This window comes from Oncorhynchus clarkii, chromosome 7 (genome assembly GCF_045791955.1).
Source record: "Oncorhynchus clarkii lewisi isolate Uvic-CL-2024 chromosome 7, UVic_Ocla_1.0, whole genome shotgun sequence".
Classification (NCBI taxonomy): Eukaryota; Metazoa; Chordata; class Actinopteri; order Salmoniformes; family Salmonidae; genus Oncorhynchus; species Oncorhynchus clarkii.
This window is the reverse complement of record NC_092153.1, coordinates 15,820,318-15,881,265: the sequence shown is the minus strand read 5'-3', so window position 1 is coordinate 15,881,265 and position 60,948 is coordinate 15,820,318. Positions and strand designations below refer to the sequence as shown.

The following is a 60,948-nucleotide window of genomic DNA, read 5'->3' as shown; positions in this document are numbered from 1 at the left end:
ATCACTGGTTGTGTTCAGCGATTGAAGCAAATAAAAGCCTGGGCTATTAATTGCAGCAGAGGTCCTGTCCTACCTGGGAGACCACAGAGAGTCACCCGTCTGGCTTGGCGTAATTGGCCACATTAGCGGACGGCGTGAGGATGGCGGTGTGGAGGGTTGCAACGGCGCCCACGTAGTTAGGGAAGCCCCTGCGAGACAGGAAGTGGCGCGCAGTCTTCCACTTCCTGTACGTTGGGTGAGCATAGGTAGACAGGCCGGAGTAGTGTGATGATGGCATGACACACGTCCCTCACACACTTACACACCATGGAGCTGCCCACGCTAAACAGCCCACTGATGGTGCGGTACTCAATGTTGGACTCCAGCCGCCACAGGGCAACCGCCACACGCTTCTCCAGCGGAAGCGCCCGGCGGAAGTGGGTGTCCTGGCGAGCCAGGCGGGGTTTCAGCTTGCCACACAGGAAGAAGAAGGTCTCCCGGCTCATGCGGATCTTCTCCAGCCAATCAGAGGGCTGGAACTCATTCATCACTTCCCGCTCCCACCAATCAGTGCACTCCGTGCTGGTCCAGGGTCGGGTACGGATGTCACAGTTGTAGCGCAAGTCTCGAGCTGTCAGCATCTGGAGAGAGAAAGAGGGAGAGACAGAGGGGGAGGGTCTTTGTTTTCACCAGTGATACCCTCAGTATTATAAACTGGGTGGTTTGAGCCCTAAAAAATAAATTTGGTGGTTTGAGCCCATAGTTTTGATGTCTTCACTATTATTCTACAATGTAGAAAATAGTATAAAAAATAGAAAAACCCTTCAATGAGTAGGTGTGTCCAGACTTTTGACTGGTACTGCATATGTATATATTTGTTTTATTGTTGCATGTTTTGCATGTTTTGCATGTTATTTTGGCATTAATCAGTTTGCAAACAATGTAAAAAAATAAAATAATAAATTGTGTTAATAAAGCCACATACAAACAAAATGCAAGTTTTTCGAAAATTCAAGCCCGTTGGGTGCTGCCATAGATTTACATTACAAGTTCCCATCCAAGCAAGATCAAGGTCATTGGCCACAGATAAAATGACAACAAATCACGTTATATCTACCATAGCTTTGATTGGACTGATCATGTCAACATCATACTTTCAATATCTTAGCTTGCAGTCATCGTCATGAATCAAGTCGACAATCTACTGGCAAATCCTTTTCAATCCTTGTCATATGAAGAGAAATTAAAGACAAAACGTATCGGTGCTCATCAGCCATTTACACAACAAGTGGGAAATCACAAAGTGAACAATGAGTGGTTTAGAAGGAATCAGTGGCGGCTAACTGCAAGCTTTTCAAACCAATCACTCGTCTGCTATTCAGTGGAGAAGGAGTGTGGTCTGGGTTCAAGGGTCTCTTTTCCAAGCTTAAAAGGATAAACATTCACTCACAACACACCATGGGCCAGAAAAGGTTGAATACATTGGCCATGCTGTCAATTCAGGATGACTTCTGCTGCATTCAAAACAACTGGAAACTCGGAACTGGGAAATCTCAGACTTCGGTGAGATCAAGACAACTGGGAACTCTGAAAAAAACTAGCTCCACCTGGGAGCATCGGACCGAGGCTCTGCATCTGTCCTCGTGCTCCTAGACCTTAGTGCTGCTTTTGATACCATCGATCACCACATTCTTTTGGAGAGATTGGAAACCCAAATTGGTCTACACGGACAAGTTCTGGCCTGGTTTAGATCTTATCTGTCGGAAAGATATCAGTTTGTCTCTGTGAATGGTTTGTCCTCTGACAAATCAACTGTAAATTTCGGTGTTCCTCAAGGTTCCGTTTTAGGACCACTATTGTTTTCACTATATATTTTACCTCTTGGGGATGTTATTCGAAAACATAATGTTAACTTTCACTGCTATGCGGATGACACACAGCTGTACATTTCAATGAAACATGGTGAAGCCCCAAAATTGCCCTTGCTAGAAGAATGTGTTTCAGACATAAGGAAGTGGATGGCTGCAAACTTTCTACTTTTAAACTCGGACAAAACAGAGATGCTTGTTCTAGGTCCCAAGAAACAAAGAGATCTTCTGTTGAATCTGACAATTAATCTTAATGGTTGTACAGTCGTCTCAAATAAAACTGTGAAGGACCTCGGCGTTACTCTGGACCCTGATCTCTCTTTTGAAGAACATATCAAGACCATTTCAAGGACAGCTTTTTTCCATCTACGTAACATTGCAAAAATCAGAAACTTTCTGTCCAAAATGATGCAGAAAAATTAATCCATGCTTTTGTCACTTCTAGGTTAGACTATTGCAATGCTCTACTTTCCGGCTACCTGGATAAAGCACTAAATAAATTTCAGTTAGTGCTACACGGCTGCTAGAATCCTGACTAGAACCAAAAAAGTTGATCATATTACTCCAGTGCTAGCCTCTCTACACTGGCTTCCTGTCAAAGCAAGGGCTGATTTCAAGGTTTTACTGCTAACCTACAAAGCATTACATGGGCTTGCTCCTACCTATCTCTCTGATTTGGTCCTGCCGTACATACCTACACGTACGCTACGGTCACAAGACGCAGGCCTCCTAATTGTCCCTAGAATTTCTAAGCAAACAGCTGGAGGCAGGGCTTTCTCCTATAGAGCTCCATTTTTATGGAACGGTCTGCCTACCCATGTCAGAGACGCAAACTCGGTCTCAACCTTTAAGTCTCTACTGAAGACTCATCTCTTCAGTGGGTCATATGATTGAGTGTAGTCTGGCCCAGGAGTGGGAGGGTGAACGGAAAGGCTCTGGAGCAACGAACTGCTTGCTGTCTCTGCCTGGCCGGTTCCCCTCTTTCCACTGGGATTCTCTGCCTCTAACCCTGTTACAGGGGCTGAGTCACTGGCTTACTGGGGCTCTCTCATGCCGTCCCTGGAGGGGGTGCGTCACCTGAGTGGGTTGATTCACTGATGTGGTCATCCTGTCTGGGTTGGCAGACATGTTCTGTTATAATCTCCACCCGGCACAGCCAGAAGAGGACTGGCCACCCCACATAGCCTGGTTCCTCTCTAGGTTTCTTCCTAGGTTTTGGCCTTTCTAGGGAGTTTTTCCTAGCCACCGTGCTTCTACACCTGCATTGCTTGCTGTTTGGGGTTTTAGGCTGGGTTTCTGTACAGCACTTTGAGATATCAGCTGATGTACGAAGGGCGTTATAAATACATTTGATTTGAAATTTGATTTTGGGAAAATACGTTTTAACCTCAGAATTCCAAGTCGGGAACTCAGGCCTCTTTCTAGAGCTCTGACCTGAAGATCACTGACTTCATGATTCAACCTTGTTTTTTTCATGTATACTGTAGCTAAGAAAGTAATACTAAGTAAGTTGTTAGTAGCCCATGTGCCTCACCCTAATAATTTGGTCCCTTTCCCCCTCATAACTTAGCCTACTGTTCTGACTTTGTGATGCACATGTAGCTTATAGCATGTTATAGAGAAATGTAATCATTGAATATTGTAAGAGCTTTCATTGTCTGCTTATATGCCCCTTTTATTTATGCTACATTCTGACTTGGTGTACAGGGAGAATACTGTAAGAATTGCCCATGTTCTGAATTCTGTCGCTGTACGTTTCAAAAGTGCAGAACAAATAGTTATATTGGCTATGTCCGTCCTAGCTCGCTCATTAATGTCTTCATCGAAATTACAGGTAGCCTCTTATCTGCTCTTCGTTCCCTTATGCCATAGTTTGTACATCTCAAATGTCAGTAGAAACCACATTTTGTTTAAGCAAGTCAGCCATATCAGCTATGTTTTTAAAAAGGCGGTTAATGAGGCTGAATGAACTGTTTCACTGTCAGACAAGACTCCGCTGATAGTCAGTTCTAGCAGTGGTAAGGATTCACTCCATGGTGCTGAAAAGAAAGCTTTGCTGTTGGGACATCTTTATGTACAGTGCCTTCAGAAAGTATTCAGACCCATTTACTTTTTCCACATTTTGTTACGTTACAGCCTTATTCTAAAATGTATTAAATAAATACAAAAGTTTTCAGCAATCTACACACAAAACCCCATAATGACACCAAAGAATAAAGATATGATCAAACATGTCCAGTGTTATCCATCATTGTAATCATGTACAATAACGGAAAAGGAGGCATTCAAATTACATCCATTAAAAAAACAACTTTAAAAAAACAAGAGATGTACTTTGCTGAATTGTGTCAAAAACAGATACTGTATTTGAAACAAATAGCAGTTTTGGTGGGCTTTCTATACATATAGACGACAGTGTTGCAGGGACTGCAGTCTTAAGAAATCACTAAATATTCTGAGTAAGACACAGTGGTGTGGGCTAACTGAAGCCAGCAGTGTCCTGGCGGGTAGGTCACTACAATTGGAAGGTAAAATGTTCTTAGAAATGTGGTTCTGATGTTTTTCACTCCACACATCTGGTTCTAACTGATGCTTTTCCCTCCACACAGGGGCTCTATCAAGTTGTCACCTTCTTGCTCCATCTACAGTATAGTGTTGTGTTGTCATAAGTAAAAAGAGATTATTTCATTTTCAAATATATACAAACAAGTGGCCCGCTGAGTTCAGACCTTGGCGCCTTAACTCATGTATTCATAACATATTCATGTTGTGATGTGTGAACACATTAAAAAAATGATGACACAATTACAGTTTTCTATTTGTTGTGAAAGTATCATGTCTTCTCAATTTTACTTTGAAAGAGAAGCCACGTTTCTCCCCTGTGTGAACAGTCTGGTATTTTAAATGACTCCGGTTGGCAAAGCATTAATTGCATATTGGACACCTGTGTGTATGGTCTTATTCATTCTAAGGCCCTGTGACCGAGTGAAGCGTTTTCCACAGTCTATGCAGCGATAAGGTTTCTCCAATCTGCGAGATATCATGTGCGTGGTTAGGTTTAGTATCATGTTGAAGCATTTGCAACAGTCTTTGCAGCAATATAATTTATCTCTTGTACGTATCTCTGTATGTTTCGCCAAGTCTTCCTTTCTTTCAAAACATTTGCCACAGACTTTACAGTAATTTGGTTTCCTTGAGTGCACACTTGAATGTCTGGTCAAGCATGCCTTCATTCTGTAGCATTTGCCACATTCTTTGCAAGGATGCGGTCTCTCACCCATGTGACCGGTTTGATCATATTTTAAATGACTTTCCTAATTCCTACCTAAGTCGTTCAGTGACAAACACATCAAGAGCTGTAATTCGGTCGTCACTAGGGTCTATGGCCACAAAGTCATAAACCCTGCCCATTTCTACAATTTATCTTCTTAAAATTAGATTTTAAAACCTAACTCTAACCTTTTTTTGTACCTTTATTTTATCAGGGAGTCATACTGAGACCAAGGTCTCCTACAGATGAGCCCTGAATTACATAAAATGCAAGCAGAAAGCAAAACACGATCATAAGAAACACATTCATCAGTAATAAGGTGCTCAATCAGATTTCTCAATTCCCCTAGAGCAGGTATTCCCAAACGGCGGTACGTGCAATGCCGTCGGGCGTACGCCAAATAATAATGTGATTCACATTTTCAAACAACCAAGGTTTCAAGTTGGCATACCTCTGATGGCATTGCACGTACCCCTGTTTGGGGAAGGTGAACGGAAAGGCACTGGAGTAACGAAGCGCCCTTGCTGTCTGCCTGGCCGGTTCCCCTCGCTCCACAGGGATTCTCTGCTTCAAACCCTATTACAGGGGCTGAGTCACTGGCTTTCTGGTGCTCTTCCATGCCACCCCTAGGAGGGGTGCGTCACTTGAGTGGGTTGAGTGGGTTCACTGATGTGATCTTTCTGTCCAGGTTGGCGCCCCCCCTTGGGTTGTGCTGTGGGGGAGAACTTAGTGGGCTATACTCGGCCTTGTCTCAGGATGGTAGGTTGGTGGTTGGAGATATCCCTCTAGTGGTGTGGGGGCTGTGCTTTGGCAAAGTGGGTGGCGTTATATCCTGCCTGTTTGGCTCTGTCTGGGTGTATCGTCGGACAGGGCCACAGTGTCTCCCGACCCCTCCTGTCTCAGACTCCAGTATTTATGCTGCATTAGTCGGGGGCTAGGGTCAGTCTGTTATATCTGGAGTATTTCTCCTGTCTTAATAACTGGTGTCCTTCTCTGTCTCTCTCTCTTTCTTCTCTTGGACGACCTGAGCCCTAGGACCATGCCTCAGGACTACCTGGCCTGATGACTCCTTGCTGTTCCCAGTCCACCTGGTCGTGCTGCTGCTCCAGTTTCAACTGTTCTGCCTGCGACTATGGAACCCTTACCTGTTCACCAGACGTGCTACCTGTTCCAGACCTGCTGTTTTCAACTCTCTAGAGACAGCAGGAGCGGTAGAGATACTGTGAATGATCGGCTATGAAAAGCCAACTGACATTTACTCCTGAGGTGCTGACCTGTTGCACCCTCTACAACCACTGTGATTGTTATTATTTGACCCTGCTGGTCATCTATGAACATTTGAACATCTTGGCCATGTTCTGTTATAATCTCCACCTGGCACAGCCAGAAGAGGACTGGCCACCCCTCCTAGCCTGGTTCCTCTCTAGGTTTCTTCCTAGGTTCTGGCCTTTCAAGGGAGTTTTTCCTAGCCACCTGCATTGCTTGCTGTTTGGGGTTTTAGGCTGGGTTTCTGTACAGCACTTTGTGACATCAGCTGATGCAAGAAGGGCTTCATAAATACATTTGATTGATTGATTGATCTTGCTGCAAAGGGAATGCCTGTCAGCTTGGAAGACATTTTGGACACTACAGTAAAAATGGTTAACGTTGTTAAAGCAAGCGAGGCCCCTGAACTCTCTTGTATTTTCTGCATTATGCAATGATATGGGCAGCGACCATGTAACACTTTTACAACATACAGAAGTGCTCTGGTTATCAAGGGATAAAGTATTGACACATTTTTTTAAATTGAGAGACGAGCTTAAAGTTTTCTTTACTGAGCCTAATTTTCACTTGTCTGACCGCTTGCATGATGACTAGTTTCTCACACGACTGGCCTATTTAGGTGATGTTTTTTCTCACCTGAATGATCTGAATCTAGGATTACAGGGACTCTCCACAACTAAATTCAATGTACGGGACAAAATTGAGGCTATGATTAAGAAGTTGGAGCTCTTCTCTGTCTACATTAACAAGGACAACACAGGTCTTTCCATCACTGTATTCTTTTTTTGAAGCACCTGAGTGAGTTGAAAACGGACGGCACAAACAACTGGATTTGTCATCCCTTTCATGCCCTGCCTCCAGTCCACTTACCAATATCTGAACGAGAGCCTCATCGAAATTGCAACAAGTTGTTCTGTGAAAATGTAATTTAATCAGAAGCCACTGCCATATTTCTGGATTGGGCTGCGCTCAGAGTATCCTGCATTGTTAAGACACTGATGCCCTTTGCAACCACATACCTATGTGAGAGCAGATTCTCGGCCCTCACTAGCATGAAAACTAAATACAGGCACAGACTGTTTGTGGAAAATGATTTAAGACTGAGATTCTCTCCAATACAACCCAACATGGCAGACTTATGTACATCCTTTCATGCACACCCTTCTCATTAACCTGTGATGAGTTGTTCACAATTTTCAATGAATAAATAATGTTTTATATGTAAGATTGTTAAATAAAGAGAAAAATGATTAATTATTATTATTACATTATTTGTGCCATAGTCCTATGAGTTCTTTGTCACTTCCCACGAGCAGGTTGTGACAAAAACTCTTAACATTCTTATGTTTAATAAATGTATTGTATAGTGTGTGTGTGGCAGGCTTACAATGATGGCACAAAAAAACACTTGAAAGTGCGCTGACCCTGGTGCTAGAGGGGGTACAGCTGACCCTGGTGCTAGAGGGGGTACAGCTGACCCTGGTGCTAGAGGGGGTACAGCTGACCCTGGTGCTAGAGGGGGTACAGCTGTCCCTGGTGCTAGAGGGGGTACAAAGCTGGAGGTTGAATGCTTGAAGGGGTACGGGACTATAAAAAGTTTGGGATCCACAGGTGTAAATTAATGTAATACTGAAGCACTGAATAATGCAGACGCAAAACAAAAGGAGTTTGAGGAACTTCTTCAGGAAATATCAGGTTTCATTTATCTAAAAAACAGCAAATTGGATGGAGAATGGCAAAAAATGCACCAACCTTTCCCGAACATTCAATATAGAACTGCGACCAAAAATAACCTGCAATTGTTTTACAAACCTGGATAAATCTTTATCTCACTAACAGAGATTTTGAATGATGATGTAAAATATTTTAAACAAATGTTATTTTGTCAAGTTTCTCCAAACTCCCTTGAGGATACATTTTGTGATATCCTTCTCCCCAAAAATCATGTTAAACTATCTGCAACAGTTTTTGGTGAAGGCCTAATTACACAGTAGTCCAACTATGGTTGGTAATTGATTCCTTTTAGATGGGGATATAAACTTTTTATGAACTACTGAAATAACCGTTACTTCTCTGAGAACTTTGAATTGTCAAGAGGCGTAAAACAAGGCTGCCTTCTGTCACCATACCTATTTTATTATGGCCATTGAATTGTTAACATTAAAGGGCTTAAAGTTAAGGGACTAGAGACAAAAGTGTCAATGTATGCTGATGACTCAAATTCTGAAGTCCTCAATCTTCAACCTTGAATGGCCTCATTGAGGACCTGGATAATTTCTCAATTTTCTCTGGACTAAAACCCAACTATATTACGGCTTGGGTCTCTAAAAGATACAAACTTTAAATTGCCATGTGGTCTGTCGATTTACATGGGCGGATGGTGAAGTTGATGTGGTTGATGTAACATATCCTGGAAAAGTTAAGCGATCTTGCAACTATTAACTTCGATCGAAAACAAAATAGATAGAATCTTGAAAACAGTGGAAAGGCAAACACCTATCTATTTAAGGGAAAATTACCCTGATTAATTATCTCGTGATAGTTTACATATTTATTCCATGGCTCTACCGTCTCCAGGAGAATCCTTTTTCAAATCATGGGGGCAAAAAATATTTCATATTATTTGGAATGGCAGACCAGATAAGGTTAAACGAGCATATTTATATAACCAACATGAGTTTGTAGGGTTCAAACTATTAAATATTACGGCATTAAACTTCTCTCTTAAAGTCTCCATTGGATCTAAATCCAAATAAGTTTTCTAGCAAGCTACTAAGCGAGGCCCATCCTATGTTTTCGAGTGGGTTCTTTCCATATTAAACATTTTCATTGGATTGGATCCTCCAGTATCCTCCTTTCGGAAAAGCTGACCACGACTCCATTTTGTTGATCCCTGCCTACAGACAGAAACTAAAACAAGAGGCTCCCACGCTGAGGTCTGTCCAACGCTGGTCCGACCAAGCTGACTCCACACTCCAAGACTGCTTCCATCACGTGGACTGGGAGATGTTTCGTATTGCGTCAGATAACAACATTGACGAATACGCTGATTCGGTGTGCGAGTTCATTAGAACGTGCGTTGAAGATGTCGTTCCCATAGCAACGATTAAAACATTCCCTAACCAGAAACCGTGGATTGATGGCAGCATTCGTGTGAAACTGAAAGCGCGAACCACTGCTTTTAATCAGGGCAAGGTGTCTGGTAACATGACCGAATACAAACAGTGCAGCTATTCCCTCCGCAAGGCTATCAAACAAGCTAAGCGCCAGTACAGAGACAAAGTAGAATCTCAATTCAACGGCTCAGACACAAGAGGCATGTGGCAGGGTCTACAGTCAATCACGGACTACAGGAAGAAACCCAGCCCAGTCACGGACCAGGATGTCTTGCTCCCAGGCAGACTAAATAACTTTTTTGCCCGCTTTGAGGACAATACAGTGCCACTGACACGGCCTGCAACGAAAACATGCGGTCTCTCCTTCACTGCAGCCGAGGTGAGTAAGACATTTAAACGTGTTAACCCTCGCAAGGCTGCAGGCCCAGATGGCATCCCCAGCCGCGCCCTCAGAGCATGCGCAGACCAGCTGGCCGGTGTGTTTACGGACATATTCAATCAATCCCTATACCAGTCTGCTGTTCCCACATGCTTCAAGAGGGCCACCATTGTTCCTGTTCCCAAGAAAGCTAAGGTAACTGAGCTAAATGACTACCGCCCCGTAGCACTCACATCCGTCATCATGAAGTGCTTTGAGAGACTAGTCAAGGACCATATCACCTCCACCCTACCTGACACCCTAGACCCACTCCAATTTGCTTACCGCCCAAATAGGTCCACAGACGATGCAATCTCAACCACACTGCACACTGCCCTAACCCATCTGGACAAGAGGAATACCTATGTGAGAATGCTGTTCATCGACTACAGCTCGGCATTCAACACCATAGTACCCTCCAAGCTCGTCATCAAGCTCGAGACCCTGGGTCTCGACCCCGCCCTGTGCAACTGGGTACTGGACTTCCTGACGGGCCGCCCCCAGGTGGTGAGGGTAGGCAACAACATCTCCTCCCCGCTGATCCTCAACACTGGGGCCCCACAAGGTTGCGTTCTGAGCCCTCTCCTGTACTCCCTGTTCACCCACGACTGCGTGGCCACGCACGCCTCCAACTCAATCATCAAGTTTGCGGACGACACAACAGTGGTAGGCTTGATTACCAACAACGATGAGACGGCCTACAGGGAGGAGGTGAGGGCCCTCGGAGTGTGGTGTCAGGAAAACAACCTCACACTCAACGTCAACAAAACTAAGGAGATGATTGTGGACTTCAGGAAACAGCAGAGGGAACACCCCCCTATCCACATCGATGGAACAGTAGTGGAGAGGGTAGCAAGTTAAGTTCCTCGGCATACACATCACAGACAAACTGAATTGGTCCACTCACACAGACAGCATCGTGAAGAAGGCGCAGCAGCGCCTCTTCAACCTCAGGAGGCTGAAGAAATTCGGCTTGTCACCAAAAGCACTCACAAACTTCTACAGATGCACAATCGAGAGCATCCTGGCGGGCTGTATCACCGCCTGGTATGGCAACTGCACCGCCCTCAACCGTAAGGCTCTCCAGAGGGTAGTGAGGTCTGCACAACGCATCACCGGGGGCAAACTACCTGCCCTCCAGGACACCTACACCACCCGATGTCACAGGAAGGCCATAAAGATCATCAAGGACATCAACCACCCGAGCCACTGCCTGTTCACCCCGCTATCATCCAGAAGGCGAGGTCAGTACAGGTGCATCAAAGCTGGGACCGAGAGACTGAAAAACAGCTTCTATCTCAAGGCCATCAGACTGTTAAACAGCCACCACTAACACTGAGTGGCTGCTGCCAACACACTGACACTGACTCAACTCCAGCCACTTTAATAATGGGAATTGATGGGAAATGATGTAAATATATCACTAGCCACTTTAAACAATGCTACCTTATATAAATGTTACTTACCCTACATTATTCATCTCATACGCATACGTATATACTGTACTCTATATCATCGACGGTATCCTTATGTAATACATGTATCACTAGCCACTTTATACTATACTATGCCACTTTGTTTACATACTCATCTCATTTGTACATACTGTACCCGATACCATCTACTGTATCTTGCCTATGCTGCTCTGTACCATCACTCATTCATATATCCTTATGTACATATTCTTTATCCCCTTACACTGTGTACAAGACAGTAGTTTTGGAATTGTTAGTTAGATTACTTGTTATTACTGCATTGTCGGAACTAGAAGCACAAGCATTTCGCTACACTCGCATTAACATCTGCTAACCATGTGTATGTGACAAATAAAATTTGATTTGATTTGATTTGATTTGAAAGTCTTTCACTTTCCTCCTCCAGAAAAGGGAGAACTAATATGACAGCAAATCATATGGCTAAACTCCAATGTACTGATAGAGAAACATTTTGGGGGGGAAGAAATGTACAATGGGATAATGTTTATGAAGGTCATTGTAAACAGGAATGGTAAAATTGTCACACAAGCAGCTAACAACAGGAAGCAGAATCACTAGGATATATTTTCTAGTACTGTCTATTGGTGGCTCACTTTTGGAGTCAGGTCCAGGTATGGTTGTTATGTTATAAAATCAGGGACATGCAGACTGTATTGTTAAGACATCTGAAATAACATGATCAGTTAATGGGAAATATGATTATACTCTTTATTTTTTGGCCAATATCAGTAGAAATGTTACAAGGACACTCAAAAAGACAGCATAGTAAAATGGAGGAATGTATTGCAAAAGGAAATATGAAAATGTCATTATACAGGGAAAGATGGGTTCATCTGTGGACATTGGAGGGTTGGAGTTAAGATCAGACTGAAGGGTGGATTGGCCGCTGTGGGTGACAATCCATCACTTGAAGAAAGGGGAAATTATTAATATATGTGTAATTGTTTAAATATGGATATCGTAGATGTGCGCAAAAATAGCTGCAAGTAGCAGTATTGTTAGTCTGTTAGTTTACTCCAATCAGGGTAGGGATGGTAGGGTAACATTGCATGTAACATACAGTGGGGAGAACAAGTATTTGATGAACTGCAAAATCGGCAGTGTTTCCTACTTACAAAGCATGTAGAGGTCTGTATTTTTTTTTAATCATAGGTACACTTCAACTGTGAGAGACAGAATCTAAAACAAAAATCCAAAAAATCACATTGTATGATTTTTAAGTAATTAATTTGCGTTTTATTGCATGACATAAGTATTTGATCACCTACCAACCAGTAAGAATTCCGGCTCTCACAGACCTGTTAGTTTTTCTTTAAGAAGCCCTCCTGTTCTCCACTCATTACCTGTATTAACTGCACCTGTTTGAACTCGTTACTTGTACGAAAGACACCTGTCCACACACTCGATCAAACAGACTCCAACCTCTCCACAATGGCCAAGACTAGAGAGCTGTGTAAGGACATCAGGGTTAAATTGTAGACCTGCACAAGGCTGGGATGGGCTACAGAACAATAGGCAAGCAGCTTGGTGAGAAGGCAACAACTGTTGGCGCAATTATTAGAAAATGGAAGAAGTTCAAGATGATGGTCAATCACCCTCGGTCTGGGGCTCTATGCAAGATCTCACCTCGTAGGGCATCAATGATCATGAGGAAGGTAAGGGATCAGCCCAGAACTACACAGCAGGACCTGGTCAACGACCTGAAGAGAGCTGGGACCACAGTCTAAAAGAAAACAATTAGTAACACACTACGCCATCATGGATTAAAATCCTGCAGCGCACGCAAGGTCCTCCTGCTCAAGCCAGCGCATGTCCAGGCCTATCTGAAGTTTGCCAATGACCATCTGGATGATCCAGAGGAGGAATGGGAGAAGGTCATGTGGTCTGATGAGACAAAAATAGAGCTTTTTGGTCTAAACTTCACTCGCCGTGTTTGGAGGAAGAAGAAGGATGAGTACAACCCCAAGAACACCATCCCAACCGTGAAGCATGGAGGTGGAAATATCATTCTTTGGGGATGCTTTTCTGCAAAGGGGACTGGACGTTTGCACCGTATTGAGGGGAGGATGGATGGGGCCATGTATCGCGAGATCTTGGCCAACAACCTCCTTCCCTCAGTAAGAGCATTGAAAATGGGTCGTGGCTGGGTCTTCCAGCATGACAACGACCCAAAACACATAGCCAGGGCAAGTAATTAGTGGCTACGTAAGAAGCATCTCAAGGTCTTGGAGTAGCCTAGCCAGTCTCCAGACCTGAACCCAATAGAAAATCTTTGGAGGGAGCTGAAAATCCGTATTGGCCCAGCGACAGCCCCGAAACCTGAAAGATCTGGAGAAGGTCTGTATGGAGGAGTGGGCCAAAATCCCTGCGGCAGTGTGTGCAAACCTGGTCAAGAACTACAGGAAACGTATGATCTCTGTAATTGCTAACAAAGGTTTCTGTACCAACTATTAAGTTCTGCTTTTCTGATGTATCAAATACTTATGTCATGCAATAAAATGCTAATTATTTACTTAAAAATCATACATTTTCTGGATTTTTGTTTTAGATGCCGTCTCTCACAGTTGAAGTGTACCTATGATAAAAATTACAGACCTCTACATGCTTTGTAAGTAAGAAAACCTGCAAAATCGGCAGTGTATCAAATACTTGTTCTCCCCACTGTATCATTGGAACAAATACATGAACAGATTTTGGTTAAGTTTGTATGTATATGAGCAATAAGAGTCTAAAACCACAGAATATTAAACTGGTTGTCCAAAAGTGACAATGGTTAAAGCCAACTAGAGGTTATGTTTCCTACTGTATGCATCTTACACAACCAGGCCAAATAAAACATGATCATCATACAGTATGCTGTATAGAGTTTGGCTAACTTTCTATGGATCTAATTTAACTGCACTGTAAATAAGTATCTAAATATGTAATAGTGTGTAACCCATGGAAGAGTAGCTGCTGCATGTGCAACAGCTAATGGGGATCCTAATAAACTAAACTATGGATATAATTGTTTCTCTGTGGCTGTGGACACTTCTAGAATCTTCCCCGTGATGACAGAGACCTAATCTGCAGCCATTATCCAATCGTTGCCTCTTTCACCACGTGTGCGCAGACACCATTCTGTTGGGAGGCGTGGTAACCGTTGCTTAGGACCCTCTTGGTAGCCACATTGTCGTAGATACGGTTGTCGTGGCGAGGCAGGAAGCCCCTCTGCAGCTTGTGCTCCAGGTGCATGTGGTTCTGAGGGGGGAGACCAAGGCACGCTCTGAAAGGGAAAAGGGATACCTAGTCAGTTGCAAAACTGAAGGAATATAACCACAGAGACCGGTACAACATTATTATTGGACAAGAGCGACAGGAAGCTCAGTAACAAACATGATTGGTGACCACTAAGACAAATCCCTAACAAGACAGGGTGGTAGGTGTTCTGACCTCATGATGTTCTCAATGCAGGCTCTCTGTCTGAAGTAGGCATTGACCAGCGGGGCCCCAGGGGGGACAAGGGGAGCTTTACACATGAAGGAGAGGATAGCCAGGACACTGTGGAAGGACTGGAAGGTCTCTGATCCTTGGGGCCGAACACATACACGCTGACACAACTCTGTGAGGAGGACCAGGTCCAGGATGATAGGACTGGCTAGCAGAGAGTCCTGGAGAGAGACACCTTTTGTTAGAAAAAAATCAGGTTGAGGTGTAGGTGTGTGTGTGTGTGTGTGTGTGTGAGAGAGACTCACCTCACAGGTGTTGTGCATTGCGATAGTGTTGGTTCCTCCCATCATGATCTCAGAGGTGTATTCATCCATCGCCCTCTTACTGTCCCCCACATACGGCACATACTTAATCACCACCTACACACACACACACACACAGCAAGACAACAGAGTCAAGTATTTCTCAAGAAAAACTATGGATACTTTCTGCCACTTAGTAAAACAAAATGCAGTGCTATTGATACCAGGTATCTACCAGGTATGAAAAAACACACATTCAACTCTTAATTCAGATCAGGTTTCTCTGTGTTACACACACACGCAAACACACACACCCGCAGACTTACACAGTGGTCAGGTTTCTCCCCATTGTGGTACAGTATAGGGTTGGAGTTAACCATGTCATCCACCACATTGCTCTTGGAGATCTCCTTGGAGCGGAACTGCTGCGGTGCAGAGAGGTTCATACCATCGTTGTTGCCAAGGTGATTGTAGCTGACAATGGAGGTGGGCTGTCATGGCAACAGACGGCAACATGTTATTTTACAGTCTGGTATTAACCTAGTGTTACACACATGAAATTGCCCTTTTACCTGGGTACAATTGTTGTAATAACAGTGTTTTAACATGTTGTATAGTAATTTTAGAATAACTTAGTAATTGTATAATTATGTACTTTATCATTATACAAGTGGAACTGGAACTGTTCACAGAACAGAAGTCCTATTGAAGTGAATGAAACATCAAATGGACTGGGTCGACCTCTCACCTTGATCCCAGCACTGATGAGGAAGTCGACCAGGACTGACTTGATCTTTGTCTGACCAGACTTGAAGTCGTCTCCTGCTATGAACACGTTTCTTTCCACAGCCAGCTCTATCGCCCCAGGGACAAACGTGTTCTGGGGAGAACCGTTAATGTAGGCACAGCCCTCCAGGATACTGGCTACAGCAAACAAAGTAGAGGGAGACACCTCCCCACCTGACTGATAGAGACAGAGAGAGTAGAGAGAGAGAGTAAGAGAGAGAGAAGACGAGAGCGAGACAGAATAGATCCGTCAGATCTACCTCTACATCTACCTGTATGGCAGCCAGGAGATTCTTGGCCGTGTCGTTGACCCCGGCTGTGAGGTCACAGAAACGTTCGGTGTTGGCCGTCCACAAAACGATGACCTTGTCCACGCCGCTTGAATGCCGGAAGTCCTGAATGTCTGCTCTGATCTGCTCCACCTGCAGGGAGAGAGATAAGAATCACTATTCAGACACCCAGAAACACATAGGGTCTAGGGTACAGTGCCTTGCGAAAGTATTCGGCCCCCTTGAACTTTGCGACCTTTTGCCACATTTCAGGCTTCAAACATAAAGATATAAAACTGTATTTTTTTGTGAAGAATCAACAACAAGTGGGACACAATCATGAAGTGGAACGACATTTATTGGATATTTCAAAACAGCTCGAGCTCAGTGAGGTTGGATGGAGAGCATTTGTGAACAGCAGTTTTCAGTTCTTTCCACAGATTCTCAATTGGATTCAGGTCTGGACTTTGACTTGGCCATTCTAACACCTGGATATGTTTATTTTTGAACCATTCCATTGTAGATTTTGCTTTATGTTTTGGATCATTGTCTTGTTGGAAGACAAATCTCCGTCCCAGTCTCAGGTCTTTTGCAGACTCCATCAGGTTTTCTTCCAGAATGGTCCTGTATTTGGCTCCATCCATCTTCCCATCAATTTTAACCATCTTCCCTGTCCCTGCTGAAGAAAAGCAGGCCCAAACCATGATGCTGCCACCACCATGTTTGACAGTGGGGATGGTGTGTTCAGCTGTGTTGCTTTTACGCCAAACATAACGTTTTGCATTGTTGCCAAAAAGTTCAATTTTGGTTTCATCTGACCAGAGCACCTTCTTCCACATGTTTGGTGTGTCTCCCAGGTGACTTGTGGCAAACTTTAAACAACACTTTTTATGGATATCTTTAAGAAATGGCTTTCTTCTTGCCACTCTTCCATAAAGGCCAGATTTGTGCAATATACGACTGATTGTTGTCCTATGGACAGAGTCTCCCACCTCAGCTGTAGATCTCTGCAGTTCATCCAGAGTGATCATGGGCCTCTTGGCTGCATCTCTGATCAGTCTTCTCCTTGTATGAGCTGAAAGTTTAGAGGGACGGCCAGGTCTTGGTAGATTTGTAGTGGTCTGATACTCCTTCCATTTCAATATTATCGCTTGCACAGTGCTCCTTGGGATGTTTAAAGCTTGGGAAATCTTTTTGTATCCAAATCCGGCTTTAAACTTCTTCACAACAGTATCTCGGACCTGCCTGGTGTGTTCCTTGTTCTTCATGATGCTCTCTGCGCTTTTGACAGACCTCTGAGACTATCACAGTGCAGGTGCATTTATACGGAGACTTGATTACACACAGGTGGATTGTATTTATCATCATTAGTCATTTAGGTCAACATTTGATCATTCAGAGATCCTCACTGAACTTCTGGAGAGAGTTTGCTGCACTGAAAGTAAAGGGGCTGAATAATTTTGCACGCCCAATTTTTCAGTTTTTGATTTGTTAAAAAAGTTTGAAATATCCAATAAATGTCGTTCCACTTCATGATTGTGTCCCACTTGTTGTTGATTCTTCACAAAAAATACAGTTTTATATCTTTATGTTTGAAGCCTGAAATATGGCAAAAGGTCGCAAAGTTCAAGGGGGCCGAATACTTTCGCAAGGCACTGTATATGGGGTAAGAGCTAAGGGGTTAGGGGACAGGGTGTACGAGGCACACACACACTACTTGGGATTGGGCGTACCTGTTCAGCCATGGTCCCTTTCAGAACGTTGTCTGCTCGGCCCGCCTGGTTGGCAGCTATGAATTCTGGGATATAGATGGAGGCCCGGGGTCGGAGGTGGCTCATGTGTGGGCGGAGCTTCTCCTGGAGGGACCAATCAAGGACCTCGGCTCTCTCCATCGCACTGCCCAGATCCATGGATGAGATGTCCCAGCCTGACACACACACACACTCTCTCTCTTTATTTAATTAGTTAGCTAAAGTTTTACAAGCCTAATGTCTCTTAAAAGAAAACCCATCAGACAGGCCCAAAAGAACATAGAGGACCAGTTAGACTAGAGGACCAGAGGTGTGTACTCTACCTCTGCCTCCAGGGCAGTGCTGAATAATGGAGGAGGTTAAACAGGAGGTTAAATAACGAGCCTGACAGACAGACAGTCCACATGGAGACTTTTAACATTTCCTTCTCCACAGTGGCCCATGAAGAACTGACCTAGCGTCAGCATTCCTTCTCTGATTACATACACGCATACACACACACTCCTTTACCATCAAAGACGATATCATTAGGGTGCATCATGGGTAGGAGGTCACGGAACGGAATGTTAACTTCCTTTCCATCTGGCCCCGCACCTAAACACACAGTTGAGGACTGGAAGAGGGAACCGTAGTAGTTGGCTTTCTGGGAAGGAGGAGGGGGGTTTGAAAAGGGGGAGAGGGTAATAAAATAGACACAGAACAAAAATAAATAACAAGTCTTGAATAACAACAACACACTAAATCAGTGGTATTCAAACGTTTTCTACAGGGACTCCTTTTTTTCCCCACAGAATTTCAGCCGACCCCACCCGAAATCTATTGACACAACCTTACGTTAAAAAAAATTACATTTGGATTTGTACATCAACAAATAACCTTCGATTCACTACATTTTTATATCTCTTATCAAAATTAAGAAAAACAATAAATAAATGTACTCAATTATTTTTTAAAGGATCTTTCTCAAAAACTTTTTATATTATCCTATGCAATAATGTTGACTTTTAAATTTGTTTTGGCTAGCCCACTGCAATTCCCCCAGGGACCCCACTATGGGTCGCGACCCCAACTTTGAATATCTGCATTAAATGGAGAATGATTTGAGGAATTTTTTCAAACAGGAAAAAAAAAGGACACATTTGGGGAAGTAATGATGCCCATATAAAGGTAAAGGAATGCCTGTGTTGTAAACGTTCGTGTGTCAGTCAATGTTAAACCCTTAAAACTCCACTAAACCCATCATATCAGTGTGTGTGTGTGTGTGTGTGTGAACCCATCGCTGTATCAGGGGTATAATGAGGCTCTGCTAGCTAGCTCTGCATCAGAGGAGAGACATGTCTTTGGAAAATATGCTATAAAACTGTCACAAAGTAGGATCAACGACACACACACACACACACGTCACCTGTTCTCCAGTTTTGGTTCTCCAGGTGAGTCCCAGTCTGTTGGCCAGTACAGCAGCGGTGACGGTGGTCCCATTGTTTCCTCCCCAGCCAACTAGCATCACCCCCAGCCTGGGGACATGTCGCTCAGTACGGAACTCAAGCTCACTAACGGACGGGGTCACCTGGAGGGGTGGAGTGGAGAGATTTACACAGTTAGAAATTAGATAGGTGATGCTGGTGTGTGTGTGTGTGTGTGTGTGTGAGAGAGAGAAACTTACTGTGAGTGTGTCTCCGTCCCTGCGTACAGCAGTAGTATGGTAGCAGTACTGAGCCTCAATGTGTGTATCTGTGTACTTCACATTGGGATTGTTGATACGAATGTTCTCGGTCATGACTGCAGGCTTGAGAGAGAGTGACAGAGAGAGAGGCATAGAGACAAAAAGAGAGTGAAAGAGTGCAACAGGACAGTTAGGGGACAGTTAGGAAAGATATTAACAGAGTTAGCCTAGTTCTTTGGCTTCATTTATTTATTTTAAATCAAATCAAAATCAAATCTATTTATATAGCTCTTCGTACATCAGCTGATATCTCAAAGTGCTGTACAGAAACCCAGCCTAAAACCACAAACAGCAAGCAATGCAGGTGTTGAAGCACGTTGGCTAGGAAAAACTCCCTAGAAAGGCCAAAACCTAGGACGAAACCAGGCTATGAGGGGTGGCCAGTCCTCTTCTGGCTGTGCCGGGTGGAGATTATAACAGAACATGGCCAAGATGTTCAAATGTTCATAAATGACCAGCATGGTCAAATAATAGGTTTGGGACAGGTAGCACCTCCGGTGAGCAGGTCAGGATTCCATAGCCACAAATATAGTAAAAAATTATTACAATTTGAAAAATAAGTATATGTAACAGTATAGACTTTACGCCCGTCCCCTCGCCCCGACTTGGGCGCGAACCTGGGACGCTCTGCACACGTCAACAGTCACCCTCGAAGCATCGCTCCACAAAAAGCGCAGCTCTTGCAGAGCAAGGGGAACCACTATTTCAAGGTCTCAGAGCAAGTGACGTCACCGATTGAAACGCCACTAGCGCTAACTAGCTAGCCATTTCACATCGGCTACATATAGACTGAATAAATTGAAAAGGTAGCTAACGATGCAAATAAAAAAAGTTAGCTAGCTCGCTTAACATTATCCACATTGATACGTTTAGAGGCTAATTGTCAAAAGCGTATTTGTCATCATCTTTTGGTTGAAAAGATGAAACGTCAGTGGTGAAACATCACAACTGGAGTAACAACATTTTCTCAGAGATTCTCATTTGAATTACGACTTGGAGGGTCGTTCAAGTGAAACGTCTCAGTCGGAACTCCGCACTTCGGATAGTGAAACGCCACGACTGTAAAGTCAACAACAGTAGCGTTTAGGCATCAATAGTCAAATCGGCGGTTCGCCTTCAAAATAAAAGTCCTGCATTGAAACTGATGCAAACTGATAAATAGTGGAATCATGCCACAATTGGACTGGATAATGGTGAACATGGTTGGAATGTCGTTAAAATTTCAACAAAAGACAATAATTAATTATTTTTAGAATATACAGCAAAATCAGTTGAAATCACACTGTGGATGTAGGCCCAATATACTTCAGAATTGCATTGGGGCTTCAAATCTAATTTTATTTGTCACATGCTCCAAATAGAACAGGTGTAGGTAGACCTTACAGTGAAAAGCTTACTTACAAGCCCTTAACCAACAATGCAGTTAAGAAAATACCCCCCCCCCCCCCCCCCCCCCAAAAATAAAATAAAGAGATAAGCATGACAAATAATTAGACAACACAATAAATAACAATAGCGGGGCTATATACAGGGGGTACCGATACGGGGAGGGGGGAGCAATAGTCTGGGTAGACATTTCATTAGCTGTTCAGGAGTCTTATGGCTTAGGGTTAGAATATGTTTAGAAGCTTCTTGGACCTAGACTTGGCGCTCCGGTACCTCCGGTAGCAGAGAGAACAGTCTATAACTAGGGTCGCTGGAGTCTTTGGCAATTTTTAGGGTCTTCCTCTGACACCGCCTAGTATAGAGGTCCCGGATGGCAGGAAGCTTGGCCCCGGTGATGTACTGGGCCATACGCACTACCCTCTGTAGTGCCTTGCGGTCAGAGGCCGAGCAATTGCCATACCAGGCAGTGATGCAACCCGTCAGGATGCTCTCGAAGGGGCAGCTGTAAAACCTTCTGAGGATCTAAGGACCCATGCCAAATCTTCTAAGTCTCCTAAGGGGGAATAGGTTTTGTCATCTGTCTTGGTGTGCTTGGACCATGTTAGTTTGTTGGTGATGTGGACGCCAGGGAACATGAAGCTCTCAACCTGCTCCACTACAGCCCTGTCGATGAGAATGGGGTGTGCTCGGTCCTCCTTTTCCTGTAGTCCACAATCATCTCCTTTGTCTTGATCACGTTGAGGGAGAGGTTGTTGTCATTGCACCACACGGTCAGGTCTCTGACCTCCTTCCTATAGGCTGTCTCATTGTTGTCGGTGATCAGGCCTACCATTATAATTCCCCTTATAATCATTTTTTCCCCACCTGGCTCTAGATTACACCCATCTATTGCCTACATAGGTCTCATCAAGAGGTTCTGATCTCTTGGCCTAACGGTTAAAGCGGTTGTTTGACAGTCGCTGTGTCCGAGGTGAAGTTGGTGACAGATGTGGGAATGGCGCCCTAGCAGAGGCATGTAGATGTGACCAACTGGGTACATACATCAGTTCAATGTCTATTTTTGATTAACATTTGGTTGAGTTGTCAACAAACATGAAATCACCAGAACATTTCACATGACATTGGATTTAGTTTTTTTTTTTTATTGTGTGAAAAAAACATGAAATTCCCTTACATTGATTACTTTTTGCAAACGCAATGCAATCCAATCCAGTTTCCACATTGATTCAACATCATAGCATTCATTTATTTTTGTTGAAATTAAGTGGAAACAATGTTGATTCAACCAGTTTCTGCCCAGTGGGGAGGGACTTGGTATAGAGCATTGGTTCCCCACCAAGGGTAGTAGGACCCCTGGGGGTACTTGGCTTTTCCACAGAGGATAGTTGAGAAGACGAGACCATAGACATACTGGTAAAATGCACATGAGGGGGTACTTCAGGGGTAATCCGGGCAGAGGAAAATTCAGTTTGGTGGTTTGGAAACCGAAAAAGGTTGGGAACCACTGGTATAGAGAGGCATGGGTACAGCAAGTAACATAGCAACCTTAACCAATACCTAGCCACCTTGTCAAAAGGTTCGGATCTCTTGACCTAGCAGTTTAAGTGTTGGCTTGATAGTCGCTGGGCCAGGGTTCGAATGCGGGTTTGTGCAACCCCCAAAATCGCATGAGATGCAAAAACATTGTATTGCTTTGAGCCTATTTCAGCCATTACTGGAGTGTGTTTGACAGGTCATTACTAAACGTTAACGGGGAAAAACGAATGGCAAAAGCAAGCGTAAAATGAAAGCAATCGATCCAGTGACAATAGGCCACAGGAAACACAGGAAATTGATGGCTGAAAATGAGAAATCCTCAACTGGTCAGACTTGGCAAGCGAGTTGATGTTAATACATTGTGCAGAATTACCGTTAGATTGTGAATACATGACAAGGAGTTTCAGGCTAATCCGTGACGCCTACAAAACACATTTCTGAAGAGTAGCCTATGTATGCACAGATATTAGCACCGTAACTCCTATTGCTGAACTTTGACAGTGGGAATTCACTTTAGTAGTAAAAAAAAAGCATAGTACGCACTTAAAGCCTACGCACTTTAGCCTACTTACCGTGGAATACGTTGGAGTCAGGAGATTTAATTTTCTCTTCTAAACAACAGTGATAGATTACGGACGGTTATTCGTTGATTTGATAGCTTGCTTGTTTCGAATTGTCTTTTATATTTCATCTAATAACCTATTAAATCGCTTGTTCTCAAGCGCAGCCCGACCTCTTCGATTCGTCAAGTGAGCCGAAGTGACATGAAGATGGGATGTTCCAAAATTGCCGTTGCGAGTGCAGGAGGATATCCAGTAGAGCCCCGTTCATTTATAGATAGCTTAGTGGCAGAGCCGGACTGGCTACTTGTAGGCAGAGGAGTGTCTATGCAAAATCCCTGACATTTACATATATGTACACGCCAGTAAAATTAGACTAGTCTTGCTATCAGGGAACTATAGACATAAAACATTATTATGTCATACATGTCAAGAAGTCCTAACGTTTCAGCAGTTGACTTGTGCTTTATGGAAAGTAATACTTATTAAGGGATATCTTATAATTATTTAATATATATTCCTCCTATTACACTCTGATCAATAGGATTTATTGGTCAGTGATTCTGACAATGTTGTGCTTTTTTTTCTATTTCACAATCAAATCACGGTGTCACCTGGTCGTGCTGCTGCTCCAGTTTCAACTGTTCTGCCTGCGTCTATGGAACCCTGACCTGTTCACCAGACGTGCTACCTGTCCCAGACCCTGCTGGTCATCTATGAACATTTGAACATCTTGGCCATGTTCTGTTATAATCTCCACCCGGCACAGCCAGAAGAAGACTGGCCACCCCTCATAGCCTGGTTCCTCTCTAGGTTTCTTCCTAGGTTCTGGCCTTTCTAGAGAGTTTTTCCTAGCCACTGCGCTTCTACACCTGCATTGCTTGCTGTTTGGGGTTTTAGGCTGGGTTTCTGTACAGCACTTTGAGATATCAGCTGATGTAAACAGGGCGTTATAAATACATGTGATTGATAATAATGTTAAGCTGATGTGAATCAAATAGTTTGTTACCATCACTCTCGAAGAATTGATGGTGTAGTTATGATAGAATGAGAGAAGGTGATGCTGGCGACTGGTAACTTGCAGCCGCCCGGAGGCCCAGACTGATGACTAAATCACGATGTATGACATTATTTGAATAGCTGACCATTTGTAGGCAGTGGCAACCCGTCATTCAGGGCAGGCAGAGACCCACCTGTTTATTTTGTGTTGCCTGTTTTGCATGTTATTTTGGCATTATTCCGTGTCACATTTCAGTTGGCAAACAACTTAAAAAAGAAAAAGAAAAAGAACCTCCAACATGCAGGTGTTTCAGCCAAGCTCAGTGCTTTCTGTGGTGGTGGGGCAGCCAGCGGAAAAATACGGAGCCTAGGGGTTTGTAATGTTCTCTAGTTGTGCCGTGATTGGCTCAGTGTTTTGTCACTCATGGGGACACTATGTTACCGCAATATCTGCCGGGGAGAGCTCGAAAATTCAAGCCACCTGGGTGCTGTCATAGAGTCACATTAGAAGTGCCCATCCAAGAAGGCTCAAGGCCATTGGCCACAGATAAAATTATGCCAAATTACGTTATATGTACCGTATTTTTTTTTTTTAACAGTATTTTTATTGGAATTTCACAATTTTCACCCATATTAAGAGATACAACAACAGAGACAAAGCACACAGAAAAAAAGAAGAAAAACAGCACCCACTTACACATATCTACGCGTATATATATATATATGCATATATACACATACACACATATACATACATACAGACACACACCCATACATATACATACACTCATGCGTATACACACATATACGCGTACGCACACACACACACCCATACATACGTACACCATTTTCCTCTTCCCGCTCGGTGCTTCTCTCACCCCATCGCCATCATTGTGTCTCTCAATACATACATTTTAAACAAACTTAAAAACAGAAATTAAACAAAAAAGCTCAGTTTAAACCAAGAGGTTAGGTTCCACTCATGGAACGTACAGTGTAGTTCTGAAATACATACATCCCCGTCATTCTACGAGAATCCTTGCAGCATAATAGCTGATACCTCAGGTTCTAGGTAATTTAGATAAGGTTCCCATACTTTGTAGAACTGGTCTGTTTTAGAATGCAATGTACATGTCAGATATTCCAGAGGCACCCATTCAAATAGTATCTTATGCCAATCTTTAATAGAAGGAAACTTATCACTAATCCACTGTAAAATTATGTTTTTCCTCGCTGCGAAAGTAAGGATGTTGTAAAGCCTCCTTTTACCCACATAAGTAACCTGCCTACTAGGGAGACCTAACAGTAAAGAAACTGGGTTCAATTCTAGATCAACCCCTAGGATCTTTTCAATTTCTTGCAGAACACCAGACCAGTATCTTTGTATTTTGGTACATGACCATAAACAATGTGTTAGGGTGCCTGTATCAGTTTTGCATTTAAGACACTGAGGGGAAGAGGAAGTGGGGCTAAAAGCATGTCTGCGATTTGGGGATATATGCAATCTGTGTATTATTCTTAATTGGATTGCTCTAGTACGATTACATATAGATATTGTTTTTGCATATCTCCAAATGTCCTCCCACATTTCTTCGTCAATAGTAACAGACAATTCTTTCTCCCACACTTGTTTCACCCTCTGTGTGTTGACAGCAGAAAGGGACCTTAAAGTATCATAAAACAGACTTACAGACATTTTCCTTTGTGGGAAAAAAAGCATTCTTTCAATGACAGACACATCAAGGTTACCAATTAAGGTGGTGCTCTTCAGGATATAATGTCTTACTTGTAGGAAGCGGAAAAGTTCCTGCTTTGGGAGTCGATATTTCTCGACCATCTGCTCAAATGACAACAAAATCTTATCAACAAATAAGTCATTTAGCCTGCGTATGCCCTTATTAAGCCAAAAGTTAAAGCCGGCATCCAGCAATCCTGGACTGAAATCTGGTACCGTAGTTTTGATTGGACTGATCATGTTAACATCACACTTTAAAAATCTTACCTGCAAGCTAGCGGTCATCATCATGAATCAAGTCAACAATATACTGGCAAATCCTTTTCAATCCCTGTCATATGAAGATAAATTATGTAGAGAAATTATAGATAAAATGTATTGGTGCTCATCGGCCAGTGGACATAAACATTACACAACAAGTTGGAAATCTCAAATTCAACAATGAGTGGTTTGGAAGGAATCAGTGGCTCACAGCGAGCATTACAAAGCAATCACTAGCCTACTATTCAGTGGAGTGGATGTGTGGTCCAAGTCTGGGTTTAAAGGTCTCTTTTCCAAGCTTAAAAGGATAAACAATCAACATTAGCCATGCTGTCAATCTAGCATGACTTCTGCTGCGTTCAAAACAACTGGAAACTCCGAAATGGGAAATCTCAGACTTCAGTAAGTTCAAGACAACTGGGAACTCGAGGAAAAAATTAACTCAGACTGGGAAAATAAGTTTTGAATTGATCATCCAACTCGAAATTCTCAAATCGGATTACTCTGGCCTCTTTCTAGAGCTCCGACCTGAAGAACACTAACGTCATAATTCAACCTGTTTTTTTTTTCTGAGTTCCCAGTTGTCTTGAATGCACCATAAATCCAGAGAAGCCAGACTTGGATGACAAAGTTTGATGACAAAATTTTCCCACGATGGACAGCCGCGCCACCTTCCTGTTCAAGTGAGTCCAGCAAAACAAGGTGAGTCCAAAAATGTATTGTATGCTGCTACATAAATTATGTAATATGCCATTGAGATATGTATACTGTAGCTAAGAAAGTAATGCTAAGTGCATGTTGGGTAGTAAACTGTTAGTAGCCCATGTGCCTCACCCTAATAATTTGGTCCCTTTCCCCTTCATAATTTAGCTTACTGTTCTGACCTGGTGGTGCACATGTAGCCTATAGCCTGTTCTAGAGAAATGTAATCATTTAATATTGTAAGAGCTTTCATTGTCTGCTTATATGCCTCCTTTATTTACCCTACGGATTCAGACTTGGTGTACAGAACGGCCCATGTTCTGAATTCTGTCGCTGTACATTTCAAAAGTGCTTAACAAATAGTTATATTGACCACGTCCATCCTAGCTCGCTCATTAATGTCTTAGTCGAAATTAAGGACCTCTTATCCACTTGTCGTCCCCTTATGCCATAGTTTGTACATCTCAATTGTAAGTAGAAACCACATTTGTTTAAGCAAGTCAGCCATATCAGCTATGTTTTTTTTAAAGTTTGCAAATGAGGCTGAATTAACTGTTTCGCTGCCAGACGAGGCTCAGCTGATAGCCAGGTGTAGCAATGGTAAGGTGTTGGGATTGATTTTGGGACTTTGCTGTTGGGACATTTTCATGTAGGCCCTAAAATTTTGTGGGCACCGTTTGTCAACATTAGTGTCCAATTAATGTATTGTGTAGTGGCTTTGCTGGCATACATCTAAAACATTTTTTGTGAGTTTGCCCCACCAAGATTTCCATGCTAAAATCGTTACTGTTTGTGGGTCAAACACACCTTGTCGGTGGCCTTCTACAGGGAGGGACGTTCTCACAGACCCCTGTGAGGTGTGAAGAGAGATGAAAACGTGAAATCGACTAAATTAATGTTACTGTGTGAATTAAATTGTCATGTTTGGATTGCTTCAAAAGTTCATAAAGAGCTACGCAGTGTTTGGTTTTCGCCAGGAATAATGGGACCCATGTCATCCAAAAAGTTATACTTTTGAATCATCTGTCCATAGAACATTCTTCCAAGCGTCTTGATGATCATCCAGGTGCTTCCAGGTGCTTTTTTGGCAAACTTGAGTAAACTTCTTGGACGACATGGGTCCCATTATGCCTGGCGAAAACCAAACACTGCATCCACAGTAAGAACCTCACACCAACGGTCAAGCATGGTGGTGGTAGTGGGATGGTTTGGGGATGCTTTGCTGCCCCAGGACCTGAACAACTTGCCTTAATAGAAGGAACTGTTGGATTCGGGGTTAAACTTTGAACATTGCTAAGAGACATGATACATCAGAAGTAATACTATAGTCTCTGAGGGGTGATAGATACTGCTTTTTACATCAGAAGTTAATGGTTATCTGTAGGAGCCAGACTAGCTTTGGAATGTGCTGGGTAGATGGGAGGAAGTCACAGGATTGCTATAGGTGATACAGGTGGAGATCTTTGGATTAGGCATCAAGGGTGTTGAGGTCAGGTCAGATCCCCTTGAGGGAGAAGGAATGGTTTATTACCCCATCACTTCGTCTTCCTGTCAAACCATTAAAGATGTAAAGATTGGAGAGAAGGAGGAGTGCCTAAATTTTAGTACATGTCATGCCCTGGCCTTAGTTATCTTTGTTTTCTTTATTATTTTGGTTAGGCCAGGGTGTGACATGGGTGATTTATGTGTTTTGTCTTGTCTAGGGGTTTTTGTAGATTTATGGGGTTGTGTTCTTTTAGGTGTCTAGGTAAGTCTATGGTTGCCTGGATTGGTTCTCAATCAGAGGCAGGTGTTTATCGTTGTCTCTGATTGGGAACCATATTTAGGCAGCCATATTCTTTGGGTATTTTGTGGGTGATTGTTTCCTGTCTTTGTGTTTTATGCACCAGTTAGAACTGTTACGGTTATTGGTTTTGTAGTTTGTTCATGTTTTAGTTTTGTTATTAAAGAACCATGAACTATAACCATGCTGCGTTTTGGTCTGCCTCTCCTTCCCAGGAAGAAAGCCGTGACAGTATACATACTTGGGGTGGTGGAAACATGTTTTGTCTAATGCAGCTGTATTGATCCTCTGGGAAGAATAAACCTGGTTAAGCTTCCATAATGACTGCTGAGTTTTTTACTCTGAGAATTAAAACCTAACAGAACCATGAATTCTGCTCTGTATCAGAAAATTCTGCAGGAGAATGTCAGGCCTGTGAGCGGAAGCTGAAGCGCAGCTGGGTCATGCAGCAAGACAATGATCCAAAACACACAATCAAGTCTACATGAAAATGGCTAAAAAGCAACAAATTGTACGTTTTGGAATGGCCTAGTCAAAGTTCAGACCTAATCCCAATTGAGATGTTGTGGCAGAACATGAAATGAGCAGTTCATGCTTGAAAACCCACAAATGGCGCTGAGTTAAATCAGTTCTGCATGCAAGAGTGGGCCAAAATTCCTCCACAGAGACTGATCAACAACTACAGGAAGCATTTGGTTTCACTCATTGCAGCTAAAGGTGGCACAACCAGTTATTGAGTGTTACATAACTTTGTTCATTAAATAAATAAAATAAGTATAATTAAAAAAAACATTTTGTTAACTCGGGTTCCCTTTATCTAATATTAGGTTTTGGTTGAAGATCTGATAACGTTCCGTATAAAAAATATGCATAAACAGAGAAAATCAGAAAGGGGGCAAATACTTTTAAACGGGACTGTATATCCTGATGCTTATAGTCCCCTTACCCCTATACATATATACCTCTATCACTCCTGTGTCCCGGCACATTGTAAATATGGTACTGGAACTGACTGACCCTGTATATACATAGTATGCTTATTTACTTTCTAGTGTTCTTCTTAGTTCTATTTCTCGTGTGTTATTTTGTACTACGTTATGTTATTTTTAGTATTACATTGCTATTGATTACTGCATTGTTGGGTTTAGAGCTCGCAAGAAAGACATTTCACTGCACTTGTGCACGTGACATTAAAACCTGAAACTGAAACATTGTAGACCAATCTCCTGGTGTAGCGTTCCATTACACTATAGTGTGTTTTTTAAAACTTAGCCTATAGACTTTTAGATGTGTTTGTATCTTTTGAAGTTAAAGACGTGGTATGGTGTGTACCATTTGATGATTGTATTCTTATTGCATAACTGTAATAAATCTGATCACTTTTAAATGGATACGAAACCGTAGTCTTCATATTCCAGAGAAGCTAATACTCTTTGTATTATTATTTGGTGAATAGTCTAATGGTAAAGGTTATTCACACTACACATCCCACGTGCTTGGCCTCTAATTGTGCAGCTCTGAGCTAAGGTCAACTCAATAATTTAATGCTAGGACATAAGATGTTAGTTATTTTGTCTCTTAGCCTCTTAATAGTATTCAGTGGTGAAGCAAGGCTCGCTACCATGGATAGATACGTTGGAAATGCTACAGCATTCACAAAATAATGAAGTCAGATTAATGAATGTACTCTGAAAAAATATATAAATGCAACAAGTAAAGTGTTGGTCCCATGTTTTATGAGCTGAAATAAAAGATCCCAGAAGTTTGGCATACACACAACATTTTGTGCACAAATTTGTTTACATCACTGTTAGTGAGCATTTCTCCAGAGCTGTTGCCAGATAATTTAATGTTAATTTCTCTACCATAAGCCGCCTCCAACGTCATTTTAGAGAATTTGGCGAATTTGAATACGTCAGCCCAGTAGTTCCACAGGAACGCCACATCCTGCTTCTTCACCTGCAGGATCGGCTGAGACTAGCCACCCGGACAGCTGATGAAACTATGGGTTTGCACAACCAAAGAATTTTACACAAACTGTCAGAAACCATCTCACTGTGTGCTCGTTGTCCTCACCAGGGTCTTGACCTGACTGCAGTTCGGCGTTGTAACCAACTTCAGTGGGCAAATGCTCACCTTCAATGGCCACTCTTCACAGACAAATCACGGTTTTAGATACGCAGACATTGTGTATATTGTCATGTGGGCGAGCGGTTTACTGATGTCAACGTTTTGAACAGAGTGCCCATGGTGGTTGTGGGGTTATGGTATGGCAAGGCATAAGCTATGGACAACGAACACGATTACATTTTATCGATTGCACTTTGAATGCACAGAGATACCGTGATGAGATACCGTGGCCCATTATTGTGCAATTAATCTGCCACCATGACCTCATGTTTCAGCATGATAATACACGGCCCCATGTCGCAAGGATCTGTACACAATTCCCGGATGCTGAAAATGTCCCAGTTCTTCCATGGCCTGCACACTCACCAGACATGTCACCCATTGAGCCTGTTTGGGATACTCTGGATCGATGTGTATGACAGCATGTTCCAGTTCCTGTCAATATTCAGCAACTTCGCACAGCCATTGAAGAGGAGTGGGACAACATTCCACAGGTCACAATCAACAACCTGATCAACTCTATGCGAAGGAGATGTCACGCTGCATTATGGAAATGGTGGTCACACCATATGCTGGCTGGTTTTCTGATCCACACCCCTACCTTTTATCTTAAGGTATCTGTGACCAACAGATGCATATCGGTATTCCCATAAATGTGAAATCCATAGATTAGCGCCTAAATAATTTATTTCAATTGACTGATTTCTTTCTTTGAACTGTAACTGTTATTAAAGTATTGCATGTTGCGTTTCTATTTTTGTTCATTTGTAGTTTCTTATTATATTCAACATAATTCCTACCTACCTACACACCTACCTACCTACCTACCTACCTACCTACCTACCTACACACACACACACACACACACACACACACACACCACTGAGGTCCACGTCCACCACAGTCCATCCTGTGTGCAAACTAGACAAACCAGTCACCTCCCTACTGCCTCTCAACCACACCCTGACAACATGTGGTCTGACCACACGCTCTGTCCTTCACTCACCTTCGCTAACCAGGCTCATAGGATAATGAGTAACCTCCCTAAAAATGACTAGGCTGTAGCTCAGTGGGCTAACATAGAGCCTCTTCACACTACAAATTCAGTAAAACAAATCTCAAATATTAGGAACATGTCTGTGCATTTCAGCTGTTTCTAAAACTATTACCATTTAAACTGTAGAAATGTTGGCTCAATGAGACAATTCTGTTCACATTGTCCTGCTTCAAGGGCGGCAACTGTCGAGTGTCCTGCGCTACTTCCAGAAGTAGCGGTCGAGATGTAGCAAGTATGTGTAGCAGAAGGTATTTTGATGAAAATTGGAGTAAGTGTGAAGAGGCTCTATGTTAGCCCACTGAGCTACTGCCTAATCTCGACCGCTACCTCTGGAAGTAGCAGGTAGCCTAGCGGTTAGAGCATTGGGACAGTAACCGAAAGGTTGCTTGTTTGACTCCCGAGCTGGCAAGTTGGAAAAAACGGCTGTTCTGGCCTTGAGCAAGGCAGTTAACACCCACAACATCTGTGCTGTGGATGTTGATTAAGGCAGCCCCCTGCACCAGAGGGGTTGGGTTAAATGCGGAAGACACATTTCGGTTGAATGCATTCAGTTGTACAACTGATCAGTAATCCTCTTTCCCTTCCCTGGTGGTAGTGTATGACATAGTAATAAATCAGATGCAAAAAAACGGTTTTCATGGAACCAGATTATTTTTCTAATCAGGTCATATGGTTTAATGGCCTCGTAGTTCTTGTCCCGACAACAACTGTGATTTGACTAAAATAAACAGGGCTGAACTAGCTGTATGCAGGGTTGCAAGGTGTAGGCCAGTGGAGATCATCAACTAGACTGCGTGGTGTAGAGATCATCAACTAGACTGCGTGGTGTAGAGATCATCAACTAGATTGCGTGGTGTAGAGATCATCAACTAGATTGCGTGGTGTAGAGATCATCAACTAGATTGCGTGGTGTAGAGATCATCAACTAGATTGCGTGGTGTAGAGATCATCAACTAGATTGCGTGGTGTAGAGATCATCAACTAGATTGCGTGGTGTAGAGATCATCAACTAGATTGCGTGGTGTAGAGATCATCAACTAGATTGCGTGGTGTAGAGACCATCAACTAGATTCAGCCGTGGGCCAATTGTTTCTTGAGCGGATAGTTGGGGGGCCTGAACATAATTACAAATAATAAGCCCAAACAGATAATATTGGAATAAAAACTTAATACTTTCAAACCTTGCTTACATTTGTTTATGATCACGTTGTCACGCCCTGGCTTTAGTTATCTTTGTTTTCTTTATTATTTTGGTTAGGTCAGAATGTATGTTATCACGCTGCGCCTTGGTCTCCTCGTTATGACAAACGTGACACACGTGCCTCTATTAATCATGTGAAGACTTGCGAACACATTTTCCAAATTAAAATCACTTGAAGCTGATTTTCTGGTGTTTAAAAAAATAATTATGTATATTCAAACAATGAACATTTAAAAAAAACATCTAGATTTTTTTGCTCAGAACTTGGGGACAACAAATAAAACCCTGGTGTAGACCAGCATCTGTAATTAAAATGATACTCATAAGGTTATCTGATCCTAGATCTGTGCCTGAGGGCAGACAGGAAATATAGCATGGTGTAGTCAAAGTTGACATATTGGTAATTAGTTAAAGGGCAGAAGTTGGGAGAAAATACAAAAATAGCCAAACATTTATTAGTAGGCTACCAGAGTAGGCTATTGAAACCACTGACCAATGGTCTTTTTCAAGTGGCTCAGCATAGGGAGAGAGAACTGTGGGGAAAAAGACAGTATCTTCTGTCTAGAACAAAGAGGACTGGATGAGAGAGAAAAGAGAAAGTAAATCAGCAGAAACAGACTGGCTTCCATTTAAAACACATACCCATGCGACACCAGAGGAGCAACCAAGCAACAAACACCAACACACACAGTGACACACACACAAGCACACACACACACACACACACACACACACACACATTGAGCAGCCTCTCTACAGCCTCTCATTAGACACAAGTCTTTACGTTGTGTCTTTACGTTGATTGCTTTGCCTGCACAGTGCAATATTTGTACCATACAGTGTCCAGTGGTTCCATTTTAAGCAGTTTGACCACAGTAAAAGGCCAGCAACACTCCATATTATTCAGACCACTATGAAATGACACCATACATTAGACACACTACATTACCGAAAGTATGTGGACACCTGCTGGTCAAACATCTCATTCTAAAATCATGGGCATTAATATGAAGTTGGTTCCCCCCCCCCCCCCCCCCCCCTTTGCTGCCATAACAGCCTCCACTCTTATGGGAAGTCTTTCCACTAGATGTTGGGACATTGCTGCGAGGACTTGCTTCCATTCAGCTATAAGAGCATTTGTGAGGTTGGGCACTGATGTTGGGTGATTAGGCCTGGCTCGCAGTCGGCATTCTAATTCATTCCGAAGGTGTTCGATGGGGTTGAAGTCAGGACTCTGTGCAGGCCAGTCAAGTTTTTCCACACCGATCTCGACAAACCATTTCTGTATGGACCTCGCTTTGTGCACGGTGGCATGGTCATGTTGAAACAGGAAAGGGCTTCCCCCAAACTGTTGCCACAAAGTTGGAAGCACAGAATCGTGTAGAATGTCATTGTATGCTGTATGCAAAATGCACAATGATTTTCATTGTGGGCATTTATTCGACCTTGGAACATTTAATGCAAATGTCACTTAAATTTGAAAAAATATGAATCATTGTTCGTGTTTCGACAATTATTTTTAATGTATCATGAATAATTGAGGTTATTGACACTTTTCTACTATTATGTTGGGGACTTTTATTTAGAGCGTTTCCAAAATTCCGTGACCCGGAAGTGTCGCTGAAGGAGAAGTTGATGATAACAACGCAGCTAACCAGACATTCTCGCTATTAGAACGGTGACAAGAAAGGTAACTATCTGTGGTTAGTTAAGATAACCACCATTTGACCGTTAGACTTATCTCTACTGAATGACAGTGCATTAGCCACACATTTGCGAGTTGCTCAAGCGTAACTAATTAGCTACAGTAGAGCATGATACTGATGGGTGACGTTAGCTAGTTAATGTTAGCTATATTCCTTGGTGATTTTCACAGTTAAAGGTCCGCCTAAATTGACATATAATCTGAAAACTAGCTATGTAGTTAGTTACCAAACTTTGGTAACTAATGTTAGCGAGCATGTGTGACAGTTAAGTTAGCTAGCTTCTTAGGAACCGAACATGTTTAACGTTAACTTGCATGGTAACGTTCTTGTGTACAGTAGCTAATCATGTCACAGTAGAAGAGGAAGTTAATAACGCCTTAGGTCTGTCTACATGACAACATAGACAAAGTTCTCTCTATTCAATTCAAATGGCTTTATTGGCATGGGAAACATGTTTAAATTGCCAAAGCAAGTGAAATGGATAATAAACAAACGTGAAATAAACAATCAAATGAACAGTAAACATTACTCACAAAAGTTTCAAAGGAATAGAGACATTTCAAATGTCATTATAGCTATGTAAAGTGTTAAAATGATGTGCAAATAGTTAAAGTACAGAAGGGAAAATAAATTAACATAAATATGGGTTGTATTTACAATGGTGTTTGTTTTTCACTGGTTGCCCTTGTGGCAACAGGGCACAAATCTCTCTCTCTCTCTAGGCTCTTGTCACTCTGGGGACTCTTGGAACTTCTCTCTATCTCTCTCTCTCGCTCTCTGTGCGTGTGTGTGTGAGAGAGTGAAAGAGAGGAAAAAGTGAGTGTGTATTCTCTGCACCTCCTTGGAGGATGACCATGGAAGAGATGAGGATTGAAACCGAGACAAACTCCATGGTCTCCATGACGCTTTACGCTGTCATGTACCCAGTTTTTAACGAGGTAATGTGTGTGTCAGTGTTTTTTCTAATATAGATTCCTGTAAATGTTCAAGTAGTGGTTTGTTTTAAATTTGCGGGCTGAGCAAGCTAGCGTAAAGCCTATAACCTACTCTCCATACACAAATAATAACATTTTAACTTGACAATGTAATATTTACCCCCCTCAAAACAATCAATCTCTAAAAGGGTGTTCTTGTTGGTGATTTTCAACAGTCAGTTCTAAGGCCCTTTAAAATCTGTTTTATCTTACTGTAACGACCCTGAGTTTATACGCTCGGAAATCGACCCTGAGTTTATACGCTCGGAAATCGACCCTGAGTTTATACGCTCGGAAATCGACCCTGAGTTTATACGCTCGGAAATCGACCCTGAGTTTATACGCTCGGAAATCGACCCTGAGTTTATACGCTCGGAAATCGACCCTGAGTTTATACGCTCGGAAATCGACCCTGAGTTTATACGCTCGGAAATCGACCCTGAGTTTATACGCTCGGAAATCGACCCTGAGTTTATACGCTCGGAAATCGACCCTGAGTTTATACGCTCGGAAATCGACCCTGACGCACGAGCATGCTTTTGCGGCACAGTCGATAGTGCGCCGGACCTCGGGCTAGAAGGTCGAGGGTTCGAGACCTGCTTCCTTCTGTTTCATTACATTACGCTGAATTCTGTTTTCAAGGTTTTGTTTGTCCGGGGTTCCGAGTTTTCCTATAGTGTTTTCTGGTTTCCACTCTCTAAATCACACGTTTTCTTATAGAAAAGCAAAAAAAAATGGGATGTTCTAAGTCCACAACAATTATTTTTCACGTGCTAGTTGGAAAACGTTTTGCAACAGAAACCGTTTACTCCAAATGCTGTTGATTTCCATTTTATTCTTAAACGGAAGTTGTAGTTCAGTCGTGTCTCTCCTTTAAAAAAAAAATGAGTGGCTGGAAGAAGTTGAAATATGGAACCCTGTGGACTTCACTCCACTTTAGAGCATGGACGAAGTTATCATTTATAGATGTGCAGCTTGTGCTTAACGTAGCAGGCTTGTGCCAAACATTCGCAAACTATTCAGATTGGAATGGCAATGCGTGGAAACCATACAAATCAAATTGTATTTGTCAGATGATTGGTAAACAACAGGTGTAGACTAAAAGCAGTGGTGGAAAAAGTACTGAAAAGTCATACATCAGTAAAAGTAAAGATACCTTAATAGAAAATAACTTGAGTGAAAGTCACCCATTAAAATACTAATTGAGTTAAAGTTTAAAAGTATTTGGTTTTAAATATACTTCAGTATTAAAAGTAAACGGAATTGCTAAAATATACTTATGTATCAAAAGTAAAGGTATTAATAATTTCAAAGTCCTTATATTATGCAAAAGGGTGGTGAGTATGGCTCAGCATATTATTTTTATATATTTTTAACATTTACAGATAGCCAGGGGCACACTCCAAGACTTAGATATTAATTTAACAAACAAAGCATTTGTGTTTAGTGAGTCCGCCAGATCAGAGGCACCAGGGATGCTTTCTTGATAAGTGGGTGAATTGGACCATTTTCCTGTCAAAATGTAACGAGTACTTTTGGGTGTCAGGGAAAATGTATGGAGTAAAAAGTACATAATTTTCTTCAGGAATGTAGTGTAAAAGTTGTAAAAGTAGTAGTGTAATAGTGTAAAAGTTGTCAAAAATAGTAAAGTACAGATACCCCCAAAAACTACTTAAGTAGTGCTTCAAAGTATTTTTACTTAAGTACTTTACACCACTGACTAAAAGTGAAATTCTTACTTAGGGGTTCTTTCTTTTCCAACAATGCAGAGTTAACGATACACTATGCAGAAATCTCCCCGCCATTTCCTGGTAGCTAAAATTCGAATAGTTCGCCTAATTTCAGTTTGTGACAAAACAAGCAAGTATAGGGTAGAGAATCATTGTGTAGACCTTATATTGAAATGCTTACTTACAAGCCCTTACCCAAAAATGCTTTAAGAAGTTAAAAAAATTAAAATAAGTGTTAAATAAAAAATGGAAAATAAAGTAACAAATAATTAAACAGCAGCAGTAAAATAACAAGAGAGGCTATATACAGGGGGTTACCGGTACAGAGTTAATATGCGGGGGGGCACCGGTTAGTCGAGGTAATTGAGGTAATATGTACATGTAGGTAGAGTTAAAGTGGCTATGCATAGATAATAAACAGAGAGTAGCAGCAGTGTTAAAGAGGGGTCTGGGTAGCCCTTTGATTAGCTACTCAGGAGTCTTATGGCTTGGGGGTAGAAGCTGTTAGGAAGCCTTTTGAACCTAGACTTGGCACTCCGGTACCACTTGTTTATGGTAGCAGAGAGAACAGTCTATGACAAGGGAGTCTTTGACAATGTTTAGGGCCTTCCTCTGACACCGCCTGGTATAGAGGTCCTGGATGGCAGGAAGCTTGGCCCCAGTGATGTACTGGGCCATACTCACCACCCTGTGTAGATCAGGTGCCTTGCAGTTGCCGTACCAAGCGGTGTTGCAGCCTGTCAAGATGCTCTCAATGGTCCAGGCCACATTTTTTCAGCCTCCTGAGGGCAGGTGCTGTCATGCCCTTTTCAAAACTGTGTGGGTGTGTGTGGACCATGATCATTCCTTAGTGATTTAGACAGTGAGGAACTTGAAGCTCTCGACCTGCTCCACTACAGCCCCGTCTGTGGATGGGGGTGTACTCACCCCTCCGTTTCCTGTTGTCCACGGTCAGCTCCTTTGTCTTGCTGACATTGGGGGAGAGGTTCTTGTCCTGGCACCACGCTGTCAGGTCTCTTTGCCTCCTCCCTATAGGCTGCGTCATCGTTGTCGGTGATCAGTCGTACCACTGTTGTGTTGTCAGCAAACTTGATGATGATGTTAGAGTCATGCACGTCCACGCAGGGTGTACAGGTGGGGACAAAGCACACACCCCTGAGGGGCCCCCGTGTTGATGATCAGCGTGCCGGATGTGTTGTTGCCTACACTCACCACTTGGGTGTGGCCCATCAGGAAGTCCAGGATCCAATTGCAGAGGCAGATGTTTAGTCCCAGGGTCGTGAGCTTGGTGATGAGTTTGGAGGCGACTGTGGTGTTGGTACATGGGACTATGGTACAACTTCCGTTTAAGAACCCAACAGCTTTTACGTTGAAGAGCGTTTGGAATAAATGGTGTCTGTTGCAAAAGAATCAGGACAGTTGAGAGCTGCGCAGCCTTGCTGCCCGACAGATGATTCCACTCAAATGAGGCTGTGTGTGCGGCAGATAAATAATCTATATAACGAACTAGCAGCTTCAGGAATTCCTGTTTTTTCATCAATTATATAGCCTTGATTGAAAATAACAATATATTTATATTTTTTTCACTGATCCAAGCGGGCCACTGGTGTGGATGATTGACTGGCCCAGTGGGCTTCCAAAACCTCCCCGGACCAGCAGGCAGCCTTGTATGTCGAACCCTGGATGAGTGTGTTTGTTCTTGTCAACCTCTAATGATGTGTGTGTGTGTGTGTTGGTTTGGCAGCTGGAGAGGATCAACTTGTCAGCTGCCCAGACACTGAGGGCAGCCTTCATCAAGGTAAGACACACAAACACACGATCCCTGACATCTAACCCCTTACCTCATAAACGTATGAGCTTGAATAATCAACAGGTGTAATTGTGTGTTTGTGTTGCTAGGCAGAGAGGGAGAACCCAGGCCTAACTCAGGACATCATAATGAAAATTCTGGAGAAGAAAAACGTTCAGATAAACTACACAGAGTCTCTGCTGCGCATGGCTGCAGATGACGTGGAAGGTGTGTGAGTGTAGAAAAGTACCAGCACTAAGCATCTGCTTACAAGAGATTCAATATGTTTGTAGTTGTTTATTAAATGGACTCATATGTCCTATTCCCTGTGTGTGTGTGTGTGTGTGTGTGTGTGTGTAGAGTTCTTAGTGGACAGGCCAGAGCAGGAGTTCCAGGACCTAAATGAGAAATCCAGAGCTCTGAAACACATCCTCAGTAAGATACCTGACGAGATCAACGACAGGGTACGCTTCCTACAGACAATTAAGTGAGTACACGCACACAGTATACACTAACAAACACACCTTCACTAGCATGTCCTTGACATCCTGCTTCTTGATTAGTGTTGGTTGTTGTTTTCCATAGAGACATCGCCAGTGCTATAAAGGAGCTCCTGGATACAGTCAATAACGTCTTTAAGAAATACCACTACCAGAACCGTAGGGTAAGACACACAGAGATGTGGAATATACACTGAGTGGACAAAACAGCTCTTTCCATGGCATAGACTGAGCAGGTTAATCCAGGTGAAAAGCTACGATCCCTTATTGATGTCACTTGTTAAATGAACTTAAATCAGTGTAGACGAATAGGAGGAGACGGGTTAAAGAAGGACATGGATTGTGTGTGTGTGCGCCATTCAGAGGGTGAATGGGTAAGAAAAAATGTTGATGTGCTTTTAACCAGGGTATGGTAGAAGGTGCAAGGCGCACAGATTTGAGTGTGTCAAGAACTGCAACGCTGCTGGGTTTTTCACGCTCAATAGTTTCCTGTGTGTATCAAGAATGGTCCACCACCCAAAGGACATCCAGTCAACTTGACACAAACTGTGGGAAGCATTGGAGTCAACATGGGCCATCATCCCTGTGGAACGCTTTCAACATCCTTGTAGAGACCATACCCTGACGAATTGAGGCTGTTCTGAGGGCAAAAGGGGTTGCAATTTAAGATTAGGAAGGTGTTCCTAATGTTTTGTACACTCTGTTTCTTCCTTATCTTTAATGTGATCATTGGCTGCAAGGAGAGCTGATCTCATTGTGAAGGCGATGTTCACAGCTGTCTGTCTATTCTGTGTGTCCAGGCTCTTGAGCACCAGAAGAAGGAGTTTGTCAAATACTCCAAAAGCTTCAGCGACACCCTCAAAACATACTTCAAAGATGGAAAGTGAGTCATGTAGAGTAGATTCATAAGGAAGCTGAATAGATGGATGGATATATGCTTATCGATAGCAGTGAATTGTGATTGGGGGATTTTTTTTCTTCACAAAACAGCACTTACTAAACCCACAGCAAAAATACACTGAACAAACATTTAAACGCAACATATAAGGTGTTGGTCCCATGTTACATAAGCTAAAATAGAAGGTCCTAGAAATGTTCCATATGCACAAAAAGCGTATTTCTCTCAAATGTTGTGCACAAATTTGTTGATATCCCTGTTAGTGAGCATTTCTCTTTTGCTAAGATAATCCATCCACCTGACAGGTGTGGCATATCAAGAAGCTGATTAAACAGCATGATCATTACACAGGTGCACCTTGTGCTGGGGACAATAAAAGGCTACTCTAAAATGTGCCGTTTTGTCACACAACACACTGCCACAGGTGCCATGTTTTGGGGGAGCGTGCAATTTGCATGCTGACTGCAGGAATTTCCCCCAGAGCTCTTGCCAGAGAATTGGGAATTTGACAATACGTCCAACCGCAGACCACATCTAACCACACCAGCCCAGGACCTCCACATCCAGCTTCTTCACCTGCGGGTACGTCCGAGACCAGCCACCTGGACAGCTGGGTTTACACAACCCGAAGAATTTCTGCAGAAATTGAACCGTCTCAGGGAAGCTCATCTGCATGCTCGTCGTCCTCCACCAAAGCCTTGATCTAACTGTAGTTTGACGTTGTAACAGACTTCAGTGGGCAAATGCTTACCTTCGATGGCCACTGGCACACTGGAGAAGTGTGCTCTTCATGGCTGAATCTCAGTTTCAACTGTACCGGGCAGATGGCAGACGTGTATATTGTCATGTGGGCGAGTGGTTTACTGATGTCAACGTTGTCAACAGAGTGCCCCATGGTGGCGGTGGGGTTATGGTACGGCAAGGCATAAGCTATGGACAACGAACACAATTGCATTTTATCGATGACAATTTGAATGCACAGATACCGTGGCGAGATCCTGGCCCATTGTCGTGCATTTCACCCGCCACCATCACCTCATGTTTCCGAATGATAATGCACAGCCCCATGTCGCAAAAATCTGTACACAATTCCTGGCAACTGAAAATGTCAGTTCTTCCATGGCCTGCACACTCACCAGACATGTCACCCATTGAGCCTGTTTGGGATGCTCAGGAACGACAGCATGTTCCAGTTCTCTTCAATATCCAGCAACTTTCCACAGCCATTAAAGAAGAGTTGGACAATATTCCACAGGCCACAATCAATAGCCTGATCAACTCAATCCCCAGTTCAAAATCATTTTTCCCAGTCGCATTTAGTTTTTTTCCCAGAGTTCCCTGTTCTCTTGAACGCACTGAAGTCGGAAGTCTGAAATTTCAGAGTTCCTAGTTGTTTTGAACACGGCATTAGTCTCAGCGGAGGGAGGGAGAGAGCAGCAGAGGGTCTGCCTCTCACGGTCCCTGCTCTGTCCTTCCTTGACTTTCCTCCGGTGAGACTGACCAGAGAGAGGGGACACCGCCTTCCACCGGATGGCAAAACAAGTCAAACAACAACAAATTCATGTTGTTCCTATGACCAGAGAAAATGATATATTCAAATAGACACGATGAGCTGCTAATAACAATAAAAACGCAGGGCTATCGATACACTTGGCTACTAATTAATCACAGCTGCAGCGCGAGTGGTAGTACAGAGTACGTTTTATGTTTTGTAATTGTGTTGAATAAAAACAGTGTTGACTGCTGAATAAAAAGTCATAAAAACAGCAGCCCTTTGCTGTATTCTTTGTCAGTCTCTCTCTGCTCATGGTTTTTATAAGTTATGAAATCTCATGTAGCTAGTATCAAACTTTGCTGGAAGTTGTGGGCACACTCGATTTAGCCACAGATCTGCCGGTGCGCAGGGCTTCTGAATCAAGTGCACCGCCAATTGCGCCATCGACCGGTTGGTGACCACTGCCGTATATGAACTGCAACTCAGTAAAATCTTTGAAATTGTTGCATGTTGCGTTTTATATTTTGTTCAGTGTACATTAATACTAATAATTTTAGTAGTGGGAATGTTCTTACTAACTGTTTATTTTACGATGACCATGAGAAACCAATTATTTAATCAGGTTTGAAATGTCAGGGCTATTTTGAAACAACTGTTTTGATGACATTGCGTTTTTGTTTTATTTGCAGTCGTTAAATAACAATATAAATGAACCATCCTTGTTTCCAGGGCGATCAACGTGTTCATCAGTGCAAACAGACTGATCCACCAAACCAACCTCATTCTGCAGACCTTCAAGACCGTCATATAGGTACAATAGGGGTTTGTGTGTGTGAGACATAGACATAGAGAGAGAGAGTTGAATATAACCTGTTGTTGCATGAACATTGCCATTGAGGGCTTCCATCATTTTGAAGTGGACAAGTGAGTGGCGATTCCTATGGGTTGGGAGGTATCAGCGCCAATGAATGAGCAGAGCATTGGCTGCTTCTTCAAATTCGGTTACCCAGTTTGTAAATGGCTTTAAGATGTATCACTGCCATCTAGTGGCCACAATAAATGAATGACGCACAAGATTTGGTTCAGGACTCCAGTACTGCAGGTGGCGGAAATTCACCATTATAAAGTTTATGCTTTTTTTAAAGAAGAAAGAAATGGACTACTTCAAAATGGACTACTTCAAAATGGAGATAGCCTCAATGGCACTGCCTGTGCTGTCACAGAAGCCATAATGGGACAGATACAAAGTTGAGATCTCTAACTAACTCTATGGTGGGAGATTGTTTATTATGCTGGTGCTACTGTCTATGTCCACTGACAGCCTCCTCTCTCTTCAAATCAAATTTTATTAGTCACATACACGTGTTTAGCAGATGTTATTGCGGGTGTAGCGAAATGCTTGTGCTTCTAGATCCAACAGTGCAGTAATATCTAACAAGTAACATCTAACAGTTTCACAAGATAAACCCAAAATACATGTAAATCTGAGTAAGAAATGGATTAAGAATATATATACATATGTCAGAGCAGCATTGGACTAAGATACAGTGGCATAGTATAGAGTACAGTATATACATGGGCGATGCAATATTTACAAACAATTAAAGTGACTTAAGATACCGCAGAATAGTACAGTTTACGCATATGAGATTAATAATGCAAGATACGGAGAGACATTACGTCCTTGATTAAAGTGGCTAGTGTTTCATTTCCTTAAAAATGTCCAGTGATTCCTAATCTGTCTATAGGCAGCAGCCTCTGATGTGCTGGAGATGGCTGTTTGACAGCCAGTGTGTCACGGCTGACTAGGAGGGGAAGGTAGGAATCAGGCGCAGAGAGCAGAGGGTTCACGGAGAAATGCACTTTAATCCGGCACAAAATGGTCATGCCCAAAACACAGGGCGAAAACACTGACCAACCCAAAACACAGGGCGGAAAACACAGACCAACCCAAAACACAGGGCGGAAAACACAGACCAACCCAAAACACAGGGCGGAAAACACAGACCAACCCAAACACAGGGTGGCAACGGTCCGGAGCACAATAACACCTCCGATACAAGACGTGAACTAAAATTAATCCCGCACAAACAAGGGCGGGCTACACAAGTTTAAATAGGAAAGCAAATCAAGGAAACACAAACAGGAACAGGTGCAACTCATAAGACTAAACTAACAGAAAAGGGGATGGGTGGCGGCTAGTAGGCTGGTGACGACGACCGCCGAGCACCGCCCCAACAGGCAGGGGAGCCAACTTCGGCGGGAGTCGTGACACAGGGGTGTAGTCTAGAATACAATACAGTATATACATATGAAATGGGTGATGCACTATGTAGACACAATTTAAAAGTGACTAAGATACCGTAGAAGAGTGCGGTTTATACATATGAGATGGGTAATGCTAGATACGGAACATTATTCAACTGGCTAGTGATCCATTTCTTAAAGTGGCCAGTGATTTCTAATCAATGTCTCCTGTGTTTGTGTCTTTGTCTGAATGTGTCTGTAGGCTTGCCTTGGACAGGCCATCCAATCTTCCAACGAAGCAACATTAAAAATGGCATATGATCGGAGAGCACCTTCTACCAGATTTAAATGTACAATAGAGGCTTGATTTTGACCAGACAGTTTTAATTTATACCCTTGAGGTGCGTTCAACAAGGCTGATGTTAGCAGTGAAATACGTCAGCTTTTAAACTGTTAGCTAACGTTAGTGAATGTTTTAATGGCCAAAAGCTAGCTGAAGAACTTCAGCATATGTGATAGCTTTTTTTTGTTATCCCTAGCTACTGTTTAATTGTGTGAATCAGCATTTTAAAGTTTTGGGACAGTCTTGTTGATCAGGCTGTGACGATAACAGTATGACAATATTTTTTTCAATTTTTCTTTGGTCCTATAAAAACTTGCTGTATGTAAAATATTCTGTGCTCTATCTTAGAAATTAAATACATGTAACAAGATAATAATATTAGTTTCTAACATTAGGGCTGTTCCTAAAGATGTAAAATTAGCTTTTTGTTTCTTGCCACGTTATTAATGATACTGGTATCTTCCTGGCCCTACATGTTGAACACACACCTGGTCTTGTTAGAAGTAGAGGAGACGAGGCATTTGTCAGACTAATTGCCATTTTTGATAATATATATTAATGTGATTACTTTACATTAGGCTCAAGGTAGAAGTTGCCCCTAACCACATATCCAGGATCAGATTACCTTTAGGTTAAAGTGCAGACTGTCAGCTTTAGGTTGAGGGTATTTTCATCCATATCGGGTGAATTGTTTAGAAATTAAAGCATTTTCTGTACGTAGTCCTCCCATTTTAGGGGACCAAAAGTATTTCATACAAATTCACTTGTGTATTAAAGTAGTAAGAAGTATTTGGTCCCATATTCATATCACACAATGACTACATCAAGCTTGTGACTACACATTTGTTGAATGCATTTGCTGTTTGTTTTGGTTGTGTTTTAGATTATTTTGTGCCCAATAGAAATCAATGGTAAATATTGTATTGTCATTTTGTAGTGAGTTTTTAGTGTAAATAAGAATATAATGTTTTAAACTCTTCTACATTAATGTGGATGCTACCATGATTATGGATAGTCCTGAATGATTTGTGAATAATGATATGACAAAGTTAGACACAAATATCACACACCCCCCTCCCTAAAATATGCTAACGTCCCCTGTTATTGTAATGGTGAGAGGTTAGCATGTTTTAGGGGTATGATATTTGTGCATCTGTAACTTTCTCACTCATCATTATTCACGAGGCATTCAGAATTATCCATAATCATGGTAGCATCCACATCAATGTAGAAGTGTATTCTATGACAGTCTGCACTTTAACCTCGTAGTCGTTGTGCATTTTCAAATCCAAAGGGCTGCAGTACAGAGCCAAAATGACAACGGCAGCAAAAATTCACTGTTCCAATACTTTTTGAGCTCACTGTATCTGACCCTGTGTCAGTGTTTAGGGGCAATTTAGCCTCTTAACCATGCTTTCAGAACGGAAACTGCTTTCACTACCTACTGTGCATCTCAAGTGTCTCCCTCTCTTAAGAGAAAGCAATATGATGTTCTAACCCTACTGGGTATGACCTTTCACCTGTCCAGTCTTTACAGAGTAGTGCAGAGGAAGGGAGCGGTGTGAGGAGAGGAAACCTTGTTTGATTATTGAGATGCACCCGTATTCTACTCTCTATTAGAAGACAGAAAACCAAAAGACTTCGGGGTAGGGGCGGACTAGGGAGGGATCGATTATCACACTGTCTGTGTGTGTGTAACTACAGAGAGCGGAGAGAGGAGGGTTTGTAAAAGGAGTCTGTCCCTGATGTTTAAAGATGAAGGGATAGAAACGGCTCCAGGTTGAAGCTGTCTATATTTAACTGATACTGTATGTCTGGTGGCAAATGTTCAATAAATCATTTCCTAATTATGCAGTTTGTGTTTAGGGGGAGACAAGAAGATATATTTTTTAAGACTACTGGGATTTACCCCATGGGATTTTCCATGAATGGAGTACATCAGATAGTGTTTTATTGTCTGTTTACACAGACAGTTGCCTCATCATAAAAACTAAACTTGTTACATTTTCTGTTCCAGAGATCTAGTGCTTAGCCCCTAACCCCTCTCCTCTAATCACTTGTGTATTTCTGAAAGGATTGTATTGGTAGAACCAGACCTGGGTTAAATGACTAATTAAAATATCTCAATTACTTTCACATACATTTCAAAGTAAGTATTCAGATATACTTTTATTTGAAAAGACAAGTAGCTGAATATTGGAAAGTATTTCCTCATTGAAGAGCTTTTTTGTTTACTGGCAGGCAGGTATAATTTTCAGGAAATATAAGCTAACTACTTCCTTATTGAGAACAATAATAAGTATGTCAGATTTCTAGTGTGGTCTTGCTTTTTGCAAACACTCGTTACATGAAAATCTAGTACTTTGAAGTACATGATATTCTAGTTCATTTATTGTATACTAGTATACTAAAGACCTTTTTTGAAGACATGAAAAGTATACTTTTTGTAAGTATACTGAAGTACACTTATTGACATATGAAAATCAAGTGTATGCTCGTGAAGGGATACTGCAGTACACTTTTCACCACATGAAAATAGAGTACACTTTGGATATACTGTATTTGAATGAAAATGAGGTTGAATATAAACTACATTCATCAATCTGACTTCATTATTATGCGAATAAATACAACAGGCCCTGTACTTTTCTGGATGATCTTAGTCAAGGCAGCGACCATGGCATCACAACTCATTATGACTATAATGAACATGTGTCTATCTCGCACCTTTATGCAAGTATGAAGAGGCTAGTTACAAATAGCTAATCCTGGTGACCAATGTTCTAGCATTTCATTTATTGAGGCAAGTAGAACAGGGATGTCAAGGTGGAACCAAGCATAAGCTATGTGTATAGTGTAAACGGGTCTTTCTATGTACTAGGGTACCAGGGAGGATTTCCTACACTGGACAACTTGTTGCAGATGTTGATAAGTCATTGATCATTTTTTTAATGTCAATACATGAAGATAGAAGGGGGCATCATAGCTATATTCAGTCAAATTCACGAGTTGATTTACAACCTGTTTCACACACTATCATGGTTGGTGTCTTGACGGATTTGTCCAAAATCATGTGACAAAATATTACTTTCTGTCCTTGTATTTATGGTAGTGTAAGTTGTCATTATATAACATATTACACAATCAGTTAAGTTATACATTGAACTTGAACCCTGTAAGAATCCTGGATCTAGCTGTTGGACAGTTTGTTGTATAGAGATATCAGAAACTACATAACATGTTGTGTCTCCTTATCTTATGGCGTGAAAACAGTTTTCATGGGCACACAAATCCAAAATGATGTATTTAATTGCAAGGTCGAATGCCTCTAACCCGAAAGAGTCACCTTACCTTGATACTTAAAACCTAAATCGATGTTGTCAATAACGTGGTTCTTCAATGATTATGCATAATACTTGTTGGATGCACATTTGGTGTCCAGCTGATTAGTTATGCCATGATATTTTCACACATCATCATCATCTGATCCAGAAGGCAATTTTCTGAATGACAGTCAAGTGACGAACAGCTGTTGTGAAAGCGCATTTAAAGGTGTTGTCGAGGAATGTCTCATTCCTTAAACTGGTGAAGACAGTGGTGCCTGGATCCACATTGGATCTAATATCTACATAGCCACGGGAAGTAGGGGTGCTGAATCCCAAATAGACTCTTGGATGAGGGGGTAGGGAGGGACTAGGGAAATATAAAACATTTTCTTCCCAAAGTAGTGCACTGGTCCTTTCCAAGTCCTGTATTAGCAGACCAAATATCTGTCTGCAGTGCTGGCAATGTTCTTTTTTTCTCCAGAAAAGTAGTGCGCTGGTGTGTTACTGCTCTATTAGCAGATCAATTATACAATTTCATAACATTGAGGTCCTCTAAAATTAAAATGAAGTTCTTGAAAGCATCCCTGAACATCCTTGAATTAGACTTGCCAGTGTCTGTATGAACCCTACTTAAAGGATGTATAGTCCTAGTCCTGTGTTGTTGTATAGGTGGAGTAATGGGCTACTTAAAGGATGTATAGTCCTAGTCCTGTGTTGTTGTATAGGTGGAGTAATGGGCTACTTAAAGGATGTATAGTCCTAGTCCTGTGTTGTTGTATAGGTGGAGTAATGGGCTACTTACAGGATGTATAGTCCTAGTCCTGTGTTGTTGTATAGGTGGAGTAATGGGCTACTTACAGGATGTATAGTCCTAGTCCTGTGTTGTTGTATAGGTGGAGTAATGGGCTACTTATAGGATGTATAGTCCTAGTCCTGTGTTGTTGTATAGGTGGAGTAATGGGCTACTTAAAGGATGTATAGTCCTAGTCCTGTGTTGTTGTATAGGTGGAGTAATGGGCTACTTACAGGATGTATAGTCCTAGTCCTGTGTTGTTGTATAGGTGGAGTAATGGGCTACTTTGCATCTATTCCCTTTTTATTCCTCTAAGTATAGATGTGGAACTGCATGAAAATACTTTTGATCTTGTTTCAAAACATTTAGAAATGTTTTGCCCAATGTCACACTGGCCTCATTATTTATAGAAAGACCCTAATAACAACTACCGGTAGACCTACTAAATAGTAAATAAAATAATTCCTCTAAAATGTGGAATGCATTTGCTTAATTCAACTAATAGGATGTATTAATCACTAAAGAATTAACACTCAATTACAGTGTACATGAAATACATGTGACATTACAGAATAACACAGTAACACCCCTTCAAATTTGTGGATTCGGCTATTTCAGCCACACCTGTTGCTGACAGGTGTATAAAATCAAGAACACAGCCATGCAATCACCATAGCCTATATTGGCAGTAGAATGGTCTTACTGAAGAGCTCAGTGACTTTCAATGTGGCACCGTCATAGGATGCCACCTTTCCAACAAGTCGGTACTTCAAATTTCTACCCTGCTAGAGCTGCGCCAGTCAACTGTAAGTGCTGTTATTGTGAAGTGGAAACGTCTAGGAGCAACAACGGCTCAGCCGAGAAGTGGTAGGCCACACAAGCTCACAGAACAAGACCGCCAAGTGCTGAAGTGCGTAGTGTGTAAAAATTGTCTGTCCTTGGTTGCAGCACTCACTACCGAGTTCCAAACTGCCTCTGGAAGCAATGTCAGCACAATAACTGTTAGTCGGGAGCTTCATGAAATGGGTTTCCATGGCCGAGCAGCCGCACACAAGCTAAGATCACCATGCGTAATGCCAAGCGTTGACTAGAGCGGTGTAAAGCTCACGGCCATTGGACTCTGGAACAGTGGAAATGTGTTCTCTGGAGTGATAAATCACGCTTCAATACACATTAATTTTGAATGAGATGTTTGAGGAGCAGGTGTCCAGATACTTTTGGCCATGTAGTGTAAGACTCAACATGGTTACACGTGTCTTCTGATCAAAATGATCTAAGAGAAAAAACTGTGTGTGTGATACACACAGGAGTTTGCAAACAAAGTATGAACAAATTCACTGTCCTTAACCAAAGTCAAGCAGAAACTCACGCCCAACCTGAATGAACATTTCTTTGCCGTTTGGTAGTTTAAAGAAGATAGGAAAACACACCAAGAGTCTAATCTAATCAACTCAATTTAAATGATAGGAGCGCACCCATGTCGCTCAGGCTTTGAACTCTCTGCTGTCCAATGAACAGAATAACACAGTTTCCTTGTAACACAACCTGGTCTCAGAACATTTAGTATTTTTCTGTAAGTAAGTCTAAGACACATTTAGTATGATATGCTACGTTTCATATGGTATGTATTCATTTGTGGATGTCCATCATCCATTTTGTATGATATGTTACGCATTACAATTTGTATATGTTATGAAATGCAATTAATACAGTATATAAGAAATTGCAATTCATACAATATATTACAATATGTTAGGAATTCGTAAAATGAACAATATGTTATGAATGTGCAAAAACTTATCATAGGTTACGGTTTCCAATTTGTTGTGGCTAACATTAGCTAGGTGGCTAACACTAATGTTAGCTAGCTGGCTAAAGTTAGCTAAGTTAGGGGTTAAGGTTAGGAGTTAGGTTAAAGAGTTAAGGTTAGGGTTATGGGAAGGTTTAGCTAAAAGGGTTACGGTTAAGGGAAGGGTTCGCTAACATGCCAAGTAGTTACAAAGTTGCTAAAAAGTAGTAAGTAGTTGAAAAATGGTTGATTAGCTAGAATGCTAAAGTTGTCCATGATGAGATTCATACACAAAACCTTTGGGTTGCTAGACTTTTGCGTAATATGCCTACTTGTCCACCCCAAGTAAACGGCAAAGTGGGTCAATTTCCGCAACAACTACGAGCGTTGAAGCATGGGGCAACATTTCTCTGCCAGTTTGGTTCCATTGCTACCACACTGTAACAGCATGAAGCAAACCCATTCACATGCGCAGATACTGTATGTGAATGTGTGAGAGCGAAGTCTTGCATTTCAATATCTGTGGTGCTGCTCGAGGCAATGCCATTTAGCTGAGTCTACCTTTAAGTATACTTTTTCCACCTGCAGGCACACTAATGATATGGTCCTTTTGAAATACTTAAAACACAGAAATAGATTACCCCTCGGTTTTTAAAAATCCTTTTAGGGGTAGATCAGCTTTAATGTTGCAGATAGATTGTTGCTTCCATCAACGTAATTACCTGCATCATTTTCAATCCCCCATATATATTTTTTGTAAATATATAGTGTTCGGAAAGTATTCAGACACACAATACCCCATAATGACAAAACAAAAACAGGTTTTGAGAAATGTTTGCTAATTTATTAAAAATTAAAAAATATAATATCACATTTACATAAGTATCCAGACCTTTTACTCAGTACTTTATTGAAGCACCTTTGGCAGCGATTACAGCATCAAGTCTTCTTGGGTATGACGCTACAATCTTGGCATAGCTGTATTTGGGGAGTTTCTCCCATTCTTCTCTGCAGATCCTCTCAAGCTCTGTCAGGTTGGATAGGGAGCGTTGCTGCACAGCTATTTTCAGGTCTCTCCAGAGATGTTTGATCGATCGGGTTCAAGTCCGGGCTCTGGCTGGGCCACTCAAGGACATTCAAAGACTTGTCCTGAAGCCACTCCTGCGATGTCTTGGCTGTGTGCTTAGGGTCGTTGTCCTGTTGGACGGTGAACCTTGCCCCAGTCTGAGGTCCTGAGTGCTCTGGAGCAGGTTTTCATCAAGGATCTCTTTGTACTTTGCTCTGTTCATCTTTGCCTCGATCCTGACTAGTCTCCCAGTCCCTGCTGCTGAAAAACATCCCCCACAGCATGATGCTGCCACCACCATGCTTCACGTGACGCTTGGCATTCAGGCCAAAGAGTTCAATCTTGGTTTCAGACCAGAAAATCTTGTGTATATACAGTATCAGTCAAAAGCTTGGACACCTACTCATTCGAGTTTTTCTTGAATTTTTTAAATAGTGAAGACATCAAAACTATGAAATAACACATGGAATCATGTAGTAACCAAAAAAAGTGTTAAACAAACTATTAATCTTTTTTATAAATGAAGAATAATCATGGATTAAGGTTCCACAATATGTCTCATATTTCTAATGTCAGTTAGCCTACCACTGACTCAGTGTTTACAATTATAAAGCGTTTAATATAGATTTCAAAAGTGGCAGATATATATATATATATAAAAAGTGGCTGGTAGAAATTAAAGAGATTAATTATCCTGCATTGGTGTCTTATCAACAAAGTGAAACGAACAAACAAACTTAAAAAAGCCCCCCCAAAATGTTCTATGTTTTTGTGACTGTACTATCTCTGACAGGAACATTCTGATTTAGTTTTTGGTTTATGGTCGAAGCACTCCAATTTAAGCCAATCATTAAGTTGTGTCTGTGTCAACCACGAACAGCACATGTTGTCCCTGAGCTCCATAACATTTCATCATCTAGCGAGTGAATATCTTATTGCTTATCCCAGTTGGCATCTAAAATCTACTCAGTACTTCGCTACTTCTGCCGGAAGTGCCACATAATCGTTTCCCCAGTAACCTCGCCAGGAAACCCGTGGATACATTTTACGAACACAACCTTTGTTTCTTTTTACTTCTATCCTTCCGCTACACTCAACCCCTCCCATCTACAGTTGAAGTCGGAAGTTTACATACACTTATGGAGTCATTCAAACTCATTTTTCATCCACTCCACAAATTTCTTATTATCAAACTATAGTTTTGGCAAGTCGGTTAGGACATCTACTTTGGCATGACGCAAGTAATTTTTCCAACAATTGTTTACAGACAGATTATTTCACTTATAACAGTGGGTTAGAAGTTTACATACACTAAGTTGACAGCCAGCCAAGCCGTGCCTTTAAACAGCTTGGAAAATTACAGAAAATGATGTCATGGCTTAGGAAGCTTCTGATAGGCTAATTGACCAAATTTGAGTCAATTGGAGGTATACCCGTGGATGTATTTCAAGGCCTACCTTCAAACTCAGTGCCTCTTTGCTTGACATCATGGGAAAATCAATTGAAATCAGCCAAGACCTCAGAAAAAATAATTGTACACCTCCACAAGTCTGGTTCATCATTGGGAGCAATTTCCAAATGCCTGAAGGTACCACGTTCATCTGTACAAACAATAGTATGCAAGTATAAACACCATGGGACCACACAGCCATCATACCGCTCAGGTAGGAGACGCGTTCTGTCTCCTAGAGATGAACGTACTTTGGTGCGAAAAGTGCAAATCAATCCCAGAACAACAGCAAAGGACCTTGTGAAGATGCTGGAGGAAACAGGTACAAAAGTATCTATATCCACAGTAAACGAGTCCTATATCGACATAACCTGAAAGGCCGCTCAGCAAGGAAGAAGCCACTGCTCCAAAACCGCCATAAAAAAGCCAGACAACGTTTTGCAACTGCACATGGGGCCAAAGATCGTACTTTTTGGAAAAATGTCCTCTGGTCTGATGAAACAAAAATAGAACTGTTTGGTCATAATAACCATCGTTATGTTTGGAGGAACCAGGGGCAAGCTTGCAAGCCGAAAAACACCATCCCAACCGTGAAGCACGGGGGTGGCAGCATCATGTTCTGGGGGTGCTTTGTTGCAGGAGGGACTGGTGCACTTCATAAAAGAAATGGCATCATGAGGATGGAAAATGATGTGGATATATTGAAGCAACATATTAAGACATCAATCAGGAAGTTAAAGCTTGGTTGCAAATGGGTCTTCCAAATGGACAATGACCCCAAGCATACTTCCAAAGTTGTGGCAAAATCGCTTAAGGACAACAAAGTCAAGGTATTGGAGTGGCCATCACAAAGCCCTGACCTCAAGCATATAGAAAATGTGTGGGCAGAATTGAAAAAGTGTTTGCGAGCAAGGAGGCATACAAACCTGACTCAGTTACACCAGCACTGTCAGGAGGAATGGGCCACAATTCACCCAACTTATTGTGGGAAGCTGGTGGGAAGCTACCTGAAACGTTTGACCCAAGTTAAACAATTTAAAGGCAATGCAACCAAATACTAATTGAGTTTAAGTAAACTTCTGACCCACTGGGAGTGTGATGAAAGAAATAAAAGCTTAAATAAATCACTCTACTCGTATTCTGACATTTCATTCTTAAAATAAAGTGGTGATCCTAACTGACCTAAAACTATAATTTTTTACCAGGATTAAATGTCAGGAGTTGTGAAAAACAGAGTTTAAATGTATTTGGCTAAGGTGTATGTAAACTTCTGACTTCAACTGTATTTCTGAAAACCATCCTGTTGGATTTCTATTTGCCATATATATTTTTTAACTCTGTTCCACAAAAGTTCTTAACCTATATACATTTTACAGACACAGTATATTTTACATTAGTTATCTTGTTGTTGTTATTAGTCCCACCCTTCAGCTCCACTCAACCCCTCCCATCTATCTCTTAACACCATCCATATTGGATTTCTACTTGCCATATATTTTTCAACTGTGCTGTGATATTTTACAAAAGTTATGAACCGTTCTATTCTCATAGTTTCTACAGATTGTAAATGAAAGATAAACATTTTGCTAGAAGTTTTATTATATTATTCATTGATTGACTAGGACTTTTTAAATCACCGAACAGTGCTATCTGCAGAGTTATCTCCAGGTAAATAGTCCAATTCATCAGCCATTGCTGGATTTTGGTAGTCTAAACTGCAATCGGGGACATTAGTCCCGTAGGCACCAATGCGATAGCAGCTAGGTCTTGTCTGCTGAGTTCATTGATTGTATATATATATATATATATATATATATATATATATATATATATATATATATATATATATAAAAATTGTGAGTGGATGTCACGCTTCCTCTTCCATCTCTGACTACTCCTTCCTTCCTTCGATTAGTAGTCCTGCTTGCTCCAGTGCTTTATCTACATTAGGCACCAGTTGTCTCTCGTAGTCCCAGACTCTCTTGTCTTCATGCAGCTCCTCCTTGGTCAGTCCTCCTTGTAGGGGAACTCTGACATGGATGATATGACACAGGTTAGGAAGAACCTTCACTGTCTGCCCGAAGTTACGCAGCACAGAGTGGACCGATGTCTGCTCCACTGCCCTGGGGTCAGAGACACAGAAGGGTTGTTAGACAGAGTGGACCGACGTCTGCTCCACTGCCCTGGGGTCAGAGACACAGAAGGGTTGTTAGACAGAGTGGACCGACGTCTGCTCCACTGCCCTGGGGTCAGAGACACAGAAGGGTTGTTAGACAGAGTGGACCGACGTCTGCTCCACTGCCCTGGGGTCAGAGACACAGAAGGGTTGTTAGACAGAGTGGACCGACGTCTGCTCTATTCTATCCTCCTGGGTCTTACTTTCATCTTGTAGGGGTGGTATGTTCTAACCAGAGGCCTATACTACGAACTCTGAGTTCAACTTGCGATAACCACTTACACAAATGTGGCTCACCTTTTAGCCAGGTACATTTCTGGGCAAGCTAAATCAGGGCTAACTCTACTCATCCTGAATGAAATATCTGAGCCGTGAGTTGAGATTGAGATCAGGTTCCCATCATCCCTTTCATTTGAGAAGGACCACTGACTAAATATGAATCAAATGTACTCTCTGTGTAATTCTTTGTTGTTGTAATATTAAATACACATTTAGGAATGACAGGATGCATTTGAAACTTCATGCAGAGTTTAACTTTTGTATGACTTTATATAATTATTTTATCTATAAGAGTGGGGAGAAAAGGTGCTTGTGCATTAATAAGCACACCTAAGACGGCATGAACGAGACATCATAAAAGACTTCTTATGACCCTTTTCACACCATAACCTGCAGAATTTGCAATGATAGCTTTTATTTCATGTTGATTTGGTTAAAAATGTAATGTAGCGCTGACTCGCCCATGGATTTATGTTTCAGCATTGTCTCAATGAAAAGTTCAGAGTTCGACTAGCCACGTGCGACATGCATGCGCAGTTCTAAGTCTGCTAGAGTGAGAAGCAGGAGGACAAGCAATATCCACTGTCGTAATAGGGATGAAGCCTGAGCTGGAATGTGAACCTAACTGAAGCTGACTAGCTTTAGAAAACCCTGAGTATATCTAGCTAGCTTCTTAGTATACTACTCTGGGCCATACTATCATCTTGGGGGGGGGGGGGGGTGGTGGGTTCTAACCTGGGACGTACTATCTTCTTGGAGAGGTAGGAGATTCTAACCTGGGCCGTACTATCATCTTGGAGGGGTGGGAGATGCGATAGTCTGGCTCCTCTCTGTAGATGTGCGCCATGATGTTGATCCCTGGAACATTTCTCCAGCGGGGCAGTTCAAACCTTCCACTGGGCTCAAACTGGGACTTAGGAAAGATGTGGTTCTCTATGAGGAACACTTCGGCCTGGGGAGAAGGAGGGTTGAGTGAGAGAAGGCGAAATAGAGAGAAGGAATTCAGATTTTTTCATATCTGATACATCTTTCTCACTGTCCACACCTTTATTGTATTTTGACCCATATCAGATTCGCACATTCACACGCAAACTCAATGCTCATTCATTTCCTGTCAATGTTGGGGTGGTTATCTTGGTAACGGCAGGTCATGTGCAAGAACAACAATTCTGATCTGAGCATCCAGACTGAGGATGAGAACCACATACGAATGTGGAATCAGAAGTCAAAAGACAAGAGTCCATTGCTGCGTTTACACGAGCAGCCCAATTCTGATCTTTTTTCAATAATTGGTCTTTTCAGTTCTAAAAAGTGTCAAGAAGATCAGATATGATTGGTCAAAAAAACAAAAACACCAAAGATCAGTAATTGCTGTTTACACACTGGGGAAAATATCAGGTGTCAGATATGCCAAATAATTGGCAAGAAAATCTGAATTGGGATGCCTGTGTAAACAGCCTAACATATGCATACTACACACATAATGATCATAATTAACACACATACATAGTACTTCCCTGAGTCCTCCCCCTACCTTTGGGTTTTGCCTCTGAAGTACATCCATCATCTGGGGCAGGGTTTGATGCTGGTATGGAGCTATAATCTCATCGATGTCGTTCAGCAGTACATAGCGTGACTGATACATTTGGTCTGTAGACACAGTCATTCAGAGTGGTCAACTGGCCATAGTAGTGGATGTCCCCTCCATGTTCACTGGGCTGCCACCCACGGGACGGGTTCATGTATTTGCCGATAGGCCAGGGCACCACCTGCAGTCAATCAATCCGCCAGTTCATTTGGGAGAACGGGCTCGTGGTAATGACTGGAGCGGAATAGGTGGAATTGTATCAAATACATCAAACACATGGTTTCCATGGTTTCCAGGTGTTTGATGCCATTCCATTTGCTCCGTTCCGGCCATTATTATGAGCCGTTCTCCCCTCAGCAGCCTTCACTGCTATCTATCTATCAATCTATCTATCTATCTATCTATCTATCTATCTATCTATCTATCTATCTAGTTAATTCTTACCTCCACAAAGCCGTCCTGTGTGTAACTCTGTAGCAGTCTATCCAGGTCTGATCCACAGCTGGTGTTATACACCACAACATGCTGCACTCCCAACAGCCTGCAACATAGCAATCAATCAATCAACCATTTAATCAATCAATCAACCATTTAATCAATCAATCAACCATTTAATCAATCAATCAACCATTTCATCAATCAATCAACCATTTAATCAATCAACCAAACATTTAATCAATCAATCAACCATTTAATCAATCAATCCATCACTCAATACTCACTTGTACATCTCCAGAGTTTGGGTGACCTGAAGCACGTTGTTATAATCGCCAAATAAATTGGACCAACAGACAGTGAAGTTGAACTGAAACTCCTCTTCCTCCCTTTTCACAAGGTTCTGGATGCGGAGGAAGGATTGGTTCTGAGCGAGCTTGGTGTCAGCTTGCGTGGCGAGGGTCACGTGCGACGGGTTACAGTCGGGAACATTCGGACAAAGGACGTCGGTCGTCACGAAGCGGAAACCTTCATCCCAATACAGAACAGAGTCACATAAATGTAAATCCACAAACTAATCAGAGAATCACCAAGCCCCTTATTTCTTTGATTCGGGTGTGTCAGTGCAGGGCTAAAACCAAATAGCAGGTACCAAAGTGATCAGAGTGCATCTGGACTTCAGCCTTCATTCCATTAGCCCAGTGAGTCCCACAGTAGAACACACAGTACAGAGGCTGGACAGAGTCTCGTCTGAAGATACTGATGATGCGTACGGAGCTTCCCTCCAAACGATGTTCCTTGTAGGCCCCCACCATGAAGTGTTTGGTGTCGTTGACAGGCGTGATGGACTGGTCAGAGATGTGGTGCAGATAGAGGTGCTGGAGGTCCTGGAGGTTGCCTGGCTGTGATCTGCGGAATCATGGACAGATTTTTTCCTTTTGACACTTTTATTAAGTTTCTTGATTGTACGGCAGAGGCTACACGGTACCTGGGCAATGTGAAGATGACGTAGACCATGACTGCCAGAGCAGAAGCTATCAGTAAAGGTAGCGCACGCCTCTTCACCATCATGAGCCAGATCTAGGAAGGTAGTTTATAGAAGGTGAAGAATGAGGTGACCTTTGAAGAGAAGGGAAAGTTAATCATGTAGTCGCACTTGATCCCTGGCTACGTTTACACATGCAGCCCAATTCTGATAGTTTTTTGCCACAAATTGGTCTTTCGACCAATCAGATCAGCTCTTTTGCCCATAATTGGGCAAAAGATCAGAATTGGGCTGCCTGTTTAAACGCAGCCTCTGATCCTTAGAGTGAGATGAAGACATGCATGACATGCAAAATACTGTATCTAATGACAGTCAATAGGCCTCAAGTTCAACTTTCAACTTTCAGCATTATTTGTCCCAGAGAGGGCAATAGTGGCTTTGCAGCAGGGGAGCACGTATGACATGAAAAACATATCAAATCCACATGGACCAGAATGGAAACGACAGTAAGGGACACAATGGAAATAAATCAAATCAAATCTAATTTTATTTGTCACATACACATGGTTAGCAGATGTTAATGCGAGTGTAGCGAAATGCTTGTGCTTCTAGTTCCGACCATGCAGTAATATCTAACAAGTAATCTAACCTAACAATTTCACAACAACTACCTCATACACACAAGTGTAAAGGAATGAATAAGACTATATAAGTGGTGGCCGAACGGCATAGGAAAGATGCAGTAGATGGTATAGAGTACAGTATATACATATGAGATGAGTAATGTAGGGTATGTAAACATTGTATTATGTGGCATTGTTTAAAGTGGCTAGTGATACATTTATTACATCCATTTTTCCATTATTTAAGTGGCTAGAGTTGAGTCAGTATGTTGGCAGCAGCCACTCAATGTTAGTGATGGCTGTTTAACAGTCTGATGGCCTTGAGTTTTTCAGTCTCTCGGTCCCCGCTTTGATGCACCTGTACTGACCTCGCCTTCTGGATGATAGCGCGGTGAACAGGCAGTGGCTCGGGTGGTTGTTGTCCTTGCTGATCTTTTTGGCCTTCCTGTGACATTGGGGGGTGTAGGTGTCCTGGAGGGCAGCTAGTTTGCCTCCGGTGATGCGTTGTGCAGACCTCACTACCCTCTGGAGAGCCTTACGGTTATGGGCGGAGCAGTTGCCGTACCAGGAGGTGATACAGCACGACAAGATGCTCTCGATTGTGCAACTGTAAAAGTTTGTGAGTGTTTTTGGTGACGAGACGAATTTCTTCAGCCTCCTGAGTTTGAAGAGGCGCTGCTGCTCCTTCTTCGCCACGCTGTCTGTGTGGGTGGACCATTTCAGTTTGTCTGTGATGTGTACGCCAAGGAACTTAAAACTTTCCACCCTCTCCACTACTGTCCTGTCAATGTGGATAGGGGGCTGTTCCCTCTGCTGTTTCCTGAAGTCCAAAATCATCTCCTTTGTTTTGTTGACATTGAGTGTGAGGTTATTTTCCTGACACCACACTCCGAGGGCCATCACCTCCTCCCTGTAGGCCGTCTTGTCGTTGTTGGTAATCAAGCCTACCACTGTAGTATCGTCTGCAAACTTGATGATTGAGTTGGAGGCGTGCATGGCCACGCAGTCATGGGTGAACAGGGAGTACAGGAGAGGGCTGAGAACGCACCCTTGTGGGGCCCCAGTGTTGAGGATCAGCGGGGTGGAGATGTTGTTACCTACCCTCACCACCTGGGGGCAGCCCGTCAGAAAGTCCAGGACCCAGTTGCACAGGGCGGGGTCGAGACCCAGGGTCTCGAGCTTAATGACGAGTTTGGAGGGTACTATGGTGTTAAATGCTGAGCTGTAATCGATGAACAGCATACTTACATAGATATTCCTCTTGTCCAGATGGGTTAGGGCAGTGTGCAGTGTGATTGCGATTGCGTCGTCTGTGGACCTATTGGGGCGGTAAGCAAATTGGAGTGGGTCTAGGGTGTCAGATAGGGTGGCGGTGATATGGTCCTTGACTAGTCTCTCAAAGCTCTTCATGATGACGGAAGTGAGTGCTACCGGGCGGTAGTCATTTAGCTCAGTTACCTTAGCTTTCTTGGGAACAGGAACAGTGGTGGCCCTCTTGAAGCATGTGGGAACAGCAGACTGGGATAGGGATTGATTGAATATGTCCGTAAACACCCCAGCCAGCTGGTCTGCGCATGCTCTCAGGACGTGGCCGGGGATGCCGTCTGGGCCTGCAGCCTTGCGAGGGTTAACACGTTTAAATGTTTTACTCACATTGGCTGCAGTGAAGGAGAGCCCGCAGGTTTTGGTAGCGGGCCGTGTCAGTGGCACTGTATTGTCCTCAAAGCGAGCA

General features: G+C 42.4%; 2 protein-coding genes and 1 pseudogene across 10 annotated transcripts; 1 reads left to right on the top strand and 2 right to left on the bottom strand.

Moving 5' to 3' along the window:
• Nucleotides 1-12,108: 12,108 nt before the first annotated feature.
• Nucleotides 12,109-23,465, bottom strand: LOC139412943 (inositol-3-phosphate synthase 1-A-like). Of its 2 annotated transcripts, none has more exons than XM_071159845.1 (11): nt 23,169-23,465; nt 19,615-19,730; nt 19,357-19,518; nt 18,462-18,594; nt 17,934-18,127; nt 16,204-16,353; nt 15,894-16,109; nt 15,472-15,636; nt 15,149-15,262; nt 14,847-15,064; nt 12,109-14,679 (listed from the first exon to the last, which is right to left on the bottom strand). In XM_071159845.1, the coding sequence occupies exons 2-11, from the start codon at nt 19,726-19,728 to the stop codon at nt 14,490-14,492; spliced, it is 1,656 nt and encodes a 551-aa protein (XP_071015946.1). In that variant the 5' UTR covers nt 19,729-19,730; nt 23,169-23,465; the 3' UTR covers nt 12,109-14,489. The 2 variants fall into 2 exon arrangements, with proteins under 2 accessions (XP_071015946.1, XP_071015945.1); XM_071159844.1 differs by having other exon boundaries at nt 19,615-19,737; nt 23,169-23,437.
• An 11,164-nt stretch (nt 23,466-34,629) lies between these two features.
• On the top strand, nt 34,630-46,842 carry LOC139412942 (programmed cell death protein 10-B-like). 8 transcript variants are annotated; one of them, XR_011634744.1, is made up of 10 exons: nt 34,630-34,714; nt 35,428-35,668; nt 39,179-39,232; nt 39,334-39,451; nt 39,584-39,710; nt 39,809-39,887; nt 40,524-40,606; nt 42,846-42,927; nt 44,626-45,370; nt 45,900-46,842. XR_011634744.1 is itself a non-coding variant. In XM_071159841.1 (9 exons), the coding sequence occupies exons 2-8, from the start codon at nt 35,579-35,581 to the stop codon at nt 42,925-42,927; spliced, it is 633 nt and encodes a 210-aa protein (XP_071015942.1). In that variant the 5' UTR covers nt 34,630-34,714; nt 35,428-35,578; the 3' UTR covers nt 44,626-46,842. The 8 variants fall into 8 exon arrangements, 3 of the variants coding, with proteins under 3 accessions (XP_071015942.1, XP_071015943.1, XP_071015944.1); XR_011634747.1 differs by having other exon boundaries at nt 35,453-35,668; nt 45,921-46,556; XR_011634745.1 differs by having other exon boundaries at nt 45,921-46,556.
• An 8,138-nt stretch (nt 46,843-54,980) lies between these two features.
• Nucleotides 54,981-60,948, bottom strand: part of LOC139414014 (uncharacterized) — a 17,623-nt pseudogene continuing 11,655 nt past the window's right edge.

Coding starts and splice junctions, on each gene's coding strand:
- LOC139412942 (XM_071159841.1), top strand. CDS start 35,579: ATGACCATGGAAGAGATGAGGATTGAAACCGAGACAAACTCCATGGTC. Junction 39,233..39,333: donor TGAGGGCAGCCTTCATCAAG/GTAAGACACACA, acceptor TTGTGTTGCTAG/GCAGAGAGGGAGAACCCAGG. Junction 39,888..40,523: donor ACCACTACCAGAACCGTAGG/GTAAGACACACA, acceptor CTGTGTGTCCAG/GCTCTTGAGCACCAGAAGAA.
- LOC139412943 (XM_071159845.1), bottom strand. CDS start 19,728: ATGACCGAGAACATTCGTATCAACAATCCCAATGTGAAGTACACAGAT. Junction 18,128..18,461: donor TAATGATATCGTCTTTGATG/GTAAAGGAGTGT, acceptor TGTGTGTGTCAG/GCTGGGACATCTCATCCATG. Junction 15,263..15,471: donor GGGAGAAACCTGACCACTGT/GTAAGTCTGCGG, acceptor GTGTGTGTGTAG/GTGGTGATTAAGTATGTGCC.